This window comes from Squalius cephalus (genome assembly GCF_949319135.1).
Source record: "Squalius cephalus genome assembly, chromosome: 1".
In the NCBI taxonomy this organism is placed as follows: domain Eukaryota; kingdom Metazoa; phylum Chordata; class Actinopteri; order Cypriniformes; family Leuciscidae; genus Squalius; species Squalius cephalus.
This window is the reverse complement of record NC_137122.1, coordinates 66,917,434-66,989,522: the sequence shown is the minus strand read 5'-3', so window position 1 is coordinate 66,989,522 and position 72,089 is coordinate 66,917,434. Positions and strand designations below refer to the sequence as shown.

Here is a 72,089-nt window from a genome sequence, read left to right as displayed (position 1 = left end):
ATGGAAAATCTGTTTGAATGAGATATCTTTGTCATAGTAACCTTTCAATGGTTAAAGTTAACACTGTTCTTGTCATATTTCATAGCTACCTTGGGTATCTCCCTACAACAGATGTTCTCTACCAGGGACAGTCAGCTGCAGTGCCCACAGGTGCACCTGTTGAGACAGAATCATTTGTACTTGTACAGGGAGACTTGAAATATGTTTTTTCGCTTAATTAATACCACTAAATCATACCAAAATGAGCCTAAATGCATGTTTTTAAAAACATTTTATTGGTCCGTTAGCATTTGCTTTTAGTATTAGCCTAATTTAGCCATAATGCTAATGTTTTACCACTCAGACACTGCCCCCATTCTCCCGTGCGCGGCTGCTTCGCTAGCATCGTCGGATGCCGATCGCGATACGGGAGTTAAGACCGCAATTTGAGCCAGCGGCTCGAACTGATAAGGTTCTGGTCCTGCTGTGTCCGCGGACAATTCGCCCTCCTCCACTTCAGGTGAAGGTGGGGGAGAAAAGTCCTCGACCTCAAATGATCGCTCTGTTGCACAGCTACTTGCGTCACTCCAGTCAGTCTCCATTTTAGAGTCTGACAGCAGCTGTCAATTAATCCGTCACTGCGGGTCTCAATGCACGCCCCCGCGCTCAGCCCCGCTCACGGTTCGTCCCCTCTATCTCCGCTGGGGTTTGCTGGGGTTGCCAGTGGGTGGAGTCAGGCTCTGACCGGTTGTTTAGTTACCCTTTAAGAATAGAACTGTTGTATACCGTAGTAGTACTGTGATAAAGTTTAGAGAAATTGTCACAAATGAAAATGAAATCTGGTGATGCAGGATTTAAAATGAAAATTATTTATATGTGAAATATGCAACTGTATCTTGTAGAACACACTCTAATAAATAATTTTGTAATTAAAATGTGTGCTTGTGTGTGTAGTTTAAATGTTGTGTTTCATCTAAGGCTGATTAGTATACAGTAACCATGATTGACTACAGGCATAGGGCTCGACTTAGTTCAAGTTCAAGTTCAAGTCAACTTTATTGTCAATCAAACCATGCAACAGTACATTACGCAGCAGACTGAAATTGCGTTTCTCCCATACTCCAATGTGCAATATTAAAACAAGATTTGACACATACTAAGCATAAACTAAACATATACGGCTAAACATAGGACACCACTAAACAAGTGCAAATAGATATTCAAAAAGATAGACAGATCAGCATATGACCTACAGTGAGCTTACAGTTTCCAGACTATCACAGAGTTTCAGAATATAGTCAGATTAAGGTATTTCACTGTAGTGCAATATAAAGTGCTAAATGGCAAAGTGCAAGTAGCAGCATGGAGATAAATAAGTTTTGTAAACATGGTACATTCTAGTGCAAGGGGATATTGGCATATGTGCATATGATTATTTTACAAACATTAAGTATGCCTTTTCCACAGTCTCACAGGTCTTTGTGTGTGTGGGTTGTAGGGGGGGGGGGGGGGATGTTATAATCCAGTTTTCATGAGTGAGTTGAGCAATCTGATGGCTTGTGGAAAAAAGCTATTGCTAAGTCTGGTAGTCCTGCAACGCATACTGCTGTAGCGTTTGCCAGATGGTAAGAGGGTGAACAGTTTGTGTGTGGGGTGGGTGGAGTCTTTGATGATGTTTGTGGCTCTTTTGTGGCAGCGGGATGGGTATATGTCCTGGATAGATGGTTGGGCTGATTCGGTGATCTTCTCAGCTGACCTCACCACCCTCTGTAGAGCTTTCCGGTCAGCAACAGAGCAGCTACCATACCAGACTGAGAGACTGCTGGTGAGGATGCTCTCAATGGCACCCCTATAGAAGATAGTGAGTGCCAGTGGGGGGAGGTTGGCTCTTCTCATCCTGCGTAAGAAGTGGAGGCGTTGCTGAGCTTTCTTGACAAGGGAGGTGGTGTTGGTAGACCATGATAGGTCATCAGTGATGTGCACCCCCAGGAACTTGGTGCTTTTCACTGATTCCACAGCGCTGCCATTGATGGTGAGGGGTGTGTGTGGCCTGTGATTTTTCCTGAAGTCCACAGTTATTTCCTTTGTTTTATTAACATTAAGATGTAAATTGTTAGTGTCACACCAATTAATGAGTTGGTGTACCTCATCTCTGTATGCGGAGTCGTCGTCGTTGCTGATGAGGCCCACCACTGTCGTGTCGTCTGCAAACTTGATGATGTGGTTTGAGTTGTATCTGGCACAACAGTCATGAGTCATCAGTGTAAACAGCAGAGGGCTCAACACACATCCTTGAGGAACCCCAGTGTTCATGATGGTGGTCTGTGAAGAGTTTTTGCCAACTCTTACTGTCTGTGGTCTGTTGGTGAGAAAGTCTAGTAGCCAGTTGCAAAGTGGGGTGCTGATGCCAACAGCACTGAGTTTATTCACCAGATGTTGAGGGATAACTGTATTGAAGGCAGAGCTGAAGTCGATGAACAGCATCCGCACACAGCTGTTTTTATTTTCCAGATGAGCCAGACTGAGGTGAAGTGCTGTTGCTATGGCATCATCTGTGGAGCGCTTGGGACGGTATGCAAACTGGAAAGGGTCAAATGTGGCAGGTAGGCTGGATGTTATGTGAGCCTTGACCAGCCTTTCAAAGCACTTCATCATAATAGGCGTGAGTGCTATAGGCCGGTAGTCGTTCAGTGTTGTGGCTGGTGATTTCTTTGGTAGCGGTATGATAGTAGTGGCTTTGAAGCATTCTGGTATGATGGCTTTGTTCAGAGAGATGTTAAAAATATCTGTGAGAACATCTGTGAGTGAGTTAGCACAGTCTCTAAGCACACGCCCAGGTATATTATCAGGACCAGCAGCCTTCCTGGGGTTCACCTTTTGAAGAGTCCTCCGCACGTCAGCAGGGTCAAATTGAAGAGTTGCATTGTCCAAGCAGTGTTGAGCTTTTGTCGGAGTGGTGTTGTTGTTTTCCTCAAAACGACTGAAGAATAAATTGAGTGAGTTTAGGAAGTCTGTGCTGTCCTCGCACGGTAAGAGTGTGGGCCTGTAGTCCGTTACTGACTGGATGCCTTGCCATAGGCGTCTAGGATCTTTTGTATCAGTGAAGTGTGACTGGATTTTTTGTCCATAGGCATACTTTGCTGCTCTCAGGCCTCGGTTCAAGTTGGCCCTGGCAGTTCTGAGGGCCTCTTTGTCTCCAGACTTGAAAGCCGCATTCCGTGCTTTTAGGAGCTCACATACCTCCCTGGTGAACCATGGTTTGTTGTTTGCCCTTGTGGTGATGTGTTTTATGACGGTCACATCTTCCATGCATTTGGATATATATCCCGTCACAGACTCAGTGTATTCAGTTATATTGACATGCTGGTTGGAAGTGGCAGCCTCCCTAAAAACAGTCCAATCTGTGCAGTCAAAACAGTCTTGGAGCGCTGAGGTAGCCCCCTCTGGCCAGGTTCTAATCCGCTTCACAGATGGTTTGTTCCTCACCAACAGTGGCCTGTAAGATGGCATTAGCATAACAGAAAGATGGTCCGAGTTTCCCAGGTGGGGGTGTGGAACAGCTCTGTATGCCTGTTTAATATTGGAATAGACCTGGTCCAGAATATTTTCTCCCCTGGTTGCAAAGTCCACATATTTATGAAAGTGTGGGAGTACTGTCTTCAATTTGCCCTGATTGAAATCGCCCGCGATTATACAGGCAGAGTCCGGGTTTGAGTCCTGCATTGAGCTCACAGATTGATACAATGTAGAAAGCGCGTCTTTTGTGTTCGCACTGGGTGGTATATACACGGCTGTAATAGTCACGGCTGAAAATTCTCTTGGCAAGTATACTGGACGGCATTTGACTGTTAGAAATTCTATGTCTTCGGAACAGTGTCTTGAGATGACTTTAACATTAGTGCACCAATTGTTATTAATAAAAATTGCTACTCCACCACCTCGTAGCTTACCAGTGAGTGCGTGGCTTCTGTCTGCCCTGAATGTTGTTAGCCCATCCACCTGAATGGCGTTGTCTGGAACAGTGTGATTAAGCCATGTCTCGGTGAGGACGATAGCACTGCAATCTTTCACCATCCTTTGTGTAATTAGATCCAATCTGAGGTAGTCCATTTTTTTTTCCAGCGAACGAACGTTGGAAAGTAAAATCGAAGGAAGTGCAGGTCTGTTTGGTTTGGCTTTTAGCCTTGCGCTGATGCCCGCTCGACTGCCTCGCTTGCTAGATCTAGCACACCGCTTACGACTCATGCTAGGTCTCTCCCGCCGCTTGCGTCGCCTCCAGCATCGGCCGGTGTCGGGGGGGGAGTCTGCTGCTTTGCAGGCCTCTGGGTCTTGCTGGTGTAGGATGCCCAGCTCGTCGAGTGCTTTGTGTTCCAGAGCAAACATAACTCCAGAAAGATCGTTTAAAAAATTTGAGTTTCGTAGTCCAAGTAGTAGGCTCCTATTGTAGACTTTTCTCATACAAGACTGAGACGATTCAGACGACACATTTAACATAAAACGCACATCGTTACTGGGAGCTGGAGTAGCCGCTGCCGTACAGGGCGCCGCCATTTTGAGTTAGGACAAGATAAGAGCAAGCATGAGTGAAGTACAGCCTTACACTGATTGATAAACTGCACTGTGTTTTATACACATCCATGCTGGACATTCATATTAAATTAGCATTATTTTCCTATGTTTTTACATCATGAAAATCTATATGGCTTCAGTTGTATGTAGGACATATATGACATAATATGATTAAAAATACATGAATATTATGCAATTTATATATGGTTTTTGCAGCATATATGTCCCTTACAATATTCTGTTGGAACATATAAGAATCACAGGAGTTTTTAGCAAACTTTTTCCATATGGGGCATGTCGGAACTGTTTATTCATTTTTCATTTATTTATTTATTAATCACTTTTACACAACTGGTCATTGAACAAAGTGCTGTACAAAACACATAGACAACCATAAAAACACACAACATTAACACCACAGTTAAATAACAGCGAAATAAACCACTCAGTTTAATAGCGTACAAGAACAACTACTATACCCCATTAAATGCTAATGCTAGGAGGTATTCTTTAAGCTTATGTTTAAAAACAATGTGTTTATTACTTTCTCCTGGGTCCGGGGCATCCTGGACAGCCCTTATGTCATTCCAGACCCTCCTAGATAATCTAAGGACCCCTTCATCTATACAGTAATATACAGGTTGAAACTGGGTAGGGTTGAAATACACCTGTCGGGACGTTGTCCACAACACTTCCTCTCTATGTCTGTTGGCATTTATCTGCAATGCAGACACACACACCAGGTGGGTTGACCCGGGACAGGAGTGGGGGCTGCTGCAGGGGGCTTAGCAGATCTATATCATGAGGAGGGAGGGTCGAGCTAGCCTCCGTTTTGTTTGACTATAATTAGAACCCGGCATCGCTTAGAGCACCTTTAAATTCATGAGAGTTGCACATGGTAGGAACATGTAACACACGAAAATGATAATGACTACCGTGATGCATACAGTTTTGTCGAGATAACACAACAAGTCACATAGCCTATATTATAGGCCTACTTCAAAAATGTATTATAATTTTTTTGAGAAAATGTTGAATTAAAGTATATAAACATACCATTAAATGTTTACAGGCACTATTTTTTGCATTAAATGAAATGATTTTACAATAGATGTTAATCTTTGTTGTCCATTTTGGTCTTTTTCTGTTGTTGTTATTGTTTTTATCAACCTGAAACACACACACACACACACACACACACACGTGTGTGTGTGCATGTGTGGTTTTTGCCCTCTGGCAAACACAGTGACACTACGTCGAACAATGGTAACGCTGATGCTGACCTCTTTTTTAGACACAAACTGCCAAGAAATCCATGTTTTTTTTATTTTTTTATTAATAGCCAAACCTGGAGTGACCTAAGAAAAAAACAAACTCAATATCAATTCAGAGATCTTCAATGGACAAATGTTATTGCCAAAGGCATAGAGTCAGTGCACCCCTACTGTAGCATTGCCTTCAAAAGACACCACGTCAAGATCAAGGGGTCCAAACGAAGGGGAGCTCTTTTCCACTGTCTGGGGCACTGCAGATTTGCAGACTGTCCTGTCTGTGTTGAGGTCACTGTAACAGATGAGAGTACCCTAAAAGCAGCAGTCACATTTCAGGGAGATGAAGTGAGCCACAGCCTGGAAGAACTAAGACGGAGTCCATACTCCCAAGGGCTCTACATTTACAAAGTCTTGAAAAAAATCGACAGCATGGTGTTCGAGTCAGGATGTAGAGATAATGCCCCTACACCTGCCCTGCTGAAAAATATAGCATGGAACAGCAGAAAACTCACCGGCATCCTAATGAAGTTCTGAGTCTTGAGAAGATGGTGAAAAATTCTCCAGAAGGTGCTCCTGCATCCTCGAGGAGTGATGCTGTGGTCACAAAGTTCAATACGACTGTTCCACCAGCGATGTACAACAGATGTTGTGTACATTGATGCCACTGGAAGCATCATACAAAAAAAAGGGGAAAATCAGCTCCATTTTACATCTATGAGCTGGTTGTAAGACATCCAATTAAAGGTGCTTCTCCAGTTCCTGTGGCAACGTATGTGACCACACCACCTCTTCTGTGACCTATTTTTTGGAATCATTCCAAACAGACTACTATCGGTTGTTTGGAAAGACTTCACAGAGGAGACCAGTAATGATCATGTGTGATGGGTCCCTCATACTACTTCAGGCTGCTTCCCTTACTTTCTGCAAAGCATCTCTGGGCCAGCTGCTCCAAATGTACTACAAAGTAGTCACTGGAAAGTTGAGGGATGAGGAATGCCAATTCTGCACCGTTGCTTGAGCCCCATGTAATGAAGAATGCCAAAGTCTTCTGTAAGAAACAGTAAGTGTGCACTAATACACCTGCTAAATTCCTTAAATTTCATAAGCAATAGATCACAGACCATATACTCTGTACGTACTAAATCTTAACTTATTAAACATCTGTACAATACAATACTTGCATGAATGAATTAATTAATTAATGCAACTAACCTTAAACCATACCAAACCCTAATCCTAGTCCTATAGTAAGCACATGTAGTTACTTAATATTACTCAGTCATTAAATGTATAATTACAGTGTAACAAACACAACTTAAAATATAGTGTAACTATTTTTTTCATTTGAAAAATCCCCCCCCCCAAAAAAATGGTATAGGTTGAAATACAAGTATTTAAACCAATTCAATGTATTACAGGAGATTTGGGCCGCCATGGAAGAGGTCCTGCATACCAAAATCTCTCAAAGAAATTTGAGCGATGTAGTCAGTTGGACACACAGGTCTGTGACCGTTTTCAAAACAGCAATGTATGTTTTGTACATTTTGTTTTTTAGAATTACCCCAATGACAACAAAACACTAGGCATTATGGAGAAAAGCCAGACCTGAAATGTGTGCGCTTTCAATGACGCCGCTTCACACGGCTGGATGATTTCGTCCATATTTATCAAATATCCCATAATGCCCTGCTGAAGGAGATTTCAGACTCTACCCGCAAGAAAAAAGTTAGAGTAATAATTTGTGTCCAAAATATTCTTAAGTCATCATGTTTTCAATAATGTTTCCAAACATATTTGTAAATGTAGACACATAGGGTAGAGGTTGAGCGTTGGAAACAAAGAAGGCGGTCCAGGAAAGGCATTTATGTATCGCCACTACTAAAGATCTTCCCCTTCAAGAAATCCAAAAAAGTAGGATGATGTTAATAGATTCTATAACTTAGTATGATACAGTCCAAACCACAAAACAACAATTCTTATGAAATATATAATGTACTGTTTTTATTTTTAATGTTGCCCACAGTTCTGACCAAGAAAACTGGACCACAGGCCCCCAAAGGCAGTGCCATTACTTCGATTCTGCAACCCCAACATTGGCTCAGCAGTGATGAGATCGATTTTGTGTCTCACCTTCTTGCAAGGGAGTACAATGAGATTGATGGATTTCAGTCATCTCTTTTGTTTAGTGTTTTACAAAGAGGAGGGATTGTGGGTACTCCGACCAGGCCATTTGTTCAAATTTTACACACAGGGGGAAATCACTGGGTGACAGCAAGCAACCTCTTTGGGTTTGCATTTATAACAGCCTCTCAACAATTTTAGACACCAATACTGAACAGGCCTTATCATGGATGTTAAGGCCAAAGGAAGACCAATTTATGGTCATGTTTCCTACTGTTCAGCAGCAAACCAATGGCAGCAACTGTGGTTTGCTTGCAATTGGATTTGCATATGCACTATGCAGCAACATTAGACCTGAGAACTGTCAGTTTCGTGAGGGTCGGATGAGGCCAAATTTCATCAAGTGTCTAAAAACAGGGAAGATAGAATTCAAAATACAGCCAACATTGTGCAAACCGGAGTTCAGACAGACCACTGTCAGTGTCCATTGTGTGTGCAGGATGGCACACAATAAAGAAATCATGGTGCAGTGTTCATTGTGCCATTGCTAGTATCATCCCACCTGTTTAAACATACCCTCAAATGCCATTTTTTGGCATGGATGATTGGCACTGTCAAAATTGTAATGAAGCATCACTACTCAACCAGGAATGATTATGTGGACTGAAAGATCTCCAATGATGAACATAAAATGTAGAAAAGTGTTTCAGAAAATGTACATAGACATGCAGCATTGCAATGTTTCTGGGATTCTGTGACCTGTGTTTATAGTTTTGTCTTGTTTCTATTTCCTCTACTCGGACTGGATTTCCTCCATGTGTGTATTGTTTTCTAATTAGCCTATTTTTGTTTAATCCCTTCTATTTACTCTCCTCATTGTCAAGTTTTGTTCCTTGTGTACTGTAATGTATATATTTGTCTTCTTTTTTTTTTACATTAAAGTATATTTAAATCCTTCAGTGAATGTACAAAGTACAGACAGAACAGCATGTTTTATCCCTGTACATTTTTGTAGTACCCCAAAATCCATAAGTAAATGTTTTTAAATGACTTGCACAACTGGCTGTTGTTTTCTTATGCTTAGAAAAAAGAATTATTACTTAAAAACATGTAAGGTAAAATAATGTGACATATCTCCAAAACACTGCAGTAAATACTGTATGGGATGTCCCCTATAAAAACTGGCCATTACTTTTTTCTACTTATTAGAAATGAGGATTTTATAGGCCTCTGAAGTCAAAAAATGAGACTGTCATGGTTCATGAATTCACTGTCTCTTCCTCGTCTCGTGTAATTGTGCGTGTGTCCTCTGATCACCGCTTGATCATCAGCGCCAGCTGATCCCACTCAACTCACCTTTATATGCTCTGTGACTGGTGTCTTGTATTGTCAGATCATTGTGGTGTCTACCGGTGTTGTTTCCCGTTCCTGTTCTGTCTGGCGTTCTCCGTGTTCAACGTCCTGCCTGGATTATTGCCTCCGTGTTTGCCTGGATTGTTTCTCGCCTCTGGTACTCAACAGATCTATTGCCTGTCACTCAAGCCCATCAAGGTCCCTGCGCCACTCTGCTGCCACCGTGTTTGTGTATTGTCCTGACCTGACTTTCCTGTTTTTTCCAAATAAACCTTTTACTTGCATCTTGCGTCCTCTATTGATTCGTGACAGAACAATCTGACCAATCATGGATGCAGCAAGTGAATCAATGGTCACCCTAGAGGAATTCATTTTTCGCAGTATTAAACGATTGGATGCACAAGAAGAGTCTCACAGACACGGGTCAGGCGGTGCATGCTCTAGTGGCGCAGGTGTCCGAGCTCACCCAACAACTCCAACATCTGAGAGGTCCCGCTGCGCCACCCACACCACCAGTTCAACCCACACCACCGGAGCCGAATCTTCAGCCAGAACCACGCCTACCTGTTCCTGAGGCTTATTCAGGAGAACCCAGCTACTGCAGAGCCTTCCTAACTAGATGCTCCATGCATTTCTCGCTGCAACCCAGGACCTTCAACAATGAATGGTCTAAAGTGGCATTCATTCTGACTCTACTGACTGGAAGAGTGGCGTTGTGGGGAACGGCGGTGTGGGAGAACCAGGATCCATGCTGCACCTCGTTCCAGGCACTCTACGAGGAGATGAGGCGAGTGTTTGACTGAGCGGTAGCGGGAAGAGAGGCGGCCAGGATACTCACCAACCTTCGCCAAGGAGACAGCTCCGTATCAGACTACTCCATCCAGTTCCGTACCTTGGCGGCAGAGTGGTCTATACCGTGGTCTTTCTGTCACGCTGTAGAGAAAAGCAGACAGGTGAGTAATTCAAAAACAGGGTTTTTTTTTACAGAGGCACGGAGTGGAACAGCAGAGATGACTGGTGAGTATATATGTACAAGAATTGGTAATGGATGTTGAACTTAGCTGGCTGCTAATCTTGATCTCTTGTTTGTAGATGAGGACCGTGGATATAGCGGGCAGATGGCTGGGGAAGGAAGACAGATGACGGAAGACAGGATGCGGGTGATCGATGAAGTACAGGTATCTTCGAGGTAAGTAGCACAGGTAAGTGGTTGAATAGAGTCTGTGTGTTCACATAAAGACCAGACAAAGAAGTGAGGGGGAAGTGTCTCTTTATAGTGGTTGATGAAGTGCAGATGCGGTGAACTAGAACTCCGGGGAGAGTGAACGAGTTGGCGAGGCGTGCTGATCTGGTGACTCCGTGACAGTGTCTTACGAGGAAAATGTGCACAGATATGTTTGGGTCGGGGTCTTTTGATGGCCTATCAGTCACACCAATCTTTGCTGAAATGGCCAATACAGAGGCGTGAATTTTGAACAGGAGAAAGTTTATTTGTCTCCCTCCACGTTATTTGCTTTTTTTTTTTTTCCAGCCCCAGTGGATTGTATATTTTGGATTTATCATTTGTTAAATGTTGAATTTATGTTTGTAAAAAAACGTCACAGAGTGTGACGATATCACGACCATTGCAGTGTCTGTAGAAATTTCACATGCTCAAAGTCTAGACTGACCATGACTTAAACTAGTTTTAAATTAGCAGTTTTTATTAGCATTATCTGTTTCCTACATGTTTCACTCAACACTGTTACATATGACATGATTTGTCTCCTTTTAAAAACACAAATTTCTAAAAAACTGTGACACCCAGGAAGTGACATCATATGGGCTCTTTATGCAGCATGATGGGAAAATACGATTTAAGAAAATAATCTCAATCCATTGTCTCAGTTTTTAGACAAACTGTACAGTGTTGAACACATTCTCAACGCTAAAATGATCCCTCTTTAACTATGAATAACTTTCATTAATAAGTAACTATACTTTATGAGAAATAGGGCTTTGTCAGTAACTATAAATCAGATTTTGCTTAAGTTATGCTTACAATTTACTTGATACTGTTTATTGCATAAAAAAAAACAACAACAAAAAAAAATAACAGAAACATAATTTTGTAGACTATATTGAGAAATGTCCAAAACTTTGGTTACATGGTTGCAAAAAAAATATGTGAACCAGATATTAAATGTAAAATAAAACACTTAAAATGATATTTAGTTCGACCCGATGTTGACAATCAATTTGACCGTTGCTCAAACCTTCCTTTAAAGACCATTCAATGAAAACAAACAAGAAAATTTTGTATTCGATAGTTTATCTAATTTCCTAAATGTGAAGTGCTTGAATCTTTATAACATGAATGTTCTTCAGCGTCATGAATGAATGAAGAATAAACACCAACCTCTTTGTTCTTCAGGATCTTCAGTGTGTTTCATTCTGCAGGGTTCTGGATCTCTCATGTTCTCAATGTCCACTTTAATAAACTCAGTCTTTGCAGATTTCAGCTCTTCCTGATGATTTGCTGCTCTGCTTCACTTGTGCAGTAGGTGACGGGAATAGAGTGGTTCAGGTATGACGTCGCTTTGTAGGTCAACCGGCAGTCAGCATTTCACTGGTTCCCTTGAGAAAAACACAATAGGATTTTCCCATAGGCTTTTGGATTATCGCTAAAAGCAAGCTCTGTGATCAACAAAAGTTTAAAATACTTGCACGTTTTGTCCATCAAGATAATTATCACAGATGAACACAACTTTTACGAATTTTGACGCCTAAATGCAGTCACCAGAAGTAAAAAAGCTAAAGGTAGGCTATAAACCAACTCAACATCACCATCACTGAGCTTCCTACAACTCTTTCAGTTTTTATCTAAAAACATTTTCCCAGAATGTTTAAGTTGAACTAGTTTATAAGAGCACAGTTATAAGCATAACAAGGCTGTAAAAGTGGACTGAGTTTACCTGTTCAGCGTGATGACGTCTCCTTGGTGGCCTCTGTTGTCCCATTTAGACACATTCAAGCCATGTAAACGCTTCAAAAAAATCACGAGTGGGGTAATATTAATATTAAGTATTTTATGTCGTAGAATAAAACGTGAAAGTGTCTTGAGCCTTGTTCACCACAGACCTTATTTCAGCCATTTAACCAAATCCCCATTCAGTAAACCCATTGACTTTGGTACAATGGAACTGGAAGTGCTAAATGCCCAAATCAAACATATATCAGTAAATATGTATGTTTTTATTTGTTGTTCTATTGTTGGTTGTTTGTTGTTCTATTGATAACAGAATATAAATAATGAAATCCTTCCAAATATAAACAATGGAAGGAAAAACCGTTGAACACATAAACACAGAAATAAATGTACATATTGTAACCAACAGATATCCCCAGATTGTTGATACCAATGAAATAAGCTTTAAATGGCAATTTACAGGAGATCTGAAGACATCAGCATAATAAATGAGGTGAAAACAGGAACTATTGACATGAAATAAAGAGTGTTTTCAGCAGATCTGTTAATATTGATGAGCCTCAGACTATCAACACTCATTCAACAAGCCATTCAGGATCATCAGCAGATCATCTCACTTCATTCTGAGTGTTTGTTGTTAGAAACAGATTATTTGAGTCAGGATATAGCCTATATGCTAAAAAGCATATAAAACTGCTCTATTGAAAAACAATACTGTTTTCTCACAAAATGACATGGATTAAACATCAATAATACAACAACAGACACTAATGACACTCATCTTCATCAACCACTGCGGCTAAATACCTACATCAGCAGAATATGTCCATATGAATCTAAATATAGTTTGATTTTATGATAACTCCATCCATTACAATAAAGTAATTAGATCATAAGAAAAAACAATCTGAGGCACTCGAGCCTTTATTTTTTCATGGTTTAGATCAAAGCAGAAGATAAAAATGGACAATAACCAAAGCTGTTGATAAAATAAGGAGTTTAATCAAACATTAATTGAAGCAAATACATAAAAATAAGTAAAAGTGAAAACGAATGAGATAAATCTCTCTCTTCTCTGACTCATAAGAGCCAATGCATTTCAAGAGAAGAAGAGAGAGCAAAGTGTCCAGTTTCAAAACTACATGAAATCTTGCATATGCACGGAAGAGTAGAAGTGGAAGAGAAACTAGATGTTCTAATGAAAAACACTAGCCGTTTCTCCACTGTCTCGATGAGGCCTTGTCCGGCGAACGGCCAGGGTTTTCTTCCGTTTGCGATCAGATGGATCCTGATCACTGTATCAGGCAGAAATATGTTATTTATATGCGTGTGTCGTGGAAATTTTAAACTGTATATTAAACTAACCATGTTTATAACATCTAACCTTATTTAACATCTAACATCTGAACAGGATGTACTGTATGAAACCAATGGAAAACTTGTGTCTTTGACCGTGTGCATATGTGTGTAAAAATAACACAGTTTTGGGAAATGAAACCAGACAGTCTGTTAGAATCTTGTGATTACAGATGAAGTCATCACAAGATCAGAGTTTGCTTTACCTAGTAACACAGGGGTTTGCATATGAAGAACCAATCAAATAATGGGGAAATTATGTAATGCAGCCTGACATTATGTCATACCTCTATACTATAAAAACTGTTGTATATGTGTTTTACGGTGGGATTTGTCAATGGAATTTGTCTGAGATCCTCCGGCCTTGATTCTTCTTGGGAGAGTTTCTCTGAGAACTGCTCGAAGACTCTCCCGGCCGTTATTAAAGCATTTAGAGTACATTTGCTGAAAGTCTGTCTGTTATTACTGCTGCGCAGCAGGTCAGTTTTGGGAATCAAGTAAGTTAGGTTAGTAGACTCAGCCAGTTGTCGACTGAAGACGCAAGAGCTAGAGTATAAAGGTTATTAAGTGTCGATGAGTAGACGCAACAGTTTTATTATTTATTAAGTGTCGATTAGTAGACGCTCTGTGTCGACAGTAGACGCAACAGTTTTATTTTAGATAGTCAGGTTAAAGGAATTTCCTTTACACGTGCTACAAGCGCTAATACATGGTAAATACAAGACCGCTTGAAGAAATCAAACAAATCATAGGCTATTTCACAATCATGTATTTACTTGGTTACATCATTTATCTGTCAGTACATCTCGTCTCTTTATACCGGACTGCCTGATATCAATATTCAGCTCTGCATATGTCAAAGAATATATCATAATTCCGATTGTTTGTTCGGGATCTCCCACAGTTGCTCTGGGTGAAATGATAACACTATTCTTTCTAAGGAAATGTGATGTACACAAATGAGAATGTATCAATATTTTTTGTGTGATTACAAATAAACAAACAGACATGACCGAATAGGTACGTGTGCCCTCTTTCTTTTGTGAAATTACGGTAAATACCACTTTATTTCTGCATGATTAATGTGCAATCATGACACAAATTATTATCGTATCACCTTTTTATTGTTCAGCAATCACCATCGCGCACCTGCAAGTGATCGGTGCGTGGGACAAAAGACCAAATACGTAAAAAATCTGAAAAAACAAGGAAATCCTGCACACACACAATACTTGCTAACAAAATAGCCTGACCAATGCCTGAACTTTGTATTTTGAGCACTTCTTGCGTTGTTTCTTCCCTCTTCACGACAAAAGCGTCTGCTAAATGACTAAATGTAAACGAGTATATTTTTGCCAATAATATTTTAAAACTCGTTTACAAGTATTGATAGTGTGCAGGATTCACTTTTTATTGGTAAAACATCAATACTTAGGGATTTAAAACTTTAAGTAAAAAAATAAAAAGGCGAACATATGTCTGCTTTTGTCATGTTCGTTTTGCGATCTTTCCAGTCTGATAAACTTGCTTTTGTTGGTGAAATAATGGGGTTGTGTGATGTTGTTCCAGAAGCTTCTGGGCCAATGGTGGAAATGCAGCACAAAGAGAACGCAGACTAGACTCGGATGTGTTTTGTCTCCAGTGTGAATCCTCTCAGGTGTTTCTGACAGACTGAATCTCGTGTTGCGGTGTTAACACTTGAAAGTTTGTTTTTGTCCAATGTGGATTTTCTGGTGTTTTTTCAGTTCAGCATCTGTAATAAAGGACTTAAAAACGCAGTTTCTGCTGTAATATTACGAATAAATCTTCTCCTTTGTGTGAATCTTCAGATGTTTCTTCAGGACTGACGCATAACGAAAATTTTTGTCACACTGATCACAGTTAAATGGCCTTTCTTCAGAATGAGTTTGAAGATGTGATTTCAGAGCGCAAGACTGAGTGAAGCTCTTCCCGCATTGGTTACAGGTGTAAGGTCTCTCTCCGCTGTGGACTCTCATGTGAACCTTAAGGATTTCCTTACTTGGGAAACTATTCCCACACTGATCGCATGTGTATGGTCTCTCTCCAGTGTGGGACCTCATGTGCCTCATAAAGCTTCCTTTCTCAGCGAAACTCTTCCCACATTGATCACAGGTGAATGGCTTCTCTCCGGTGTGGATCCTCATGTGAATCTTCAGGCTTGCTTTACATGTGAAGCGTCTTTTACACTGAGGGCAGGTGGCAGATCTTTTGGTTTCTGTTTTTCCTTTCTTGTTCACATCCATCAGGTCTAAAAGAAACAAATGAGAGACAAAAATGAAATGAAAAGTAAAGTCCAAAGTCAAGATCACTGATGAGTTCAATGGTCATTTTAATCCCATCAAATCTGGTGGACAACCATTATTATCTATTTTAAGGGCTGTTTACACGACACCGTTTTCAACTAAAAGCGTAAACTTTTTTTTTTTCCCAGTTTGGCTGTTCATTTACATGACAACAGCATTTTGGGTGCCTGAAAACGCAAACATTTGAAAATGGGTATCAAAGAGCAGGTTTCTGATAACGGTGTACAACGGTAAACAACATAAACGCGAATCTCTGTAAACCAGGACGTCATGCACATTTGTATTATGTGTTCAGTCTATAGTGTTTCATCGCCATCTAATGGCCTGGCAGCAGAATACAGCGTATTTAGTCATTTTTGCGGTGTGTCGTGTGTCATCTGTACATTGTAAAACCCAACAAGTTAAGCTAACTCCTTTCATTTGAGGAAACCGATTGCCTCAATTCAATTAAGTTTATAAAAACAATAGTTATGAGTACTCTGAACTTATTTCAGTTGCGTTTACTAAAAGTAGATATACATTGCAGTCAATAAATTAAGTGATTAATTAAGTGGTTATTGAGCATTATTGATTAACACCTGCTGTTAACGAGCAGAATCAATGAAGGAAAGAGAAACACAAGAACTACAACTGACTTCCAACCACAGCCTTAGATGAAATCAACTCAAGATAAAAGACGTTTGAATCTCTAAAGATCTCAGCAGAGGAGGATTAAACATGACAATCTGGGGCTCAAGGTCAGGAAGCAGACAGACTGGCTAAACCGACCGTCTGCTAGCGGCCTCGCGTCACCCAGGTCAGATAAATCCCATCACATAGAGCCTCTTTCACCTAGCTATCATCATATAGAGACTGTGTCTGCTCCCCGAATTTGGAAATCCAAAAAACGTTTTAACCCATCTAAGGTTAAAAATTTAATTGATGTTCAACAAATAAAAAACAGCTATAATACAGATGAGCAAATGCTAAAGCTTGGGTTGCTGAATATTCGATCGCTTACTTCAAAAGCACTCATTGTTAATGATATGATTTCAGATAATAACCTAGATGTGCTGTGTTTGACAGAAACCTGGCTAAAACCAAACGATTACATTACTTTAAATGAATCAACCCCGCAAGATTACTGTTATAAACATGAGCCTCGTCTGAAACGCAAAGGGGGAGGTGTTGCTGTAATTTATAGTAATAGTTTCAAAACCACTAAGAAATCAAGTTTTAAATATCATTCTTTTGAAGCATTGGTGCTTAATGTAAAAATATATAGTGTAAACGATAAATCACGTTTGAGATTTGTGCTGGCTACTGTATACAGGCCACCAGGGCACCATACAGACTTTATCAAAAAATTTGCGGACTTTCTATCAGAATTAATATTGACTGCAGATAAAGTACTAATTGTTGGTGATTTTAATATACACATCGATAATGAAAAAGATGCATTGGGATTGGCATTTAAAGACATTGTAAATTCAATTGGAGTTAGACAACATGTGTCAGGACCTACTCATCGTCGTAATCATACTCTAGATCTAATATTATCACACGGAATAGATGTTGATGCCGTTGAAATTCTGCAGCAGAGCGATGACATCTCAGATCATTACCTAGTCTCGTGTAATTTGCATTTAGCCAAGGCTGCAAAGTTGACTCCGTGTTTCAAATATGTTAGACCTATCACTTCTGCTACTAAAGATTGCTTTATTAATAATCTTCCTGATCAGTTTCATCATCTCAGCATCCCAGATAGCTTAGAAGAACTTGATATTACAAAAGAAACGTTTAACTCTCTCTTTTCCAGCACTTTAGACACAGTTGCTCCGTTGCGCTTAAAGAAGATTAAAGAAAATAGTCCAATGCCTTGGTACAACGAGCACACTCAGGCCCTTAAGAGAGCAGCCAGAAAAATGGAGCGCAACTGGAAGAAAACAAAACTAGAGGTATTTCGCATTTCATGGAAAGAGAGCTCGATTGCATACAGAGAGGCTTTAAAAGCTGCTAGATCTGTTTATTTTTCAACCCTATTAGAAGAAAATAAACATAATCCTAGGTATTTATTTGAAACGGTGGCTAAACTAACGAAAAATAAAGCTTCAAGCCCAGAAGTTTCCAAGCAACACAGCAGTAATGATTTTATGAACTTCTTCACTTATAAGATTGATAATATCAGGGACAAAATTATAACTATGCAACCGTCTACTACAGTATTGCATCAGGCAGTGCATTGTAGTCTCCCTGAGGAAAAATTTGATTCATTCGTTGCTATAGGAGAGGAAGAATTTACTACACTCGTTAAATCATCTAAATCGACAACATGTATGTTAGACCCTATACCGACTAAACTACTGAAAGAGATGCTTCCAGAGGTCATAGATCCTCTTCTTAATATCATTAATTCGTCTTTGTCTCTAGGATACGTACCAAAAAACTTTAAGCTGGCTATGATTAAACCGCTTGTTAAAAAAACGCAACTTGATCCTACAGAATTAGTCAATTACAGGCCGATCTCGAATCTACCTTTTCTGTCAAAGATATTAGAAAAGGCAGTATCCTCACAACTGTGTTCCTTTCTTGAAAGTAATGATATCTGCGAGGATTTCCAGTCCGGATTTAGACCGTACCATTGTACTGAGACTGCTCTCATTAGAGTCACAAATGATTTGCTCTTATCATCCGATCGTGGTTGTATCTCGCTATTAGTGTTACTCGATCTTAGTGCTGCGTTTGACACCATTGACCACAACGTTCTTTTAAATAGATTAGAACATTATGTTGGCATTCCGGGAAATGCACTAGCATGGTTTAAATCATACTTATCCGACCGTTATCAGTTTGTAGCAGTAAATGATGAGATGTCTCATCGATCACAAGTTCAGTATGGCGTACCACAAGGCTCAGTACTAGGACCGCTGCTGTTCACTCTGTACATGCTACCATTAGGAGATATCATTAGGAAACATGAAATTAGCTTTCACTGTTATGCTGACGATACTCAGCTCTATATTTCTTCAAAACCTAACGAAACTTATCAATTCACAAAATTAACGGAATGCATAGCGGATATAAAAAATTGGATGACTCGTAATTTCCTACTTCTAAATTCTGAAAAAACAGAGTTTCTAATTATTGGACAAAAAACTTCCTCACGTAATAACCTAGAATACTGTCTAACACTCGATGGCTGCTCTGTTAAGTCTTCATCGTCGGTTAGGAACCTGGGTGTGCTCTTTGATACCAATCTTTCATTTGAAAGTCACGTGTCTAGTATCTGTAAAACTGCATTTTTCCATCTTAAAAATATATCTAAATTACGCCATATGCTCTCATTGACAAATGCGGAACAATTAGTTCATGCGTTCATGACCTCAAGGCTAGATTATTGTAATGCTCTACTGGGTGGTTGCCCTGCACGCTTAATAAACAAACTACAGCTGGTTCAAAACGCAGCAACTCGAGTTCTTACCAGAACCAGGAAGTATGACCATATTAGCCCAGTTCTGTCAACACTGCATTGGCTCCCTATTAAACATCGCATAAATTTTAAAATATTGCTGATTACTTACAAAGCACTAAAGGGTTTAGCTCCGCAGTACTTGAGCGAGCTCTTAACGCACTATAGTCCGTCACGTCTATTGCGATCTCAAAATTCCGGCCAGTTACTAATACCTAGAATATCAAAATCGACTGCTGGCGGAAGATCCTTTTCCTATTTAGCACCAAAACTCTGGAACAGTCTTCCTACCATTGTCCGGGAAGCAGACACACTCTGTCAGTTCAAAGCCAGATTAAAGACACATCTCTTTGACCTAGCATACACATAATACATTATAGACTTCTATAATTTAATGTTAGGCTGCATAGATTAGGTCAGCCGGAACCGGGAACACTTCCCATAAATCCTGATGTACTCGTTACATCATGAGAAGAATGGCATCTATGCTAATTTTGGTGTCTGTGTTTATCCCGAGGTTTTCCTGCAGCCTGCCGGATCCAGGCCGTATCCAGATCTGACGAAGGACCTTCGCCTGGACCGATGACAACGCAGTGCTGAAGTGCCAACTAGTCTCTCCCTATAGAGGATCCCTCTACCACTATACAGATAAGGCGTTGTCGGGAAAATCCGTTTCGCGTTCCTACCCCAAAGCAACAAAATAAAATAAAATTCTTTATCAAAATTTATAAGGAAAGACAAGTACTTTGTTTAGGCTTGGCTTGTAGGGAATTCCAAACCTGTGTATTTTCAAATGCACATAACTATAGAACTCATTCTAAATGCGCATGTGAACGCCATCAGCGTTTCTCACAGGTTCGCGTTTAAAGTCTGTGTAGAGGGAATGGTGTCGTCTTAGCGGCCCCTAATTTAATAACAAATGATCGTTGCGACGGAAGCGAATCAATCAAAACTAACTTTAGATGGAAAATAACTTAACTCTGCTATAAAGCCAAAACAATCTCTGTTACCTTAAATTATACGCTTATCTCTGTGAAGCTGCTTTGAAACAATCTACGTTGTTAAAAGCGCTACATAAATGAAGATGACTTGACTTGACTTAAACCACTACACAAACAGCATTTCCAGCTTCACTTATTACTAAACAGTTTGACTTTTGTCATGCGTCTACAGAAGTTGTTATTGTGAATGAACAGAGGGTTAGATGATAATGATTTCTTGAGTTTCATTTAAAGACACCATGATAGTGATCAGTGTTTGCTTTAGTTGGGCTCTTGACCCTTGACTTTATAACACCAGTTTTTCCTCTGGCTGCTGTAACTGAGTGTTTATAAAACACATTTGTTATGGCACATACGCCAAAAGAAAATATGAGCATGTGGTTGTGTTTAGATGATAAAAAATCATCATTTAGTGACTTGATTCTCTGATCTTTTCCTAATCTCTGATTAGACAGGTGATGTGTTACTTGTATTATTCATTATAATAGAACTGATTCTGCTGTAAGACCCATTGTTGTGACAATCAGATTTTTAAAAACCTCTATGGTGTCATGCTGACTTACACAGTAATCAAGAATCAGCAAATGAAGCTCAACAATGGTTGAGCCGCAATGCATGCTGGGAGCCATGGATAAGTTTTGTATTATGCTAGTACCCAGCATGCATAATTTTTTAATGGTCACCATTGTTGAGATTCATATGCTGATTCTTGATGTCTGTGTGAGTCTTAGTAATGCAATAACTTTTCTGTGAAACTTTTTGTGCACAACTATTTGTAAAATCCTTCATATTATCTGATGGTCACAACATGGCTAGATGAGTTGTGTTATAAATCACTAAATTGGTCATAAAACTCTAGATGGTGCAGGCTTGACATGTAACCAATTAGCATTTACATCATGCCCTACACAGCACAATCTGATTGGCCAAGCAGTTTCTACAGCCAATGAGATTGCTTGCTCAATATTTAAATAGTTTGGTTCAATAAAAAATGACAAATTAAAGCACAACTTTGGTCAAAGAAAAGAGTTGAAATAATCTAAAAAAATAACATTCCTTTATAATGGGTGAATATCCCATTCCAGTGTGAATGTTTCATAGGAATCCATTGTTTCTATTCTAAATCTGCATGCACCAAATATTTGTGTTTAAACTGCACTTTAGGCTTTTCCTTTGTCAAACTGATATAAAACGTCAAAATACCAAAAAAAAAGTCCTAGAACATAGGCTTTATATTTTTTTAATGTTTAATTTGTCATGTTTTTATTCTTGACCTGAAACAATGTAAATCTAGTGAGCATCAGGATGTTCTTCATGTTGAATGAATGAGGAATCAAGAATAAACACCAACCTCTTTGTTCTTCAGTATCATGATGTTTCATTCTGCCGGGATCTGGATCACTGGCGTTCTCTCCGTTCTCTCCTTCCCGCAGCTCTGCCGTGATTGTTCTTCGTATGAGTTTTTTTCTCCACTGCATGGACCCTCATGTGTACCTTAAGATTGCTTTTAAAAGTAAAACTCCTTCCGCACTGATCGCACTTGAACGGCTTCTCTCCGGTGTGGATCCTCTCGTGTGTTTTCAGATGTGATGACAGACTGAATCTCTTGTCACAATGTGAACACTTGTAAAGTTTTTCTCCAGTGTGGATCCTCTCGTGTGTTTTCAGATGTGATGACTGACTGAATCTCTTGTCACAATGTGGACACTTGTAAGGTTTTTCTCCAGTGTGGATCCTCTCATGTGTTTTCAGATATTCTGACAGACTGAATCTCTTGTCACAATGTGAACACTTGTATGGTTTTTCTCCAGTGTGGATCCTCTCATGTTGTTTCAGACATTGTGACCAACTGAATCTCTTGTCACAGTGTGAACACTTGTAAGGTTTTTCTCCAGTGTGGATCCTCTCATGTGATTTCAGATTTGTTGTCCCACTGAATCTCTTGTCACATTGTGAACACTTGTATGGTTTTTCTCCAATGTGGATCCTCTCATGTGATATCAGATTTGCTGACTGACTGAATCTCTTGTCACAATGTGAACACATGTATGGTTTTTCTCCAGTGTGGATCCTCTCATGTTGTTTCAGACATTCTGACCGACTGAATCTCTTGTCGCAGTGTGAACACATGTACGGTTTCTCTCCAGTGTGAATTCTCTGGTGACGTTTTAAATGGACCTCTGAAATGAAAGTCTTCTCACACTCAAAGCACATATAAGCTCTTACACCAGTGTGGATCTTCTGATGTGCATGTAAAGAGGAAAACTGTGAAAAACTCTTGCCACATTGATCACATACATGCGGCTTCTTTCCAGTGTGGATCGTCATGTGTCGACCAAGATGTGATTTTGTTGTGAAGCTCCTCCCGCACTGATCACATGTGAACGGCTTCTCTCCTGTATGAACTCTTGCATGAAACTTAAGAGTTTGTTTACCTGAGAAACTCTTCCCGCACTGATCACATGTGAACGGCTTCTCTCCTGTGTGGATTCTCATGTGAATATCAAGACTTCGTTTTTCTGAGAAACTCTTCCCACACTGATCACATGTGAACGGCTTCTCTCCTGTGTGGATTCTCATGTGAATATCAAGACTTCGTTTTTCTGAGAAACTCTTCCCACACTGATCACATGTGTACGGCTTCTCTTCTGTGTGGATTCTCATGTGAATATCAAGACTTCGTTTTTCTGAGAAACTCTTCTCGCACTGATCACATGCGTACGGCTTTTCTCCAGTATGAATGCTCAAGTGAATCTCAAGAAGTCTTTTGTATGGGAAACTCTTTCCACACTGAGTGCAAGTGAAAGCTTTCTTGGCTCTTCTTTTCTTTAAAGATGTCTGTTTAGTCTTTGAGCGACTCAAGGCTTTTTCTCCAGGTTTGACGTGATGCTCCTCCTCCACTTCACTCAGTTCTTCACTCTCCTCGTCCTCTTCCATCAGGTCTGAAGATGAAAGAAAACGTTTAATTGTGTTTTCAGTACAATCAAAATAAAGCAAAATAAATCAAAGAGAGAAATATGAAGTGAAATGAAATACCAGTCATGTAATAGACAACTGATATGAAACACAAAGATCATTTTGAAGCATTTCTGTAAATGATACGTTAGTGAAACTTTACATGAATAAGGTACACTGATCTTCCAATTTTTATTTTTTAAAACATTATAGACACAAATCTATGGACGCTTGTTTCCGCCACAGAATAAAACATTTTAAAAGATAATTGTGACTTTTTATCTCACAATTGCGAGTTTACATCTCGCAATTCTGACTTTATTTCTCAGAATTGTGAGATATAAAGTCAGAATTGCGAGATATAAAGTCAGAATTGCGTGTTATAAAGTCAGAATTGCGTGATATAAAGTCAGAATTGCGAGATATAAAGTCAGAATTGCGTGATATAAAGTCGCAATTGCGAGATATAAAGTCGCAATTGCGAGATATAAAGTCAGAATTGCGAGATATAAAGTCAGAATTGCGAGATATAAAGTCAGAATTGCGAGATATAAAGTCAGAATTGCGAGATATAAAGTCGCAATTGCGAGATATAAAGTCAGAATTGCGAGATATAAAGTCAGAATTGCGAAATATAAAGTCAGAATTGCGAGATATAAAGTCAGAATTGCGAGATATAAAGTCAGAATTGCGTGATAAAAAGTCGCAATTGCGAGATATAAAGTCAGAATTGCGAGATATAAAGTCAGAATTGCGAGATATAAAGTCAGAATTGCGTGAAATAGTCGCAATTGCGTGATATAAAGTCAGAATTGCGTGATATAAAGTCGCAATTGCGAGATATAAAGTCAGAATTGCGAGATATAATGTCAGAATTGCGAGATATAAAGTCAGAATTGCGTGAAATAGTCGCAATTGCGTGATATAAAGTCAGAATTGCGAGATATAAAGTCAGAATTGCGAGATATAAAGTCAGAATTGCGAGATATAAAGTCGCAATTGCGACTTTATATCTCGCAATTGCGACTTTATATCTCGCAATTCTGACTTTATATCTCGCAATTCTGACTTTATTTCTCAGAATTGTGAGATATAAAGTCAGAATTGCGAGATATAAAGTCAGAATTGCGTGTTATAAAGTCAGAATTGCGTGATATAAAGTCAGAATTGCGAGATATAAAGTCAGAATTGCGAGATATAAAGTCGCAATTGCGAGATATAAAGTCAGAATTGCGAGATATAAAGTCAGAATTGCGAGATATAAAGTCAGAATTGCGAGATATAAAGTCAGAATTGCGTGATATAGTCGCAATTGCGAGATATAAAGTCAGAATTGCGAGATATAAAGTCAGAATTGCGAGATATAAAGTCAGAATTGCGTGAAATAAAGTCGCAATTGTGTGATATAAAGTCAGAATTGCGAGATATAAAGTCAGAATTGCGAGATATAAAGTCAGAATTGCGAGATATAAAGTCAGAATTGCGAGATATAAAGTCAGAATTGCGTGTTATAAAGTCAGAATTGCGAGATATAAAGTCAGAACTTTTTTCTCGCAATTCTGACTTTATAACACATAATTGCGAGTTTATGAATTGAGTCACATTGAATTGTGAGATATAAACTTACAAGACTTTTTTAAATAGACTTTTTTTTTTACCTCAGAATAGTTTATATCTCACCATTCTGACTTTATAACATGCAATTGCGACTTTATATCTCCCAATTGCGTATTATATAGTCAGAATTGCATGATATAAAGTCGCAATTGCGAGAAAAAAAGTCCGAATTCTGACTATATAAGATGCAATTGCGACTTTATTTCACGCAATTCTGAGAAATAAAGTCAGAATTGCAAGATGTAAACTCGCAATTGTGAGATAAAAAGTCGCAATTATTTGTAATTTTTAACATAACATTAAAATGTTTTATTCTGTGGTGGAAACAAGCTTCCATACAAATCCCATGTAGTGAGAAATTTGAAATATATTTTATCAACAACACAACTATCTAATGTAACAATAACATAAAAAATGTGGCATAAAAGTGCCATCATTTTGACACCAAATTTTTAGATTGAGATATATATATATATATATATATATATATATATATATATATATATATATATAGTTGAATATTAAATGTCCCCAACTAAGCAAGCCAAAAGCCAAGGCAACATAAACCATCAAAGTCTCTAGCACGAGGTTTCTGTTCTCTTCATTGTAAGTCAAATGAGCCAGATTACAGAGACTCTCACCTATTGTCTTTGAACAGTTATGCAGATTGGATTAGGACTTGTGAAACTCTATAGAGTCTGGGACAGGTAACTATACCTGAATACTTCATTTGCATGCTTTATGTTTAGGTCATCACCTAGTGTGGGTGCTTTGTCTCCATCTCTAAACACTGCTCGTTCTCAATAAAGGACAAATCAAGTCTCTCTGGTCTTTATGTCTGAATTTGCAACAGTTTCATTGACTTCCATTTATACACATGTGAATGTGGGACACTGAAACACAAGCTCAAGTGTATTTCCCTGCATTCTTGTTTAACTTTACATTGTGCGTAGAAACATCACAAACTCAAAGCCTAGAGTGACCACAGCTTTACCAAAGTTACTGTAAGAAGAAGAATCTACCATGAATGACATTGATGGTTTATGAGACAACTACATTACAACTTTATCAGTAACTTTAAGTCAGATTTTGCTTAAGTGTTCTTACAAGCCTCTCAGCCATTCCGGAAAGTTCATTAACTTGATAGAGTTTGGTGTTTATGGTTTATTGATAAAAACAACAAAAGTCCCATTTCTATTCATCTAAATGTGAAGTGCTTGAACCTTTCTAACATGAATGTTCTTCAGCGTCATGAATGAATGAAGAATAAACACCAACCTCTTTGTTCTTCAGTATCTTCAGTGTGTTTCATTCTGCAGGATTCTGGATCTCTCGTGTTCTCACTGTCCTCTTTAATAAACTCAGTCTTTGCAGATTTCAGCTCCTCCTGATGCTTTGCTGCTCGTCTTCACTTGTGCAGTAGGTGATGGGAATATTCCAGCTTTTATTGTTGAATTGCTGTGGGAGGAGCTTCACTGATGATGTGATTACAGGGGGCGGTGCATCATTCCAGTGTGGGAGGAGCTAATCTGCCAAAATCATATCAGTTACTTTGTTTGTTTTGATACTGACACATTTTAAGCATTTCTGTTTTTCTGTTTATCTACCGTGAAGTAACTGATGCTAATTCACAAATTCCTTATTTAAGAAAAACATTTGAAATCTTAAATACAGAAATAAATGTACGTATAGTAACATTTAAAAACAATCTTGTGTCTGGGATGCGATGCATACTGAGATTTGACTGGTAAAACTTTCCAATGTCCAACAAATTCACACAATAATATTATGCAGTAATATTATGAAAACAATTCTATTTTTTTATGCAAATGAAATCCCTAGATCAACATTCTAATGATTAGAGACATTAAACATATGCATAAAATCCTATGCATTGAATGCACTACAATTTTTTATTTTTTGTTTGCATGTCAGTGCTAGCATGTGCATTAGCATGTGCATATTTATTCTATGGAGGGCAGGCTACACGAATAAACAAGGTATGCAAAGTGGCGAAATTGTTTGCTGGACCCTACCATCTTGGTGAAAACTTGCTGGGACCTTGTTAGATCTTGTATTAGTAGTAAGCACGAAACCGTATATCTTCAAGACTTCTCATTTTATTCTGAACAGGAACTTCACATGTTAGCACTAAGCACACACTTCTTCTTCTCTCTTTGTTTTTTACCCGCTTCTCCTTTCTCTCCCAACACAATGTCCCTAGAGGTAGCATTATGAATTACAGTACATGACACAACATTTCCTCTCTTTGTAAAAACGGAAGGAAACATGTACTCTGAATAAAGTAGTTGTGACAACCTAGACAACTATTCAGTAACAGTCCGTACATTATATTCAATGCATGTAAACGGTGACATCTCTGTTAAAGTCTGCGTGAACCGGAAGTTGCAAACGACTTTTCTCCAGTGTTGTGACGTATTTCCCAATGAAAAGGAATATTGAACAGAGGGCAGGGTTTTACTCTAGCTCTCCTCCTCTCCATCTCTCGCTCATAGCAGACTAACGGTTTGAGGGGAGTGGTTAAGCGTTTCCCAAACCAAGCCGTCAAACCTACGTCATCAGAGAAGGAACGCCATTCCAGACCGGAAGTAACTTTTCAGACTTTGATTAAAGATTACGACGGCAAACTATTTTTTTCTGTGTATTAACTTGCACGGATTAATTGTTCACCACAAGACTAGTAATATGCGCTCACAAAGTTGATAGGGTCAATTTTGATTTCAGTTGGACTTTAACTAGTAACTCATAACATCAATACATGAATGGTCAGCAAAAGCAGTCAGTTGACATTTGAACATATTTAATAACATTCCTTTACTGTTACTTCAAACACTTTTGTAAACCAAAGAGCGATCAACTCATTCAGAACCGTTATTTATTTTTATTTTTTTCATTGAGAGCTACACCTGTGCAACTTGGATGTAGAACAGTCCTGTTTAATGTATCTCATAGTCCTTATGCCAAACAGGCTTCCGTCTCATACGCGTGACTTTCACAGAACTGTGTGTAGTGTCGGGTGTTTGCTGTAATGTATTACTGGCACAGTCAGTCAATCCAGGCGAGTATGCCAGGTGATCAGCATTCCACTTTTTTCCATCACTGAGGAGGAATGTGTTGGATCCCACTCTCTTTTCTACTCTTACAGGAGCAGAAAATCTAGGATGACCCTTAGGGGTTGCACGGGGACACCTTATTCTCACTTTCCCTCCCACGCCAAAGAGAGGATTGCGAGCACTGCGTTTGTGATCAGTGTATAATTTCATTTTGTCCTGTTTCTTTTTCACATGTTCACGGACAGCAGCAAGATCACATTTGCCTTCCCCATGTAAAGGCAGGATGTTAAGCTTGGTTCGCATCTTCCTCCCATATAAGAGCTCGTATGGTGACACACCCGTCGTAGCGTGAGGGGTTGCCCGATACACCTGGAGCCACTCTGTAACAGCTCTGTTTCATGGTTGTGAGTGTTGAATGGCTGTCTGGATGCAACCTTTCAGTGCACGGTGAAATCTTTCAACAGCACCGTTAAAGGGAGGATAGTACACAGGTGTACGAATGTGTTTTATATCTCGTTCCTTCACAAACTCAGCAAAGACAGTTGAGGTGAACTGTGTACCATTGTCCGTAATGATACACTCTGGGTTGCCATGACGACTAAAAACCGTACTCAGAAATTTGACAACATCCTCAGTAGTTGCACTGCTAGCAAATGCAAGCTCAGGCCACTTGTAATGGTAGTCTGTGAGCGTTATAGCATATCTGCAACCTGGGGTGGCTGTTTCAAACGGTCCGACTATATCCAGACCCAGTTTTTTCCACGGACCCTCAGGAAACTGAACTGGCTGCAAAGGTGCTGGATGCGTCACAGCAGATTTGTCATTGGACTGGCAGGGAATGCATGTAGCGATAGTTGACTGGACCTGAGAGTCCATCTTTGGCCACCAGTAAAGATCCCGCAACCTCTGCTTTGTGCGGACTACTCCCTGGTGCGACTCAAGTGTGCCAAGGAAATCAAAGTGTGTCGCAGGGCTACAGGAACTAACAACCTTGTTCCTCTGAAAATGAAAGCATCTTTCACTGCGAGTTCATCTCTCACTCTGAAGTATGGAATCATGTCCTGACTCACCGCTTTGATGGAGGGTGGCCAGCCATGTGTAATTTGCTTTCGCAGCTTTTCCAGTTCAAGACAAGCAGCACAGGCAGTTTCAAAATCAGTCACTGAAAGAGAACATAATGTTGAGGAAATTAATGCAACTATTTCAGGCTCTAAATCAGCAGAGGAGTCAGCAGGTGCCAGTATGGGAAGACGAGACAAGCAGTCAGCTGTGTGGTTCTGGGAACCCGGCCGATAAACAACGTCATAGTTAAAACAAAGCAGACGTGCTGCCCACCGAGCAATCCGCATTCTGGCTCTCCCCATGCCTTTTGTAGTCAGTAAGGTGGTGAGTGCCTGGTGATCTGTGCAAAGTGTAAAGCGATGGCCCCACACGTACGTTCGCCATTTTTCAGTAGCCCACACACATGCCAGAGCCTCCTTCTCCACTATAGAATATTTTTTTTCAGCATCAGTGAGCGTGCGGGAAGCAAAAGCTACTGGTTTTTCTGTTCCGTCTGATTGCACTTGGGCAAACACTGCACCCAACCCGTAGTCACTGGCATCCGTTGAAATGACTGAATGAAGTGTGGGGTCATAAATGGCAAGGGCCGGGCTGGACACAAGCATCTGTTTAATGTTCTCAAAACTGCTTTGAGCAGTAGGCGTCCAAGAAAATTGTCCTTTTTCTTTAGCGTACTCACGCATTGGGGCAACAACTGTCGCAAACCCAGGAAGAAATTTTGAGTACCAGGACACTAATCCTAGGAAGGATTGCAGAGATGCTGTATCAGATGGAGGTGGAGCTTCACGGACAGCATCTAGATGCTCTCGATCAGGTAGGATGCCATGAGCGTTGATTACATGGCCCAGAAACCGCAGTGAAGTCTGTTTGAAATTGCATTTTTTATCATTTAACACCAGCCCCGACTCTTTCAATTTCTGCAACACAGTACTGAGGTTCAAGTCATGCTCCTCAGATGTTTCTCCATACACGATAACATCATCCAGGGAATTTTTGACACCTGGTACACCCTCCAGGATGGTGGCTATCATTTTTTGGAAAGCTGAAGGTGCCGACGCCAGGCCATAGGGAACCCTGCAAAATCTGAACAGGCCGTCATGAGTGATAAAAGGTGTAATATCTCTACACTCCTCATGCAGGGGAAGCTGATAGTATGCATTAGCTAGATCAATAGTAGAAAATACTGTAGCACCCCTAAGGCTGGTAAGCATTTCATCAATGTGTGGTAATGGATAACAGTCAGTAATGACGGCTTTGTTAACTTCTCTTAAGTCGGCACACATTCGTATCCCACCTGTTTTCTTCCCAGTGACAACGATGGGGGACACCCAGGCTGAAGCATCCACACGTTCGATGATGCCTGCTCTCAGCAGATGATCTAATTCAGCTGAAACAGACGCTCGGACTGCAAAAGGTATGTGTCGCAATTTCTGACGCACAGGTTTTACTGTGGGGTCAATTTTTGCCTTGTGGATAAAGTTTTTTACACATCCTATTTCAGTATCTGTCAGGGATGTGGTATTGGTGACCATGACCGAGGAGCAGACATTATTACCCTTTATTTGAAGTTTTAGGGCAGAAATCAAGTCCATGCCTAACAAAGCAGTCCCTTTATTCACAACGAAGAATGTGGCAGCAGCTGACGCATTCGATACACACGCTTGTGCTTGCAGGCATCCGAGTACAGGTATGTATTCCTGTGTATAAGTCACCAGACGGATGGCAGGTGTTGATAATTGTGTTGCACTGAAGTGGTGTTTATAAATGTGAAGAGGCAATATAGACACAGAAGAACCTGTATCCACAACGAATTGTACTGTGGTACCAGGTGAAGCAGGAGTATTGACAGTCATTTTGCAATGTAGTTTCTTTGGTACTTCGGCAGAATTCTCTAGATACAGCACTGTGACGTCATGCACTTGCACCTCGCGCACATCACTCGCTGGGGCTGAACGGCACACACGAGCAATATGTCCCTTCTTGTTGCATAATTTACAAAACACCTTTGCAGCTGGGCACTGTGCTGAGTTAGCTAGGTGTTTGTCTGAACCGCATCTGAAACATGACTTACGGGTCGAAGAAGCGGGGGCAGCCGTCGGACGTGAATGGTGTTTCCCTCTCGCATGATGTGGCTTGACTTGTACTGCTCGCACTGGAGCATCTCTGTCGGCCGTCATTCTCTTTGCGTGCTCAGCCGCGGCTTCTAATTGTGTTGCAAGGGTAGTTGCTTTCTGTAATGTCAGGTCCGGCTCGAGTAACAGTCTCTGTCTAATATCATCACTGTGCAAATGTTCAAGCAATTGATCGCAAATCATATCATCCACTTTATCACCAAAGTCACAGTTAACGGTGAGTGCATGTAAAGCAGCAACGTACTGTTGTATGTTTTCGTGTGAAGCTTGTACTCTTTTTCTGAATGTATGCCGCTCCACGACAACATTAACTTTGGGCATGAAGTGTTTTTTTAAAGCATCAACAGCGGAATTGTATGTCTCACCGGTGTCTGGCAGTGCATAAAAGATCCGTTGACCCTCTGCGCCTAGACAGTGAAGTGATGTAGCCCTCCTCCGAGCTTCAGGCCATGCATCGCCCACTGCGTTGATTACCATTAGATAGTTATTGAACATGCGCAACCACATGTCAAATGGCATGGTAGGCTCTCCCGGGCAAGCCAGGAACACTGACAGTGCAGAGACATGCACATACATGGTTGAAAGTCAGTAACGTTATGCAAAACGTAGTATCCTCATCGCCAATTTGTTAGATCTTGTATTAGTAGTAAGCACGACACTGTATATCTTCAAGACTTCTCATTTTATTCTGAACAGTAACTTCACATGTTAGCACTAAGCACACACTTCTTCTTCTCTCTTTGTTTTTTACCCGCTTCTCCTTCCTCTCCCAACACAATGTCCCTAGAGGTAGCATTATGAATTACAGTACATGACACAACAGACCTGAAGGGGTATATACATAGATATCATATAAAGGCTAGATGTCTTAAGGCGGAGTCACTTCCGGCATTACCGGCGGCCATCTTACCACAGGGCTCTGTGAATTAAGGTGAGTGATCAGCACGCACATAAATCCTCGCTGAAATCTTGACGGATTTACAAACGGTTTGGTTTCTTACAAACGTCATTAACGTGGCTATAATTCTTTCATATGGAAGTCCATTTTTATAATTATTCATATGTATGTAGTGTCATAGCTACATCTCTGACGTTTATAACAAACCAAACCGTTTGAAAATCGTTAGAAAATTGAGCAAGTTATGGTTATTTAAAAGTACATGCACCATGTTATGAGTGAGCGAGCACCCTGTGGTAAGATGGCCGCCGTGTGCGGACGTCGACCTCCATTGGCCAGCAGCACGGACGAGACATCTAGCCTTTATATGATATCTATGGGTATATATGCCTCTTGCAAAAGGTTCAGCAGATAACATTGGGGAACAGGCTTTGACCCCATAGGTGATATATTTTCCCTTCAAGGTTTAGTCATAGGGTTAGAACAGAACATCATTGGAACAAGTCAAGTCAAGTCAAGTCAAGTCAAGTATATTTGTATAGCGCTTTTCACAATACAAATTGTATCAAAGCAGCTTCACAGTATTAAATTAAAATAATACAACAAGGTTTGTTTCTAGTGGAATTTATTGATTGATAAAAAAAAATTAATATTCCCAAAAATATCCCCAACTGAGCAAGCCAAAGGCAACAGTGGCAAGGAACCGAAAAACTCCATCAAGTGACCTGACGGTGACCTAAAACTCCATCAGGTGACCTAATGGAGAAAAAAAAAACCTTGGGAGAACCCAGGCTCAGTCGGGGGCCAGTTCTCCTCTGGCGTTTATGAACTAGAGACCGGATTTAACTGTAAGATTAAAAATATTATATGAATGCCTGACTGAAGAGATGCGTCTTTAATCTAGTTTTAAACTGGGAGAGCGAGTCTGAGCAACGAACAGTATCAGGAAGGCTATTCCAGAGTTTTGGAGCTAAATGTGAAAACGCCCTCCCTCCTTTGGTGGATCTGGATATCCTAGGTATGACCAAAAGCCTCGAATTTATTGATCTTAAAGAGCGCGATGGATTGTAGGGCGATAGAAGATCCGTTAAATAGACTGGAGCTAAGCCGTTTAGGGCTTTATAAGTCATTAGCAATACCTTGTAATTAATACGGAACTTTATAGGTAACCAATGTAGTGATGTTAAAATCGGTGTTATATGATCATAATTTCTTGATCTAGTAAGAACTCTAGCGGCGGCATTTTGGACTAACTGTAACTTGTTTATAGAGGATGCAGGACAACCGGCTAATAAAGCATTACACTAATCTAGTCTCGAGGTCATGAACGCATGAACTAACTTTTCTGCATCAGAAACTGATAGCATATTACGTAGCTTAGCAATGTTTCTAAGGTGAAAAAAGGCTGTTCTTGTAACATATGAAATATGATTTTCAAAAGACAGGTTGCAGTCTAGTATAACACCCAGATCTTTTACTGTAGAGGATAAAGAAACAGGACATCCTACTATATTAAAGTTGTATTGTGAGAGGTTTTGTAGGCGGTTTTTTGAACCGATAAGTATTACCTCTGTCTTGTCTGGATTTAATAAAAGAAAATTGCGCGTCATCCAATCTTTTATATCTTTAACGCACTCTGTCAATTTGGATAATTTAGCGTTTTCATCCGGCTGTGATGAAATATAGATTTGAGTGTCATCAGCATAACAATGGAAACTAATTCCATGTTTCCTTATAATATTTCCAAGTGGCAGCATATATATTGAGAATAACAGAGGGCCTAACACAGATCCCTGCGGCACTCCATAGTTTACTGGAGTTATGATCGATTTTTCTCCATTTAAATAGACAAAATGGTAGCGGTCTGATAAGTATGATCTAAACCAGCTTAATGCTTGTCCTTGAACACCAGTGTAATTTTGTAGTCGATCTAAGAGTATTGTGTGATCTATAGCAGTGGTTTTCAAACTGTGGGTCACACAGTGAGAAAAGGTGGGTCGCACAAAGGCACTTAGCTGCAGCTAAATTTACGTTACGATTAATGAAACAAAACCAGTCCGATTAATGACCTAACGACTCTTAAGGGAGTTTTAGCGCCCGCCAAAGTGAATTTTTGTCCTGCCAAAGTCTTATTTGATCGGTGAGTAATGTAGATGAACTGCTGCGCTTGTGACAGAGTCACAGCATGTTTAACTGAAAGAATGAGCAGAGAGACTCGGTTGCGTGCGCACACTCTCTCTCTTCGGAGCCAGGCGAAAGTGTGAACAAGGAACTTCACCATCTCCAAACTAAGCGCTGTCTTGCTCTCTCTCCCTCGCACATATTAATCAAAATAAATCGACACGGTGGTAAAAGGTCGGAAGACCAACGTTTCATGTGGAGCATTCGGAGATTTTTTTTTTCTTAATTACCGCTGGATGTGAATTGTGCTAAATAAGTTGTTGCCTTATCTTCTTTTGAAAAGCATCCCAGACATTTAGCTGACATAAAACAGCACTTTAAACGAAAAAAACTATCCAGTGATTAAATGTTTTCTGTGTTGACACAAATCTTGGATGTCCATGTCCTAACTGCTGGGATAATCACACAACGTGCACGACACGTCCAATTCACAAACTAATGACTCCTTTGAACGATTCATTTTAATGAATGGTCAAAAACAACTGATCTTTCCAACAGTGAACTCAGGAGACGTATGAATCAGTAACACTTTACAATAAGGTTCTATTTATTACATAAATTAGGCTACATAAAAAGTACAGTTTGCTTACTCAAGCTTAAGCTTTAAAATAAATAAACCCCTTGTTTTTTTTGAAAAGCATATGACTACAATTTTCCACACAGTGCTATCAAGAATCGATAAGAGAATCGATAAAAAATCGGATCGATAATCAGAATCGTCAGTGACATTATTATTATTGATAAAATCGTATCATTTCCCATCCCTATGTGAAGACGGTAAAATTATAATCAAACATTAAAGAACATACATGTTTTTTTTTTAGTTTTGTAAGCGTTAAAAGCTAATTGTCAAATTCAGTAATATGCGGATGATACTGTTATTTATTTTTCTAGCTCTGATATTTCTTACATTCAGCGATCACTGCTGTTATGAATTGGAAGACTCAGAGGGATCCATTTGCAGCTTGATTTATTAATAAGAGTGGTCAAACAGGCAATGGTCAGAACCAGCAGATACAGCAGTGAAGACAGGACTAAATCGTAGTATAATACCAGGCAGAAGATCAGGGCAGGCAGCAAACAATCAGAGTCAGAGATCAAAGCAGAGGTAACGTAGGCAGGCAGCAGACAGGGAGAAATCCAGAAACGGGCAAGGTCAAAAATACAAACAGGCAGTCACAGGAATAAACGCTCAGAAAAGTTCACAACAGTAAAACAAGACTTCGCACTGGGGGTGAGAATGTGTGTGACATAAATAGTCCATAGAATGAGGATCAGGTGTGACTGTAATCAGAAACAGTGCAGGTGTATAATGCAGTGCAGGTGTATGAAGTAATCAGTCCAGGTAGATGCAGGATGGGAAATGTAGTCTGTGAGTGAATATAATAAGTCCGGTGTGGAGTGCCCTCTGGTGGCTCTCAAGGGCACTCCAGCTGGTGACCGTTACAACTGCAGTCTGATTTTGACGTAGTTCAAAATTGGTTTACTTATAACAAACTTCTGCTAAACAAAAAGAAGTCTTATTATACGTTGTTTAATACAAAACAAATCTCACTACCAACTGACTACTCAATTAATTTTATAGATGGAACTCCAGTGTTAAAAGTTGATGAGTTTAAATATTTAGGTCTTCTGCTTGATTCTCAATTGTCATTTAGATCACATATTGACTCAGTTATTAAGAAAATATCATATCGACTTAGAATACTTTATTCCTCTATTAATTGTTTTACCCTTCAGGTTAGAAAAAAAATTATTACTCAGTTAATACTTCCAATCCTTAACTATGCCGATATAATCTACTAGAACACCTCTGATACAAATCTTCGTCCTCTCAATGTTGTTTATAATAGTCTTTGCAGATTTGTACTGAGGTGTCCATACAAAATGCACCACTTGCCAAATGTATGAATTATTAAATTGGCTATCATTAAATTAAAGAAGGCATTTTCACTGGCTTCAGTTTATTTTTAAATGTTATCACTTAAATTATCCTCTGTATCTAAAACAATATCTAATTCCATTTCGCTCTTCATATAATTTAAGGCACACCGATCATTTATTTTTTTACGTTCCCAAAATTAATAAAGAAGTAGGTCGTCGGGCATTCAAATTTAAAGCTCCATCAGATTGGAACAATTTACCAAGTGCAATCAGATCCATTACCTCGGTTAATCTCTTTAGGCCATTACTACATGATCATTTGCAGAATACATGCTCTTGCTTTTGATTATACCCACTTTCAAATATCATGTGATCTTCATTATACTGAACGGCACTGGACCTGCATGTTATGTGTGATAACTGTATACTTATTGTATCAATGTACTTAGAGGGCTGGTATGTGAGGAGATAGTTATGGAGAGCTAAATGTTGGTATGAAAGTTAAGTATTATGTGTTATACAATGTAATCTGTTGTCTGTATTCGTGCTTGTTCTAAGGACCCCCTCGAAAACGAGATGGTGCATCTCAAGGGGTTATCCTTCAAGTAAATTTCAAATTTAAATTCATGAGAGTTGCATATGGACATGTAACACCCGAAAATGATAATGACTACCGTGATGCATACAGTTTTGTCGAGATAACACGACAAGTCACATAGCCTATATTATAGGCCTACTTCAACAATGTATTATAATTTTTTTGAGAAAATGTTGCATTAAAGTACAGGCACTATTATCTGCATTAAATGAAATGATTTTACAATAGATGTTAATCTTTGTTGTCCATTTTGGTCTTTTTCTGTTGTTGTTATTGTTGTTTTTATCATCCTGAATCGCACACACACACACACACACACACACACACACACACACTCTAAAAAGAACAACACACAAGATGTGTTGATGGCATTTTGACACATGTTGTGTAGATTTTTAACACACAATGTGTGTTAAAATGTAACACTGGAAACACTCTAAAAAGAGATGTATTAAAAAACAACACACAAGATGTGTTGATGGCATTTTGACACAATGTGTGTTAAAATGTAACTCTGGATAGAATAGCACTGGGTGGAGGGCAGTTTTTATGAAAAAAATATATAGGTATATTTTATATGGTATCCCATAAAATGCTCTAAAATAAATAAAGTAATTTATTCAAATAAATAAATTAAATCTTAATTCATGAAAACTTAAAGATTAACGGTTGTTTTTTTTGCAGCCAATCACACCATACCTCTTTTCATTGTCTTTTTCAAATGCTGCTTTCACTTGTTATTAATAACCAGATTAACTTTATTTCTGTCAGACTCTACAAAAGCTCTTATTGAGAATTAACAGGTTTTGGTGTTGACGATTCATTGAATTTTTCATTTAAAGTCACCAGAATCGTGATTAGTGTTAGCTTTATTTGGGCTCTTGACCCTTGACTCTTTAACATTAGTTTTCTCTGATTGCTGTAAATGTGTTTTTAATTTAACACATTTGAAACAGCAGAAATAAATATGAGAAAAATATGCTCAGATGATAATATTATCATCATGAACATGTAAAATTGTTCAGCTGAAGCTCAGAAAGAGTTTAATATTTGAAAGATGAGTGTAATACATAATAGATTAGCATAATGCAATTAGCTTAAAATTAATTAATAAATACACAGTTCATTCAGAATCTTACAGTCTAAGGTATCAAACAGACATCAAGAATCAGCGTATGAATCTCAACAATGGTGACAAACAAAATGCTTCATGCAGCAATGCATGCTGGGTGCCACCATAGTACAAATCTCATCCATGACTCCCAGCATGCATTGCTGCATGAAGCTTTTCGTTTGTCACCATTGTTGAGATTCATACGCTGATTCTTGAGGTCTGTGTTTGACTAGTTTCTGCTACAGATTAAAATTTTCAGGAAACATTTATTTTATTATTCTGCACTACTGGACAGCATGATGTAGTGTCACAAGATTGTTATAATTAACAGCACATGTATACATAAATTAAATGCGCTCCACCCATTTACTCATAAACCTGATCAGATCTGCACTTGTTAATTATGATATCATCAAGAAACATCACTCGCCATAACAAATGTATTTGATTAAAATACAGTTAAAGCAGCCAGAGAAACTCTAAAAGAAGAGTAAAGGGTCAAGAGCTCAAATAAAGGAGCCATTAATCACGATTCTGGTGACTTCAAATAAAACATTCAGTGAAACATCAACATCTAAACCTCAGTTAATTCTCAATAAGAGCTTGTCTATGTAGATTCATGATGTCTAAAACATCCAAATGTTCAAACAACTCTTTATTAAACGTCACTGGACTCCATAAACACAAGTTAACAAGACGTTTCAGTTTTCGTCCAAACACTCAGTTGTAAAAACACAGGAAGTAACTCTGGCAAATAAATACACACGACTACAGTCACATGACACAGATCTGATACAAGTTGTGTAACTATAACACATTAGTGTGTAAAAGGTTTCAACACACTTCTGTGTAAGAAGAATAACACATTAGTTGTGTTAAAGGTAATACAAAATGTGTAGTCCTTATAAACACAGAGATGTGTTAAGAATCGACACAGGTTGTGAGTTAAATTTGACACAACTGTTGTCCCTGAGCACACACACTACATGTGTTAAAACTGACACAACATGTGTTGTCCCTGAGCACACACACTACATGTGTTAAAATCTACACAACATGTGTTGTCCCTGAGCACACACACTACATGTGTTAAAACTGACACAACATGTGTTGTCCCTGAGCACACACACTACATGTGTTAAAATCTACACAACATGTGTTGTCCCTGAGCACACACACTACATGTGTTAAAATCTACACAACATGTGTTGTCCCTGAGCACACACACTACATGTGTTAAAACTGACACAACATGTGTTGTCCCTGAGCACACACACTACATGTGTTAAAATCTACACAACATGTGTTGTCCCTGAGCACACACACTACATGTGTTAAAATCTACACAACATGTGTTGTCCCTTAGCACACACACTACATGTGTTAAAACTGACACAACATGTGTTGTCCCTGAGCACACACACTACATGTGTTAAAACTGACACAACATGTGTTGTCCCTGTGCACACACACTACATGTGTTAAAATCTACACAACATGTGTTGTCCCTGAGCACACACACTACATGTGTTAAAACTGACACAACATGTGTTGTCCCTGAGCACACACACTACATGTGTTGAAATCTACACAACATGTGTTGTCCCTGAGCACACACACTACATGTGTTAAAATCTACACAACATGTGTTGTCCCTGAGCACACACACAACATGTGTTGAAACTGACACAACATGTGTTGTCCCTGAGCACACACACTACATGTGTTAAAACTGACACAACATGTGTTGTCCCTGAGCACACACACTACATGTGTTAAAATCTACACAACATGTGTTGTCCCTGAGCACACACACTACATGTGTTGAAATCTACACAACATGTGTTGTCCCTGAGCACACACACTACATGTGTTAAAATCTACACAACATGTGTTGTCCCTGAGCACACACACAACATGTGTTGAAATCTACACAACATGTGTTGTCCCTGAGCACACACACTACATGTGTTAAAATCTACACAACATGTGTTGTCCCTGAGCACACACACTACATGTGTTGAAATCTACACAACATGTGTTGTCCCTGAGCACACACACTACATGTGTTAAAATCTACACAACATGTGTTGTCCCTGAGCACACACACTACATGTGTTAAAACTGACACAACATGTGTTGTCCCTGAGCACACACACTACATGTGTTAAAATCTACACAACATGTGTTGTCCCTGAGCACACACACTACATGTGTTAAAATCTACACAACATGTGTTGTCCCTTAGCACACACACTACATGTGTTAAAACTGACACAACATGTGTTGTCCCTGAGCACACACACTACATGTGTTAAAACTGACACAACATGTGTTGTCCCTGTGCACACACACTACATGTGTTAAAATCTACACAACATGTGTTGTCCCTGAGCACACACACTACATGTGTTAAAACTGACACAACATGTGTTGTCCCTGAGCACACACACTACATGTGTTGAAATCTACACAACATGTGTTGTCCCTGAGCACACACACTACATGTGTTAAAATCTACACAACATGTGTTGTCCCTGAGCACACACACTACATGTGTTAAAACTGACACAACATGTGTTGTCCCTGAGCACACACACTACATGTGTTAAAACTGACACAACATGTGTTGTCCCTGAGCACACACACTACATGTGTTAAAATCTACACAACATGTGTTGTCCCTGAGCACACACACTACATGTGTTGAAATCTACACAACATGTGTTGTCCCTGAGCACACACACTACATGTGTTAAAATCTACACAACATGTGTTGTCCCTGAGCACACACACAACATGTGTTGTCCCTGAGCACACACACTACATGTGTTAAAACTGACACAACATGTGTTGTCCCTGAGCACACACACTACATGTGTTAAAACTGACACAACATGTGTTGTCCCTGAGCACACACACTACATGTGTTAAAATCTACACAACATGTGTTGTCCCTGAGCACACACACTACATGTGTTAAAATCTACACAACATGTGTTGTCCCTGAGCACACACACTACATGTGTTAAAATCTACACAACATGTGTTGTCCCTGAGCACACACACTACATGTGTTAAAACTGACACATGTGTTGTCCCTGAGCACACACACTACATGTGTTAAAACTGACACAACATGTGTTGTCCCTGAGCACACACACTACATGTGTTAAAATCTACACAACATGTGTTGTCCCTGAGCACACACACTACATGTGTTAAAATCTACACAACATGTGTTGTCCCTGAGCACACACACAACATGTGTTGTCCCTGAGCACACACACTACATGTGTTAAAACTGACACAACATGTGTTGTCCCTGAGCACACACACTACATGTGTTAAAACTGACACAACATGTGTTGTCCCTGAGCACACACACTACATGTGTTAAAATCTACACAACATGTGTTGTCCCTGAGCACACACACTACATGTGTTAAAATCTACACAACATGTGTTGTCCCTGAGCACACACACTACATGTGTTAAAACTGACACAACATGTGTTGTCCCTGAGCACACACACTACATGTGTTAAAACTGACACAACATGTGTTGTCCCTGAGCACACACACTACATGTGTTAAAATCTACACAACATGTGTTGTCCCTGAGCACACACACTACATGTGTTAAAATCTACACAACATGTGTTGTCCCTGAGCACACACACTACATGTGTTAAAATCTACACAACATGTGTTGTCCCTGAGCACACACACTACATGTGTTAAAACTGACACATGTGTTGTCCCTGAGCACACACACTACATGTGTTAAAATCTACACAACATGTGTTGTCCCTGTGCACACACACTACATGTGTTAAAATCTACACAACATGTGTTGTCCCTGAGCACACACACTACATGTGTTAAAACTGACACAACATGTGTTGTCCCTGAGCACACACACTACATGTGTTAAAATCTACACAACATGTGTTGTCCCTGAGCACACACACTACATGTGTTAAAATCTACACAACATGTGTTGTCCCTGAGCACACACACTACATGTGTTAAAACTGACACAACATGTGTTGTCCCTGAGCACACACACTACATGTGTTAAAATCTACACAACATGTGTTGTCCCTGAGCACACACTACATGTGTTAAAATCTACACAACATGTGTTAAAATCTACACAACATGTGTTGTCCCTGAGCACACACACTACATGTGTTAAAATCTACACAACATGTGTTGTCCCTGAGCACACACACTACATGTGTTAAAATCTACACAACATGTGTTGTCCCTGAGCACACACACTACATGTGTTAAAATCTACACAACATGTGTTGTCCCTGAGCACACACACTACATGTGTTAAAACTGACACAACATGTGTTGTCCCTGAGCACACACACTACATGTGTTAAAACTGACACAACATGTCCCAGCCAACACGTTTATGTGGGGCCCATATGGGTTACAAATGGGCAACAGGGGTACAGAGTGGGCATGGGCTCAAAATGGGCTTCTTATCTGGGGCCCATATGGGTTACAAATGGGCGACAGGGGTACAGAGTGGACATGGGCTCAAAAGGGGCTTCTTATCTGGGGCCCATATGGGTTACAAATGGGCTACAGGGGTACAGAGTGGACATGGGCTCAAAAGGGGCTTCTTATCTGGGGCCCATATGGGTTACAAATGGGCTACAGGGGTACAGATGGACATGGGCTCAAAAGGGGCTTCTTATCTGGGGCCCATATGGGTTACAAATGGGCTACAGGGGTACAGATGGACATGGGATCTAAAGGGGCTTCTTATCTGGGGCCCATATGGGTTACAAATGGGCTACAGGGGTACAGATGGACATGGGCTCAAAAGGGGCTTCTTATCTGGGGCCCATATGGGTTACAAATGGGCTACAGGGGTACAGATGGACATGGGATCTAAAGGGGCTTCTTATCTGGGGCCCATATGGGTTACAAATGGGCTACAGGGGTACAGATGGACATGGGATCTAAAGGGGCTTCTTATCTGGGGCCCATATGTGTTACAAATGGGCTACAGGGGTACAGATGGACATGGGCTCAAAAGGGGCTTCTTATCTGGGGCCCATATGGGTTACAAATGGGCTACAGGGGTACAGATGGACATGGGATCTAAAGGGGCTTCTTATCTGGGGCCCATATGGGTTACAAATGGGCTACAGGGGTACAGAGTGGACATGGGCTCAAAAGGGGCTTCTTATCTGGGGCCCATATGGGTTACAAATGGGCTACAGGGGTACAGATGGACATGGGCTCAAAAGGGGCTTCTTATTTGGGGCCCATATGGGTTACAAATGGGCTACAGGGGTACAGATGGACATGGGATCAAAAGGGTCTTCTTATCTGGGGCCCATATGGGTTACAAATGGGCTACAGGGGTACAGATGGACATGGGCATCTTATCTGGGGCCCACTTGGGTCAACTGAGTAAGTCCAACATGGGCAAACCCAGTTGGGCTCCCTTTGTGGGGCCTAGGTGGTTCACTAATGGGAAATGAGTGCATGGGTTGAAAATGGGCTACACTTGAGGACTAATTCATTTTACAGAGGAAGTGCAAACAGTCAAACCCAAAGTTTTTTATATATATATATATATATATATATATATATATATATAAAGTGAAACTTATTTCAAAGGTGCATACGTGTGTACTATATATATATATATATAGTACACACGTATGCACCTTTGAAATAAGTTTTATCTATACAAATGCCAGCACAATTGCCATTTTAACCAATTTTCTGCCAATTAAAAGGATCAAGACCCTGCAGATACTGTCATAGTGGTGCAGTCAAAAGTATGGACTGCATTTATATAGCGCTTTCATAGACCCAATGGCCACCAAAGCGCTTTACAATATTGCCTCACTTTCACCCACTCATTCATACACCAACGGCGGTGTCAGCCATGCAAGGCGATCCAGCTCGTCGGGAGCAGCTGGGGTTAGGTGTCTTGCTCAAGGACACCTCAACACTTGGTCAGGTGGAACCGGGGATTGAACCACCAACCTTCCGGTTTGTAGACAATCTACATGAACCACTGAGCCACTACCGCCCCTAAAAAATACTTTTTTTTTATAAAAAAGTATGCACATTTTACTCACAATATAATTTAAACAGTTACAAAAATACACCTACAGGTACAGACACTTAACCCTTATGGTGTTTGGGTCTGTTGGACCCGTTTTCATTTTGTATCAAAAGAAAAATGATACAATTAATTATTTTTTCAAACTGAGACTCATTGGCCTTGGCTCATTTTCTGTGAGGAATATATATCAGAACACATTTTCAATGACCACACACTGTACACCCCCCCTACACATTTATATTACACACAGGATGTTCGGGTCCACTGGACCCAGGGCTAATAAAAGTGTGGAAATAGAAGGTTCTGTGTACCTTTACTCTGTCCTCCTCCTGTCAGGGCCTGCTGTTAGTGTGTGTATGTTCTTGTATATGGTTTATGAGGACACAAATGTGTATAATGACATGGGTATTACAAAGTAAACATATGACGACATCTGTGTCCTCATACTAAAACAAACTAAATGGTGTTTTTTGAAATTCAAAACATGCCAAAAGTTTTCTGTGATTAGTAGGTTTAGGGGTAGGGTTAGTGTAGGCCAGGGGGATAGATTATACAGTTTGTACATTAGAAAAACCATTATACCTATGGAGAGTGACCGTACACCACATAAGTGAGTGTGTGAGTGTGTGTGTGTGTGTGTGTGGGGGGGGGGGGTTTGTGTGTGTTGTGGGTGGGTGTGTGTGTGCGTGTGAGAGAGCGATTGTGTGTAAGTGTGAAAGAGTGCAAGAGTGAGTTTTGTGTGTCTACTCCTGCCATTCCCACACAAGGTTGCAATTCTTAAATGTGATCTAACAAAGGTAAAGAGAAAATATCAACCATATGCTGTTTATATTGCTTGTAATTGGGATGAAGTAAACATCTGTTGAGTATTTTAACATAACATTTTTGATTGTGTTGAATTAAAAACCCAAAAATACCCTCGAACACTGGCTGAGTAACAAAAATATGAACACCACACAAGGGTTAGGCACTACGTTCACACTGCAGGCTGAAACGACCCAATTCCGATTTTTTTGCCCCTATGCGACCTGTATCTGATCTTTTCATGACAGTCTGAACGACACAGATCCGATCTTTTCAAATGCGACCCAGGCCACTTGGGCTACGTTCACACTGCAGGGCTTAATGCTCAATTCCGATTTTTTGAAAAAATTCGATTTTTTTGCAAGGCCGTTCACATTTCCAATTAAATGCGACCTTTTGTGATCTCCTGTGTGAACGTGAAATGACCCAGAAGTGACCCGCATGCGCAGAAGAGTACTCAACGGACAACGACGTCACCTGTTATTTGCGGAAGTAGCTAAACTTTAACTAAGTTAACTGTGATTCTCTCTCACATACACACACACGAGCGCGCGCAGCGACCGTTATACAAGAGCCAGACAGCAGCCGCTGACCTATCTAATATCAGATTCAGCACAAATAAGTTAACATAACGTATTTATAATGGCCGTGGGCTTCTTTTTTTTTTTTTTATTAACGGGCTCGTCGAGGTCGACCCGTTCGGCAGATTTACCTCAGCTCGACGAATATGCAGTCCGTTTTCAAACCGACGACTACTTCAATGCAGAATTATGATGTTTTTTGCGTTTCAATGACGTGCGGGTCGGATACATGCGACCTGGCCGTTCAGACTGAAGTCGCATTTCAAAAGATCGGATATGTATCGGATTTAGGACCACATACCCAAGTGGCCTGGGTCGCATTTGAAAAGATCGGATCTGTGTCGTTCAGACTGTCATGAAAAGATCAGATACAGGTCGCATAGGGGCAAAAAAATCGGAATTGGGTCGTTTCAGCCTGCAGTGTGAACGTAGCCTTGGGTATGTGGTCCCAAATCCGATACATATCCGATCTTTTGAAATGCGACTTCAGTCTGAACGGCCAGGTCGCATGTATCCGACCCGCACGTCATTGGCTACGTTCACACTGCAGGGCTTAATGCTCAATTCCGATTTTTTGAAAAAATTCGATTTTTTTGCAAGGCCGTTCACATTTCCAATTAAATGCGACCTTTTGTGATCTCCTGTGTGAACGTGAAATGACCCAGAAGTGACCCGCATGCGCAGAAGAGTACTCAACGGTCAACGACGTCACTTGTTGTTTGCGGAAGTAGCTAAACCTAACTGTGATTCTCTCACTCTCACACACACACACACACACGAGCGCACGCAGCGACCGTTACACAAGAGTCAGACAGCAGCCGCTGACCTACCTAATATCAGATTCAGCACAAATAAAGTTAACATAACGTATATTGGCCGTGGGCTTTTTTTTTTTTTTTTTTTTTTTAATTAACGGGCTCGTCGAGGTCGACCCGTTCGGCAGATTTACCTCAGCTCGACGAATATGCAGTCCGTTTTCAAACCGACGACTACTTCAATGCAGAATTATGGCGTTTTTCGCGTATCAATGACGTGCGGGTCGGATACATGCGACCTGGCCGTTCAGACTGAAGTCGCATTTCAAAAGATCGGATATGTATCGGATTTGGGACCACATACCCAAGTGGCCTGGGTCGCATTTGAAAAGATCTGTGTCGTTCAGACTGTCATGAAAAGATCAGATACAGGTCGCATAGGGGCAAAAAAATCGGAATTGGGTCGTTTCAGCCTGCAGTGTGAACGTAGCCATTGATACGCGAAAAACGCCATAATTCTGCATTGAAGAAGTCGTCGGTTTGAAAACGGACTGCATATTCGTCGAGCTGAGGTAAATCTGCCGAACGGGTCGACCTCGACGAGCCCGTTAATAAAAAAAAAAAAACAATAAAAAAAAGCCCACGGCCAATATACGTTATGTTAACTTTATTTGTGCTGAATCTGATATTAGGTAGGTCAGCGGCTGCTGTCTGACTCTTGTGTAACGGTCGCTGCGTGCGCTCGTGTGTGTGTGTGTGTGTGTGTGTGTGTGTGAGTGAGAGAATCACAGTTAGGTTTAGCTACTTCCGCAAACAACAAGTGACGTCGTTGACCGTTGAGTACTCTTCTGCGCATGCGGGTCACTTCTGGGTCATTTCACGTTCACACAGGAGATCACAAAAGGTCCAATTTAATTGGAAATGTGAACGGCCTTGCAAAAAAAACGATTTTTTTCAGAAAATCGGAATTGAGCATTAAGCCCTGCAGTGTGAACGTAGCCACACAGATAAAAAAAAAAAAAAAAAAAAAAAAAAACCTTTTGCAGGATGGATCTCGCGAGATTTCATTCAGCACTTCCCATCCCCCCATAGACATCCCCCTCGCCCTTTTCGCGCCCGCGACACCACCATTCACGCTCTCAGTCTCACTCTTTCTCTGCTGTAATTTTCGGGAGGAGATTTGGAAGATTCTCGCTGTCTTCGTAGTCAAGGCTAAGTCAAGGTAAGAAAGTTACATTTCACAATATAAATGTTAAGTAAAATACATTGTTTTCAAAACACGATGTAAGCTTCTTGTCACTTTAGAATTTCGAATTCCCCCAGATCGCGCCATATTTCTGGTTTTGGATGAACAACACCTAATTAAAACATTAACTAAGATGAGTACATCATTATGAAATATGATTTATTATGCATGATCATGATTTTTTCTTTGTTTACACATATGCCACCATATTGTTCATCAGTGTTTCAAAGGACCTACGGGCAATTCCACGCAAAACTGTCACATCCATAACGCCAGCACAATTGACATTGTATTTAGTTGGCGTTATGGATGTGACAGTTTTGCGTGGAATTGCCCCTACTCAGCATTTTAGTTGAGGGGAAGTTTCATTTTAGTTTCAATGACTTCATCATGTGTGTGGCCCCTCAACTAAAATGCTGAGTAGGTCCTTTGAAACACTGATGAACAATGTGGTGGCATATGTGTAAACAAAGAAAGAATCATGATCATGCGTAATAAATCATATTTCATGATGATGTACTCATCTTAGTTAATGTTTTAATTAAGGTGTTGTTTATCCATGAAGTTGTAAATGAAAAACGTAGATCTCATGTTAGTTCCTGATGATTCAAGAGATAGTAATGCATGAATGAATGCATAATTCATGCATGAATTTATACATGAATTCATGATAATTCATGTACCCTTAACGTAAAATGTTACCAATAATTAGAATTAGAATAGAAAAAGGGGGCATATATGATATAAAAGGGTATTTTCTCAAAACAAGTACAAATCTATCTATATGAATTATTATTATTCAATGCTTTTTAACAGTGAACTGTATACAATTTCTGGCACTGTGTGCTCACAATACAGGAAGATTACAACAATGTCAATTATGGCTTTTGGGTAACAGAGAAGCTAGTGTAAGTAAGCTGTACAGCATGGGACAGATACGATTTGAGAAGTACAAAAAACATAAGGCTGTTGTACTTTCAACAATAGCCTACATAACATGTTACAACAATGTGATTTGTCTGTTTTCCTTAAGATGTGGTATATTTATTATGTAACAGGTGTTTCTGCCTTATGTAAATCAGTTTGTATTAGGGTGTTATTACAAACCAAACAAATAATTATTATGATTATACAAATGATTTTGCCTCAATTAGAATTTTTAACTGTTTGAAAGTGATAAGCTTTTTTTATCTTACAGAAATAATGGAGCAATCTCAGAGAACAAAGAGAAGGAAAATGGCTGCAAAAGTTGCAGAACATTTTCGTCTTGTTTCACAACAGAATGAATTTGAACAACTGCATTTTAATTTGGAATCAGCCTCTAATGAACCATTGGAGGATTCTGTTTATCATGATTGTGTCGAGGATGTAACAGAGAATGTAGAAAATGAATATCCCGCTGACATTTTTTATGATGCTTTGGACAATGACATATTTTATGATGGTTTTGAAATCGGGATGGCTGACAATACCAGTGACTTTGACCTGGACTCTGAATGTTCTGATTCAGAACATGCGGCTTCAGACACACTTGATGACACAAATGGTCTTGCAGAGTGGGCTGCAGAATACAATATCTCTCAAAGTGCATTGTCTGCTCTTCTGAAAATTCTTGGACAAATAGGGCTTAATGTGCCATTGGATGCTAGAACCCTAATGTCCACAGACCGCAAGTGTGACACAAAAAATGTTGCAGGAGGGTCATACTATCATTTTGGAATTAAGAATTCAGTTCTGGCAGAATTGGCATCTTTAGATTTTGATCTGAGAGATCTGACAGACACTCTCACGCTTAGAGTTAATATTGATGGTCTACCTTTATTCCGCAGCAACAATGTAAGTTTGTGGCCTATTTTGGGTAGGATTAAGGAGATCCCAAATTCAAATGTTTTTGTGATTGGGTTATACTCCGGTGTGACAAAACCATCAAATGTGCAAGAGTATTTAAATGAATTTATTGAAGATGTTAAAGTTGTTGTACAGGAGGGTATTCAGTATAATGATGTGCATTTCACAGTTGCTGCTCCTGATGCATTCATATGTGATGCTCCAGCACGTGCGTTCCTCAAATGTGTGAAGGGTCACAACGGGTATTATGCATGTGAGCGCTGCACTCAAAAAGGTGTCCATATAAATAGGAGAATGTATTTTCCTGAGTTGTCTGCAGAGCTAAGGACTGATCAGACATTTAAGGAAATGGGTTATGAAGAGCACCAAGGAGGAGTTTCACCCCTGTCTGAGTTAAGTGTGGGGTTAGTTTCAAGTTTTGTGCTTGATTATATGCACCTTGTGTGTTTGGGGGTGATGCGCCAGTTGATTTACCTTTGGTTAAAAGGGCCTCTGAAATGCAGACAGTCTGTTAAAAATCTCACTACAATTTCTGCATTCATGGCTTCTCTCAGGCAGTATTTACCGAGGAATTTTGCTAGGAAACCAAGGTCTCTTCTAGAAATTAGTATGTGGAAAGCAACTGAATTGAGACAATTTTTACTTTACACTGGTCCTGTTGTCCTACTTAAAAATATACCCAATACAATGTATAGAAACTTTCTACTTTTGTCTGTATCAATAAGAATTCTTCTTAGCCCTGATTTGTGCACTGAAAACTGTGACTATGCTGAAGATATTTTGAAGATTTTTGTACAAGATTTTGGCATTATTTATGGCCTTGAATTTGTTGGATACAACATACATTCTTTGATACACATTGCCCAAGATGCACGGAACTTTGGTCCTTTGGATAGCGTTTCCTGTTTCCCATTCGAAACATATTTAGGTAAACTTAAAAAGATTGTACGGAGGCCTCAAAATCCTGTGCAGCAAATTGTCAGGCGCATCCATGAAAAGCAAAGAGTGGCAAAACAGAAGAAAATAAAAATTTCCTCTCCTCTCAAACAGCTCCATTTCTCCGGACCAGTGGCTGTTGAACTTGGAACATGCCAGCAGTACAGGCAGTACAATGATGGACAGACATTCATTTCTTGCTGTAAAGGCGATAACTGTTTTTCCTTAGGGGGAAGGATTCTCATTGTGAGAAATATTTTGCTTTCTTCTTCCAAAACTGTCAAAGTTCTCTGCCACTTCTTTAAAAACTATGAATCTTTTTTCAGCTACCCAATTGACTCGGCATGCCTTGGAATTCACTTCGTTTCAAACCTATCCAAAGACTTGCATGTGGTGTCGGTTGAGGAATTAAAAAGAAAAATAGTGCTCTTGCCATATAAATCTGGGTTTGTGGCATTCCCACAGCTGCATTAGCCTCTTTTGCATTTTTCCAGCATGCTACCATTTGCGGTTGTGGATTTTTTGGATGGTGGAGGTGTGGCAATATTACCCTGCAAGTGGTTTACTGGACCAGAGGAAGATACATGTTACTGGCCACCAGGACGACTCAACATAAGCAAGGCAGTAAAAGATGAAATTCCTCCGAACCCTACTTGGCCCCAGTTCAAAGTGCGCGTCCTGGGAAAAGCAGGTAATGTGGCTTTTTTTAATGGTGACTAGTAATAATAATATGCATGTATCTAATAACATAAGTAAGGTGTGCTTCTGAAATAGTAGTTAATAATATTTATTGGTAAATGTCTATCACCTACAGAAAACTATGCCCACGCCACAGAAAAACTTTTAAAGGCCGAGGCGACCTCAGACTTACAGACGGAGTCAGATTCTGGAAGGCGGATGGGAAAAGGGAAGCGCAAAAGAAAGTAAGACTATATTTATTGCATACATAGATTTTAAAAGTAACAATTATTCTTGAAAAGTGTTCGTTCTTTTAAGCCGTTTAAGTACCACAAGACAAATAAAGAATGCCTTGTCAATGTGACACACACATGAACCGTGTGCACTAAAAGACTCCTGTCCATTTGTCAAATATTACTATAAGAGATGTCTTAAAGGGATAGTTCACCCAAAAATGAAAATTGTGCCATCATATACTCACCCTCATGTTGTTTCAAACCTGTATGAATTTCTTTCTTCTGCTGAACACAAAAGAAATATATTTTGAAGAATGTCGGTAATCAGACAGTTGATGGACCCCATCGACTTCCATAGTATTGCTTTTCCCTACTATGGAAGTCGATGGGGTCCATCAACTGTCTGATTACCGACATTCTTCAAAATATATTTCTTTTGTGTTCAGCAGAAGAAAGAAATTCATACAGGTTTGAAACAACATGAGGGTGAGTATATGATGGCACAATTTTCATTTTTGGGTGAACTATCCCTTTAAGTTAAATAACGTTAAATGACTGTAAAGAGTTGTGAGGAAATGAGATGTGTCAGATCTGCATCATGTGCGGCAGATCTTAAAGTGACAGCAGCCTAGTAATTAAGTTGCTGTGATGTCTGTCATAAATGTTAATATAAAAAACAAAGGTAACAGAAAATGTTAGCTTTAATAAGGATTAATCTAAATTTAATTGATAAATTATGCAGTTAAGACTGTAAAGTGTTTATTCTATTTATCTATATTTCCTATTAGACAGGAAGGCTAGGCTACAGGTAAATATGACATTTATTATAATGGGTTTTTATGTGAAGATTATTTTAAGTTGTTTTAAATTTAGTAGAAAGTAGAAATTGATATTTTACAATTACACTGTAATGTTGAATGTCCATAATTAATATTAATAATAATTATTAATTATCCTACCTTGCACATATACAGCTCTAATTTGAAATTGTGTGCATTTCTAGGCCAGTGTGTCTGTCAAGCTCTGATGAGGAACTCGGTGGTGCTGGGCATGATCATCCATCCAGTGTGCCTTTACCTCCACCAGTTCCAGAGAACCTCCAACCGCAGGCTCCCCACTCACTCATGACCCGTCCATTTATTCAACCACCTTCAATTCCTTTAATGACCGTTGCTCCAAAACGCCTCAGTAGAGTTCTGCAAGATGCCAGTTCTGCATTTAGAGATCAGCATTTACCTCCCCCAGTGCCAGAGAACCTCCAACCGGAGGATACCCACTTGGACAGGACCCGTGCACTTATTCAGCCCTCTCCACCTTCAACACCTTTAACAGCTGTTACACCAGACCGCCCCTGTAGAGTTCTGCAAGGTGCCAGTCCTGCATTTAGAGATGCCATGTTTGCACGTCTCCTAACCGTCCTGGAGGAAATAAAGGAGACGCAAAGGGTTCATGGGAGGATGATACAGTCACTCCTCACACAACGGGATGCAAGTGCAGTTACAGCACTTCCAGCAGATATTGTGTTCCCCCTGAGGACAGTCTCGGATGTTGCTGAAATGGAGCAAAAATTGGCAGACCCCACCTTCCTCAAACAAGTGGTATGTTCTAATATGACCATTTAGCAAATTTACTGGGCTGATCGTTAATGTTTTTGCACATACAGTACTATACAAAAGTCTTAGGCCACCACAAGCTTAGTTGTTTTAGCAAAGTTTTAATTACCACCCAAATTTATTTTTCGGTTTCTTTATTAAGATGAAGAAAGTATAGGAAATATGTACAGAAAGTACAGGAAATATGTACACAAAATAATAACAAAAAGGCTTCTTCAGGCAAAAGTCAGTATTTTTTGTAATCTCTCTTTGCACTGAGCACATCTCACACCTCTTTTGGGGGGACTGTCCTTAAGTTTTCTGAAGTAATCGTCTGGCATATTTATTTTACCTCGGCTGCTTACTGCACTTCCCAGAGTTCACCTTTAGATTTAGGCCATATTTAATTTTTCCTGTCTAGTTGACCCCATACTGCCTCTATAAATTCAGGTAAGCTGTTTTTCTCTTCAAATATGATTTCACCTTATTAGCAGTGTACTTGGAATCGTTATCATGCTGAAAAAATAAAAACATTCCCAATATGGCACTTTCCAGAAGGAATGGCATTATAAATTGAAACCTGTCTGTACTTTTCCTTATTCATGATCCCATCAATTGCTCAAGTGTAAGGGGAGGCCACACTAAATACTTACCACAATTAGCATATGGTCATTATACCATACAATAATGGTGGCATAAGACGTTTGCACAGTACTGTAGCTTTTTTGCTAATAACTCAAGTACAAGTATAAAACATCTGTTAGAGAGGCAACTCCATGTATTATGGGAGTGTTCCCTGGGAATTATGAAAAACAGAGTTGTATTTAGGGACTCGATACACTATGCAAATAGATTACTACTTCCGATGATAATCGTAATTAATTCCCATTATGATAATCTTATTTTTCTTTAGGTTGGCGTGGTGGCAGAAATCGGAGGAAGAACATTGGATGAAGCCACCAGAAGAATGATGGCCTTCCTTTTAGACCACTCCCTATCAAGGGAGTACAATTTTTTTGGACGCCATGGAAAGCGAGAGTTTCGGGGGCTCAAACTGTTTGAGGTTGTATATGGTATGTTTACTCGCTGTTTAAACATATTAATGTGCAAACAAAGGTTATTTTGTAGAGTTGAGTTCTTCATAAATCAATTTGATTGTATGCAAATAATTGTCCATACCTGGATAGAGAATACCCTTAATTATGACAATATGGACCAGGTATACTGCCAATTCAGTGAGAAGTAACTGTTAATTAGTGGTGTAGCAATCACAACTCATGGTTTATAATAAATAATAAAGGTAATCATTATTAAATACAAGTGAGGTACTACAAATAAAATAAGTAAAAATACACTAGTTACAAGCATAGGTAAATACAATTGGACAAAAGTTACAAATTTAAATTAAATTAACTAGTTTTCAGGTACAGGTACAGAACCAGTTCCTTGTTTGTTTGTTTGTTTAATAAACTTTTGCAGCAAAAATGTCGTGTATGACAGAATATTATATCCGACCAATACCATTATTGTATTACCTGAAAATTAACATGGTGGAGATTTCTGCTTAGTTGCAAGGGCTCAAATAAGGAATTTAATCTCACTCTAATGCTCTTTATCTATTTTACAGGAAGCTTGAAAAAAAATGCCCTTACAAACCAGATTAATAGAAGAGATGCTGAAAAGGCAGTGTCAAAGTGGCTAATTGGTGCCAGGGACAGGGGAGGAAACCGTACAGCGAGGGCACGTGGTGGAGAGCAAGATGGGTAAAAGTCATTATCATTAAAACTGTAAAAAAGTGTTTAGCCTACTTATATTTGTGTAAACACAACATTGTGCTTTTGTCAAACTATAAACTCTTGTCAAACTGTAGGCTAACCTACAACTGTCACCCAACCAAAATCACACACACTGTTTAAAAGCAAAAAATATTTATCCAACCCTATTTAAACAGTATACTGTGGTCCCATCATTCATCATATTGCATTGGAATAAAGTTAAAGTTAATTCAAATTTTAAGGAAAACAAGTATATTGATCTGAAATATAGCAAATAAATGTTAAAATCATTCAGAAACAATTACCAAACTCATCTTAAGTTCTTCTGAATAAAAGGTTGCAGTCTTTAATTATCAACTCTTGTTGTGGACTATATTGGAGAAGTATTTGTTCACCATTTGAGTGAGATGTTTTTAGGTGGCTAGTAAGCAAAGTGCTTCTATATATTTTATTGTTATTAGTATTAGTTCAAGAATAAAATAAAAATATCAGATTGATATCGGTATCGGCAAATAGCCAAAGACTAACCTGACGCATCTGTTTGAACTGTGAAAAGGAATTGCAAAAGTTGAAAAATGGTTGATTTATTTATTTTCTCTTTTCAAAGGGCCGTTGGGAGAGCGACAACAGAGGACTGAGATTCTGCACTTTTGTTTTTGTAATATAGAATTTTCTGACAGAGGACTGAAAAACTGCACTTTTGTTTTTGTTTGTGAAATATAGTTTTCTGACAGAGGACTGAAAAACTGCACTTTTGCACTTTTGTTTTGTTTGTGAAATATAAAGTTTGTCAAAAGCTTTTACTTTTGATACTTGTCTGTTAATACACATAATATGTTAATAAATATTCTATTAATAAAGTAAAGCATGAAGTAATGGTTTCTGTTCATTGATTACATTTGTTTGTATTTAGGGGTTTACTGTAAAATAAGGTAACTCAAAAAGACAAATATGGTAGCACATATATATATACCCGTTGTCGCCCATAAGAGCCCTAGATATGACCTATCTGGGTCCCATCATCAACCCATGTGTGCAGACTCCTGTAGGCCCTAAATGGGTGCTACCTAGGTTACCCATGTGGGCCCGATATGGAGCCCATCAAGAGCCCATCATCAACCCATGTGTGCAGACTCCTGTAGGCCCTAAATGGGTGTTACCTAGGTTACCCATGTGGGCCCGATATGGAGCCCATCAAGAGCCCATCATCAACCCATGTGTGCAGACTCCTGTAGGCCCTAAATGGGTGCTACCTAGGTTACCCATATGGGCCCGATATGGAGCCCATCAAGAGCCCATCATCAACCCATGTGTGCAGACTCCTGTAGGCCCTAAATGGGTGCTACCTAGGTTACCCATATGGGCCCGATATGGAGCCCATCAAGAGCCCATCATCAACCCATGTGTGCAGACTCCTGTAGGCCCTAAATGGGTGCTACCTAGGTTACCTATATGGGCCCGATATGGAGCCCATCAAGAGCCCATCATCAACCCATGTGTGCAGACTCCTGTAGGCCCTAAATGGGTGCTACCTAGGTTACCCATGTGGGCCTGATATGGAGCCCATCAAGAGCCCATCATCAACCCATGTGTGCAGACTCCTGTAGGCCCTAAATGGGTGCTACCTAGGTTACCCATATGGGCCTGATATGGAGCCCATCAAGAGCCCATCATCAACCCATGTGTGCAGACTCCTGTAGGCCCTAAATGGGTGCTACCTAGGTTACCCATATGGGCCCGATATGGAGCCCATCAAGAGCCCATCATCAACCCATGTGTGCAGACTCCTGTAGGCCCTAAATGGGTGCTACCTAGGTTACCCATGTGGGCCCGATATGGAGCCCATCAAGAGCCCATCATCAACCCATGTGTGCAGACTCCTGTAGGCCCTAAATGGGTGCTACCTAGGTTACCCATATGGGCCCGATATGGAGCCCATCAAGATCCCATCATCAACCCATGTGTGAAGACTCCTGTAGGCCCTAAATGGGTGCTACCTAGGTTACCCATATGGGCCCGATATGGAGCCCATCATCAACCCATGTGTGCAGACTCCTGTAGGCCCTAAATGGGTGCTACCTAGGTTACCCATATGGGCCCGATATGGAGCCCATCAAGAGCCCATCATCAACCCATGTGTGCAGACTCCTGTAGGCCCTAAATGGGTGCTACCTAGGTTACCCATATGGGCCCGATATGGAGCCCATAATCAACCCATGTGTGCAGACTCCTGTAGGCCCTAAATGGGTGCTACCTAGTTTACCCATATGGGCCCGATATGGAGCCCATCAAGAGCCCATCATCAACCTATCTGGGCTAACACATGTGGGGCCACCACGGAAACCGCGGCCAAAATTAGCTGGGTTCCCAGTTGGGTAGCCCAGGTGGGCCCCCGATATGGAGCCCATCATCAACCCATGTGTGCAGACTCCTGTAGGCCCTAAATGGGTGCTACCTAGTTTACCCATATGGGCCCGATATGGAGCCCATCAAGAGCCCATCATCAACCTATCTGGGCTAACACATTTGGGGCCACCACGGAAACCGCGGCCAAAATTAGCTGGGTTCCCAGTTTGGTAGCCCAGGTGGGCCCCGGATATCAGCCCATTTGCAGCCCGTTTGGGCCCCACATGGGTGTGTTGGCTGGGGTGTTGTCCCTGAGCACACACACTACATGTGTTAAAATCTACACAACATGTGTTGTCCCTGAGCACACACACTACATGTGTTAAAATCTACACAACATGTGTTGTCCCTGAGCACACACACTACATGTGTTAAAACTGACACAACATGTGTTGTCCCTGAGCACACACACTACATGTGTTGAAATCTACACAACATGTGTTGTCCCTGAGCACACACACTACATGTGTTAAAATCTACACAACATGTGTTGTCCCTGAGCACACACACTACATGTGTTAAAATCTACACAACATGTGTTGTCCCTGAGCACACACACTACATGTGTTAAAATCTACACAACATGTGTTGTCCCTGAGCACACACACTACATGTGTTAAAATCTACACAACATGTGTTGTCCCTGAGCACACACACTACATGTGTTAAAACTGACACAACATGTGTTGTCCCTGAGCACACACACTACATGTGTTAAAACTGACACAACATGTGTTGTCCCTGAGCACACACACTACATGTGTTAAAACTGACACAACATGTGTTGTCCCTGAGCACACACACTACATGTGTTAAAATCTACACAACATGTGTTAAAATCTACACAACATGTGTTGTCCCTGAGCACACACACTACATGTGTTAAAATCTACACAACATGTGTTGTCCCTGAGCACACACACTACATGTGTTAAAATCTACACAACATGTGTTGTCCCTGAGCACACACACTACATGTGTTAAAATCTACACAACATGTGTTGTCCCTGAGCACACACACTACATGTGTTAAAATCTACACAACATGTGTTGTCCCTGAGCACACACACTACATGTGTTAAAACTGACACAACATGTGTTGTCCCTGAGCACACACACTACATGTGTTAAAACTGACACAACATGTGTTGTCCCTGAGCACACACACTACATGTGTTAAAACTGACACAACATGTTGTCCCTGAGCACACACACTACATGTGTTAAAATCTACACAACATGTGTTAAAATCTACACAACATGTGTTGTCCCTGAGCACACACACTACATGTGTTAAAATCTACACAACATGTGTTGTCCCTGAGCACACACACTACATGTGTTAAAACTGACACAACATGTGTTGTCCCTGAGCACACACACTACATGTGTTAAAATCTACACAACATGTGTTAAAATCTACACAACATGTGTTGTCCCTGAGCACACACACTACATGTGTTAAAATCTACACAACATGTGTTGTCCCTGAGCACACACACTACATGTGTTAAAACTGACACAACATGTGTTGTCCCTGAGCACACACACTACATGTGTTGAAATCTACACAACATGTGTTGTCCCTGAGCACACACACTACATGTGTTAAAATCTACACAACATGTGTTGTCCCTGAGCACACACACTACATGTGTTAAAATCTACACAACATGTGTTGTCCCTGAGCACACACACTACATGTGTTAAAATCTACACAACATGTGTTGTCCCTGAGCACACACACTACATGTGTTAAAATCTACACAACATGTGTTGTCCCTGAGCACACACACTACATGTGTTAAAACTGACACAACATGTGTTGTCCCTGAGCACACACACTACATGTGTTAAAATCTACACAACATGTGTTGTCCCTGAGCACACACACTACATGTGTTAAAACTGACACAACATGTGTTGTCCCTGAGCACACACACTACATGTGTTAAAACTGACACAACATGTGTTGTCCCTGAGCACACACACTACATGTGTTAAAATCTACACAACATGTGTTAAAATCTACACAACATGTGTTGTCCCTGAGCACACACACTACATGTGTTAAAATCTACACAACATGTGTTGTCCCTGAGCACACACACTACATGTGTTAAAATCTACACAACATGTGTTGTCCCTGAGCACACACACTACATGTGTTAAAATCTACACAACATGTGTTGTCCCTGTGCACACACACTACATGTGTTAAAATCTACACAACATGTGTTGTCCCTGTGCACACACACTACATGTGTTAAAACTGACACAACATGTGTTGTCCCTGAGCACACACACTACATGTGTTAAAATCTACACAACATGTGTTAAAATCTACACAACATGTGTTGTCCCTGAGCACACACACTACATGTGTTAAAATCTACACAACATGTGTTGTCCCTGAGCACACACACTACATGTGTTAAAATCTACACAACATGTGTTGTCCCTGAGCACACACACTACATGTGTTAAAATCTACACAACATGTGTTGTCCCTGTGCACACACACTACATGTGTTAAAATCTACACAACATGTGTTGTCCCTGTGCACACACACTACATGTGTTAAAACTGACACAACATGTGTTGTCCCTGAGCACACACGCTACATGTGTTAAAATCTACACAACATGTGTTGTCCCTGAGCACACACACTACATGTGTTAAAACTGACACAACATGTGTCATTTTTAACATCTCTTTTTAGAGGTTGTGTTGTTTTCAACTCATCATTTTGAGCGCCGACACTCACCATCACTGTGAATGGTATGCAGTGTTTGCTATGTTCTCAAACAAACAGGCCAGTGGAAATACAAGTTATTTATATACAATATTTTGTCAGTTGTTACATTTTAATTAAATTCAAAGTACAAACTCTATTAACTGTTATCTCTTCATGAACTTTTGTCAAAAGCAGCATTATCAATCAGGGGTTGAAGCGTGAATAACTGAATAATGTCCAGTACAGTGATTCTGTCCAGTCATTGATCTTGAAACATTGTCTTGTACTTTGTGTGCGTATGCATTCTGTACTCGACTATTGATTAAATGGTTAATATTTTTGCATCTGGCCCTTTCACTTTTTTTTTTAAATGACATAATTTGTGTGTTAAAATGACTTACAGATTTATTGTGTTACATTTGACACAACATGTGTAGTCCCTGAACACACTCACCACATGTGTTAAAAGTCTACACGTCACATGATGTGTCATTTTTAACACATCTCTTTTTGCAGTGCATTTGGTCTACGAACCCTCGTCCTCCAAGGAAACATGTTCGGACTATTGATCACAGTGTCTTAGTCAAGCCAACAAAGACGATTACCTCTATCAACAGTAAGAACGATCTTTCATTTGGACTATGAAATATTCAATAAATCTATGATAAAGGTCCTTTCGTGAATGATTTGCTGCTTGATCATAAGTTCGACTTTCTTTGTCTTACTGAGACTTGGCAAAGAAGTAATGACTTTTACCATTGAACCACTCTGTTCCTCCTGGATATGCTTTTATCTGTAAACCACGCACTGTTGCAAAATTAAAAGTTACAACTCTTCCTGAAACTGATTATACTTCCTTTGAATCTGTTGCTTTGCAAATCAATGGATTTGTACCAACTATAATTGCTATTGAATAGAGAAGAGAGAAACTGTATTGTCATTGTAGTTATACAACGAAATTTGTTTGGTAGCTCACAGAGGTCAGCAACCATAAAAAACAGGAAAGCAGCACACATACCATAATAAAATAATAAATAAAAAGGCACTTAGTATAATAAATAAACAAGATCATTTAAAGAAATATAACAGTATTTACAGTATAGTAGTTGAGTACGGACATAAATGTCCCAATGTATACAGGCCTCTGAAGGCCAATTCTGTATTCCAACAGGAATTTTCAACATTTTTAACTTCTCTTTATTCATTGTCTCCAAAGGTGGTTTTGGTTTGTGATTTTAATATCCATGTGGATAATACAGAAAATTCATGTTCTAGAGAGTTTTTATCATGCCTAGATAGTTTTGGACTACAGCAATGTATCAATGTCCCAACTCATTCAAAAGGTCATACTCTTGATTTGGTCTGCTGTTCAGGTGTGATTCCTTATCACTGTCAGGCCACTTGCTGGTGTCTTTCAATGTCTCTTTATCTGTGTTTAAGCCTAATTTGAGTCGTACAATCACATTTTGTAATATTAAGAACATTGATCCCTCAACACTTGGGGAATGTTTGTCCACACTTCCCTACAAAGACCATTCATGGAACCTTGATGATTCAATCCAGCATTACAACGACAATCTTCAAATGATCCTCGACACTTGTGCCCCATTGAAAACCAGGAATGTTTCGTTTGTCAATGCTTGTATTCCAAGACTGGACTTGTAGTTCATAAAGATTTGTATGCTGATCACATGCAAGTTTATAAGACTGCACTTTCCACAGCGAAATCAAATTATTATGCAGGTTTAATTGGATCTGGTGTAGGAAACCAAAAATCTCTATTCTCTGTGGTTAACACTATTTTAAAGCCACCTGAATGTTCTAACTGGCATATAAACTCTACAGAATTGTGTGAAGCATTTATGCTCTTTTTTAATAAGAAAATTGAACACATCCACCAGCAATTGGTTTTACCAAACCCTGATTGTAACATAACTCATTCTAGCTTTGCGCCATCTCCCTTATTTTCATTTTCTGCTTTTAAAATTCCAACAGTTGAGGACATTTGTTCCATTGTACAATAATCTAAATCTGTCACGTCAACTGGATCCATTACCGACTCACTTGGTTAAAGCTGGTTTATCATTTCTTTCCTCTTTAATCACTGATATTATGCATACATCACTTCTAACTGGTACTGTCCCTACTGCACTTAAAACTGCTGTTATAACACCTATTCTTAAGAAACCTGGGACAGACACAAAGAGTTTTAGTTTTAAGCTGGTTTCGTTCTTATCTCACAGATCACATTCAATTTGTACAACTTAAACAGTTTAAATCAAAACCCACTTATGTTGTCACTGGTGTTCCCCAGGGCTCTGTTTTAGGACCTCTTCTGTTTATTATTTATCTTTTACCTATTGGCAGCATTTTTAGGAAATATGATATCCATTTTCATTGTTATGCCGACGACACCCAACTTTACCTGTCTTCTAAACCTTCTTCAAAGTTTCCCTCTTCTGCTCTTGGTGAGTGCTTAAGTGAATAAAAAAATTGGTTTTCAAGTAATTTTCTAAAATTGAACAGCAGTAAAACAGAAATTATTCTTGTTGGTTCAAAAAATACAATAAGTAAGTCGAATAGTTCTACTATGGTAATAGATGACTGTTCTGTTCCTCTATCGAATCAGGTCAAAAGCTTGGGTGTCATTCTTGACACAACTCTGTCATTTGAATCTTACATTAATAGAGTTACCCGTTCTGCATTCTTCCATATTCGCAATATAAATCGTTCCAAATCTCTTCATAAATTACAGTTAGTACAAAATGCTGCAGCTCGAGTCATTACCAAAACTTCCACTTTGGAACACATTTCTCCTGTTTTACAGAAGTTGCATTGGCTCCCAGTTAAATTCTGTGTAAATTTTAAAATTTTACTTTTAACTTACAAAGCACTTAACAATTTGGCTCCTTCATATCTTCAAGATCTTCTTCATATACACACTCCTTCCCGCACTCTAAGATCCGCTTCTGCACTTACACTTGTTCTGCCACGCACTTGGACAACTTCTATGGGGTCACAAGCTTTTGGCTAAGCTGCTCCCCATTTATGGAACTCTCTTCGTGTAGAAGTTCGCAACAGTTCTTTTTTTTTATTGCAATTTTAACAAACAGAACAAGTCGATACATACAAAAAAAAAAAAAATCTTTCAAACCAAAAGAGAAATAATGATTCAGTATACATTAAAAGAGGAAATGTGAAAGAAATTTAAATCTATTCAACAGTCTTAAAAAAGAAAAAGGGAGAAGAGAAGAAAAAAAGAAAAGAAGAGGGCACAAAAAAGAAAAACATATTAAGGGAGAATATTAAACGGCACAAATTCTAGATGTTTTCATTGCTTTCTTGTTAACAGAAGATGAAATTGTATTTAAATACATCTTCAATTCTTCTTTGAAAAAGCTAACGTGGGGTTTACTTTTCATATATTTACATTTATGGATATTATATACTTGCATTAATTAGATTCTTGTCTTTAACATAAAACCCCAAAAGAATGTGTCTATATGATAAAGAAAAGTTACAAAAAACCTTTTGGACAATCAGAGCATCAATATTATTCCAGAAAGACATTCCCAAAACAAATGAACAACAGTTTCAGAAGAGGCTTCACAAAAAGAGCAGGAAGTATCAATATCACTTCTAAACTTCTTTCAAAAGTATTTAACTGGATAAAATCTTTGAATAATTTTATAGGATATTTCTTTAACTTTATTTGTTAGAAAGAATTTCTGAGGAAGTGACCAAACATATGACCATTTAATATCATCAAAAAGGTTATTCCAATAAGAAATGGAGGAAGGAACTGAAGTAACAGGGTCCAAAAATAATGACCTGATTTTATAGTTGGATTTATGCATTGAATAACAAATAGAACCAACCACAGTGGATTCAGGGCTAGGGGGATAAACAGAAGTCACTGTAGCACTATTATTATTTCTAAACAAATTTCCAAAGAGATGACCTTGAAAACTATATGTGGCAGGTCTAATGAGATATATCCTGCCTGCAGGTGGCTGATTAATTCATTTGAGCTCGTCCTATCAGTGAGCTGTAGTAGCGCATATAAAAAAGCTGGTTAGAGTGTATGGTGCCATGAGGCACCGCCCCTTCCCGTGTCGTCATTCAGGTATGTTGGGTGTTGTGAGCTGGCCGATCAATGGCATATTGTAGCTAACATTAGCTTATTTCCAGGGCGACATGCAAGCTTTCGCGGCTGGCATTCGGCTGAGGTTGTACTCTTGATGGTCAGAGTATGGTTGTTTATACTTCATGTCCGGAATGCTTAGTTATTGCCGACGCACACGCTGTTCACCTGATAGATGGGATGAGCCCACATGCATGTTGTCTGCCTGACTGAGTTAGTCCCCAGAGATCGCACCTAAAAGATGTAGTACGGACCAATGGGTCGCATCTGCACCACCGATTAGTTTCTGTGCGGTTGACTGCGTGGGACTACTTTTGGAGGCGCTGCTGCTCTGCTGCTCTGCTGCTCTGCTGCTCTGCTGCTTTGCTGCTCTGCTGTTGCTTTGATCCGCTGTGGACAAAGGACTGAAACCACTGTCCTTTGTTTATTTTAGTGTGTGTGCCTCCATGTGAGCCCTTTATTTCGGGGTTGTCTCTGTGTCTTGTGACACCAGGGAAGTTTTCTTTTCATTTGTATTAGTTTTTATTTTGTATTTTGACTCAGAATTTTGTAATATGTTTAACGTGAAACTGAACATCTCTACTCCAATTTCTGTCTCTTGGAGTGACAATTCTGAGTGTGTTTCAACAGTAACAATTCTGAGTGTGTTTCAACAGTGACAATTCTGAGTGTGTTTCAACAGTGACAATTCTGAGTGTGTTTCAACAGTGACATTTCTGTTCCAGGAGCTGAGTGCACAAAGCAGGGGCGGATTGTTGGTGGTGGTCTCCCTCACGAGTGTGGTGTGCTGAGTGGTGTGAGTGTGTGTACTGGTGTGAGTGTATATGCACAGGTGTACGGAAAAGGTGACTTGTTGTGGAGGCCTTATGTGCCCTTATCCACTGCTCTGCCTCGGCTCCTGTCCTGCTGACTCAGGTCGCTCCATGTGTGCTCGTGGAACCACAAAATTGTCCACGTTGAGTGCTGTTGATGTTTGTGCATTTTATATTGATTATCTTTAATAAAACAAATTTATATTTTTGTACCCACGTCTCCTGCCGCCTTACTGTGGACGAACCTGTGTTTCCTTAAATAACAAACTATATTTTATTGTCCCTGGCAAGATTCCAGGGTGGCGTAGTCGTTAGCAGAGATCATTTATGCTTAAAATCATTCTGTCCCATCCTCGTGCCGCTACATATATTAAATTCTTTACTAGATACTGGGAATTGGTATCCTGAAACAAAATCAGAATAATTAAATAAATTACCAGAGGCGGACAGAGTACACAGCTACATTACTTGAGTAAAAGTACAGATACCCCTTGCTAAATTTTACTCAAGTACAAGTAAAAGTACTACAGTCAGATGTCTACTTAAGTAAAAGTACTAAAGTACTTGTTTTTAAAAGTACTTGAGTATCAAGAGTACAAGAGTACATTTTCTAAATATTGCATTGCCACAGTGCTTACATTGGTAAACACAGCAAACACTTGAAGCGAAAACTATCATTAACTTGTTCAGAAAATTTAAATAGTCTGGCGAGGTGGGGCCACAGCTTGGCACATCCCCGGGATGCGATATTTTTTTCCCAGGATGGTAGGGGAAGACTCATGAATATTCATTAGGGAAGTCTGTGGTAATTACCAATAACCAACTATAACTTACTATATATTTAACAGGTAATTACCTAGTAATTAGGGGACTGTAAAAGGAAGGGTTAACTCAAAGGCTTTATAATAGTCAAGAAAGAGGATAAAGCTATCAGTAGAAATAAGATCTGAATAATCCGACAAGTCAAAAATCAAGCGTATATTATTAGAAATATGTCTCTGATGCATAAAACCTGATTGGCACTCATCTATATTATTAAGAATCAGTTTTAGCCTCTTTGCTAAAACTAAGGCAATCATTTTATAATCGGTATTCAATAAGGAAATCGGGCGCCAATTTTCTAATAGAAGGGGATCTCTATTGGGCTTGGGGAACAAAGTTATTAGCCGTTAAGTTCGCAACAGTTCTAGTCTCTCATTTTTTAAATCTCGTCTTTAACCGTATCTGTTTTGGCAGGCTTTTATGTGATTTAATGTTTATTGCTGTACTGGTTTGATTGTTTAATGTCTTTTTTATGAATTTTGTAAGGTGTCCTTGAGTGCCATGATAGGCGCCTTTAAATAAAATGTATTATTATTATTAATATTACGAATTAATCTTCTCCTTTGAGTGAACCTTCAGGTGTTTCTTCAGGACTGACGCATAACGAATTTTTTTACCACACTGATCACAGTTAAATGGCCTTTCTTCAGAATGAGTTTGAAGATGTGATTTCACACTCAAAAAAAAATTGTGTCTAAACATAAGATTTATGTATTTGAATTGCATGTAAAATTTCCATGCATTTGGATTACATAGTTGTAACATAAACCAATCAATACTCCTGAATGTGATTCATATTTTTAAGTCATACATAAATGAAACGGATAAGATTTATGTAATTGTATTAATAAACTGAATGTGATTTATATTTGTCAGTCATATGTAAATGAAACAAGATTTATGTAATAGTACACAGAAAAACACCCATGTTAAATTAACACTGCTCAGTGTTCATATGTGTGCACACTACAGAGTTAAAGCGGTGTTGAAGTTAATGAGATAATTAACTGATGATTGAGCATTAATTATGAACACCTGCTGTTAACAAGCAGAATCACTGAAGGAAAGAGAAACACAAGAACTACAACTGACTTCAGCCACAGTCTTAGATGAAATCAACTGAAGAGAAAAGAAGACATTAAATCTGTGAAGATCTCAGCAGAGGAGGATTAAACAACTCCACAAACAGCATTACCAGCTTCACTTATTACTAACCAGACTGACTTTATTTCATTTCCGTTTTAATGAAATCAATAGTTGTATTTTAAAGTCACCATGATGGTGGTTAGCGTTTGCTTTAGTTGGACTCTTGACCCTTGACTCTTTAATATAATATTTTCTCTGGCTGCTATAATTATGTAGCCTAGAAATCTACACGCACCCTAGCGGCAGCAAAATGTATTTCGCAGCCAGGGTAGTTTAGCAACTCTCAATAAACCTTCTCGCTGCAAAAACCCAGATTGGGTCAGGCCAATCACGTTGTGTATAGAGTAGGCGGGGGCGGGCTTAACATACACGACAGAGTTGCGACGGTTACCTGGCTGCTGCTACTTGAAAACAAAGAATGGCGGCTGCTGATGGAGAACAACGGTCTTTCGAATCGGCTTTGGTCCGACTCTGGAGGACTTGGAGTTAAGTTTTTCTTTGAGAAAAGAGCAAAGAACGGCACTTAAGTCATTCTTAAAAAAAGGAAGATGTGTTCGTCGTTTTGCCGGCCAGATATGGCAAAAGTTGAATCTATCAACTAAGCTCCGCTGTTGGGAAAACGCTCTGGTTGGTTGAAGCGCTGTCCTATTGCGTGCAGAGGGAATTTGAAAGACAGCCGTTTATCCCGCCCCTCGGATTGAGCCGTGACTATGGTGAGTTTCCAGACCTAACATCTTGATGTAGGTCTGGCTTGCCAGGCTAATAATTATGTGTTTATAAAACACGTTTGTTGCAGCAAAAAAGCCATGAGAAAATGAGATCAGGTGATGTTGGCTGTTTACTGTGGGTGCTTTGTCTCCATCTCTAATCACTGCTCGTTCTCAATAAAGGACAAATCCAGTCTCTCTGGCCTTTACATCTGAATTTGCAACAGTTTCATTGACTTCCATTTATACGCATGTGAATGTGGGACACTGAAACACAAGCTCAAGTGTATTTCCCTGCTTTCTTGTTTAACTTTACAGTGTCTGTAGAAACATCACATGCTCAAAGTCTAGAGCGACCACAGCTTTAGCTACTGTACTTCTCCAATGCTGACCGCATTCATCAACCCTCTTAAGTTACTGTAAGAAGAATATACCATGAATAGCTTTGATGGTTTATGAGAAAACAATACAACTTTATCAGTAACTTTAGTCAGAATTTGCTTAAGTTATTCTTACAAGCCTCTCAGCCATTCTGGAAAGTTCATTTACTTGATAGAGTTTGGTGTTTATGGTTTATTGATAAAAACAACAAAAGTCCCATTTCTGTTCATCTAAATGTGAAGTGTTTGAATCTTTCTAACATGAATGTTCTCCAGCATCATGAATGAATGAAGAATAAACACCAACCTCTTTGTTCTTCAGGATCTTCAGTGTGTTTCATTCTGTAGGGTTCTGGAACACGAGAGGTGTTCTCAATGTCCTGTTTAATAAACTCAGTTTTTACAGATTTCAGCTCTTCCTGATGCTTTGCCGCTCGGCTTCACTTGTACAGTAGGTGATGGGAATATTCCAGCTTTTATTGGTGAATTGCTGTGGGAGGAGCTTCACTGGTGATGTGATTACAGGGTGCGGTGCATCACTCTAGTGTGGGAGGAGCTAATCTGCCAAAATCATATCAGTTACTTTGTTTGTTTTGATACTAACCGACACATTTTAAGCATTTATGTTTTTCTGTTTATCTACCGTGAAGTAACTGATGCTAATTCTAATATCTGATTTTTTCATCCTTCAAGCGAAGCACACGCATCGCTGGATCCAGAGAAGAAGCCGCACTGTCTGAAAAGGCACTTTCAGCGGGAGGAGTCACTGAAGTCGCCGGCCACGCCGCCTTCATCGCTTTCCTGCTGCGCTATCCGGCGTTATATCCTTTCTCTGCCACTGTGTTTTGTGTATGTGTGTGTGCTCGCCGCCGCGACACACACTCTCATTGCACTAAAAGAGCCTGAGGATCACGCAGCTCTCGCACTCGCTGACGGCTACTGCCCTCACTGCGAGCCAGTTACTGCCTATGGTGACTCTGAGGACTCACCTGGCAGCCTTCTCTGAGACTGAAAGGCGACTGCAGATATGCATTTTGCAGCCAACGAGCGCGTTGTACAACCCGCTCGCCTGCACCCAAACACCGTTTCTATGGTTCCTGTGCGTCACTGGCGTAAGGAGGAAAGAGTGTTTTTAGTCCCGCTGCGGCCGGGCCGACCTCAATTTCTCACACATTTCTCATTCCCCTCTGAAGTTCAGGTGACTGGAAATGTCAATATTGCAGTGAGCGAGCCTGTTGGGTTACACGCACGCCTGCAAACAAACGCCAGCATGTTGATGCTCTCTGATAATACTCGCGCTAACTGATTGCCTATGTGTCTTCCCCTGTGGCCCAGTGGCAGATTCTCAGGCTTACACGCGAGAGACCCGTGTTCGATCCCGGGTCTACAGGCAGATAAACTTATGCCGTCAATGCTCGCTCTGTCAGTTCCCTGAAAAGGCGACTGCAGATATGCATTTTGCAGCCAACGAGCGCGTTGTACAACCCGCTCGCCTGCATCCAGACACCGTTTCTACGGTTTCCGTGCGTCACTAGTGAAAGGAGAAAAGAGAGTGTTTCTAGTCCCGCTGCGGCCGGACTGACCTCCATTTCTCACACATTTCTCATTCTCCTCTGAAGTTCAGGCGACTGGAAATGTCAATATTACAGTGAACGAGCCTGTTGTAATACACGCTTGTCTGCAAACAAACGCCAGCATGTTGACGCTCTCTGTTTCTATGGCAACTTCTCGCTCGTTCAGTTCCAGTAAATGCGACTGTTCCCGTGTATTCTGCAGTAAACAAGTCAGCGACACAGCCCGACCTGCCTGCACACAAACGCCGCTTTTATGGCTACCCAGATAAATCCCATAAGATTGTATTTTCTGGTGTCCCGGCCACGGCCGATAGTGTTATGAGTGTAGACAAAATGCCCACTGCCCAGTGCTCATTCCTACACACAAACACAGCCCGTCACACAGCTTCGTATTCAACCCCTAGCTATTCGTGCACATGCATGGGCAAGGCTTTTTCAAAGTGGGTGCTAAACATTATAAAAAGAGGCTATTCGCTGCAGTTTCGCCGACGCCCTCGCCGCTATACGGCGCGCATCGAAACCACGGTGAAAACAGAAGTAGCACATCTACTTCGAGCCGAAATCGGGAAACTGTTGAGCAAGGGGGCCATAGAGCCTTTATCTCAAGCTCAGAGCGAAGGGGGGCTATACAGCAGATACTTCCTGGTACCGAAAAAAGACGGGGGTCTCAGACCCATACTAGATCTAAGACGGCTGAACAGAGTCCTTACAAAGCTACAGTTCAGAATGCTCACGACCAGAAAAATCCTCGCGCAAATTCGCCGAGGAGATTGGTTTGTGTCAATAGATCTGAAAGACGCGTATTTTCAAATACAGATAGCGTCACGTCACAGGCGATTTTTGAGATTCGCCTTCGAGGGGCAGGCATATCAGTAAACAGTCCCGCCGATCGGCTTGTCCCTAGCACCCCGTAGATTTAGGATGTGCATGGACGCAGCGCTCGCACCCCTCAGACTTCAGGGCATGCGAGTATTGAACTACTTGGACGATTGGCTGAGCTCGTAGAGCACAGGACCATTTTACTCGATCACCTTGAGAATCTGGGTCTCAAAGTCAATTGGGCGAAGAGTTCTCTGTCCCCCAGACAGATAATATCTTTTCTGGGCATAGAGCTGGACTCGCTGTCCATGATAGCACGACTATCACCACACGGTCTAAAAGGCCAGCATTGTCTGTACTGATGCTATCAGGTTCAGAATGCTGTGTCTATTGAGCACAGCTCACTTATTGACCAAAAAAAAAAATGCTTTGGGCAAACTGTATAAGACCCACATTTTCCCCATCAGTTCAGGCCGTACCCCGCCCTGTCTGAATGATGTACCCCGCGTCTAAATGGCGCTGCTATATGTGGAAGGGCATGGCCTCGCCCCTCCCTCTTCCCGGACTCCCTGCGAGTCCCCTGGGTGATTATGCACTAAACGAACCCAGGCTTTTTGCCCTTGGGTCCTTGCCTCTTGGTGTCAGATCCCAGCACGCACAGCGTTGTACATTGGGTCCCCTAGCGTAAGATACCTTACGCAGTACGAGAGACCTCTCGTAAGAGAACGTACTTGGTTACTAACGTAACCTCGGTTCTCTCTAGAAGATGGAACGAGTACTGCGTATCTTGCCGTGCATGCACACGCTCTGGTTGCTTCGACTATGAAAAAAACAGATATTTGTCACCTGTGAGCTGTATTTATAGGCCTAAGCCACACCTGTTTCGGCAGGACGTGACGCAGCGGGCGCGAAGCGCCCCCATTGGGTCTGATGTCACGCTAGGCCTCGCTCGATAGGCTCATGCAGTTGCCGTAGAGCAGCCAATAGGCGCGCAAGCTGTCTTAATTTTTTTACATACATTTTTTTACGCGTTTTACATTAATTCAAAATTAAGGATAGTTTTTGGCTTCAATATCTTGTGGAAAAGGGTTTTTCTCCTAGCGTAAGATACCTTACGCAGTACTCGTTCCCTCTTCTAGAGAGAACCGAGGTTACGTTAGTAAGCGAGTACATTTTGTTAACATTAGTTATGTGAGTAAATGTAAATGTGAGTAAAAAGGACATTCCACAATTATGTGGTTGCCTGAATCCTTGATGTTGTATTTATTCTGCCTTCAGCCTTGACATAATTGTTAATAAGCATTGGTTTGTAGTTATACCCATATTTTATGGTGGTTGAAAAGAAAGAAAAAACCATTTGGTCAATTCAGACAGGAAAATTAAACCATTTTGAGCTGTATGGCGATCCTAATGATTGAATAAAAATAGTGATTATTCAGCTTCATTTGGTTGATCACCATGTCTCCATCTCACTTGTTTCACAGACACCACCAACTCAGTCAGAGTGGAAGGCCATTTCCAAAGATTTTGCTGACAAGTGGAACTTTCCACACTGCTTAGGGGCTGTGGATGGCAAACACATCTTCATTCAACCCCCGGCCAAAACTGGAAGCATGTTTTACAACTACAAGTCCTGGTTTTCCATCATACTTATTGCAGTAGTTGACGCCCAATACAGGTTTGTGTATGCAAGTGCAGGAACCCAGGGCAGAGTGTCTGGTGCTGGTGTGTTTGCCCAGTCTGAGAGTTGCTATGGACGCTGGCCTACTGCATGCCCCCACCTGCCTATGTGGAGTATGAGGATGCCAACCATCAGCTTATTGAAGGGGAATGAAGGAGAGAGGGAGCGCTACAGTCTGCATCAACTGGAAGAGCAAGAAATCCCTCTGTGGAAGCCAAGAAGCAATGACATACTTTGCCAATAGTGTTTCATGCCAAGAGGATATGGTGTAGTAATTGTATTGGTTATTACAATATATAATTTCTTTGCAGTAAAAAAATTGTCTAACCAAGTTGGATGGTGGACATGCTTTTTGAAATAAATAAAAGATATACTTCCTTTGAAATGAGTCCGCAA

The 72,089-nt window shown here is 40.1% G+C and overlaps 2 protein-coding genes across 4 annotated transcripts; one reads left to right on the top strand and one right to left on the bottom strand.

Moving 5' to 3' along the window:
- Nucleotides 1-13,245: 13,245 nt before the first annotated feature.
- Nucleotides 13,246-67,974, bottom strand: LOC307159676 (uncharacterized protein). Of its 3 annotated transcripts, none has more exons than XM_079873173.1 (4): nt 26,999-27,138; nt 26,241-26,491; nt 21,742-23,332; nt 13,246-15,886 (listed from the first exon to the last, which is right to left on the bottom strand). In XM_079873173.1, the coding sequence occupies exons 2-3, from the start codon at nt 26,272-26,274 to the stop codon at nt 21,789-21,791; spliced, it is 1,578 nt and encodes a 525-aa protein (XP_079729299.1). In that variant the 5' UTR covers nt 26,275-26,491; nt 26,999-27,138; the 3' UTR covers nt 13,246-15,886; nt 21,742-21,788. The 3 variants fall into 3 exon arrangements, with proteins under 3 accessions (XP_079729299.1, XP_079729300.1, XP_079729301.1); XM_079873174.1 differs by having other exon boundaries at nt 26,241-26,486; XM_079873175.1 differs by lacking the exons at nt 26,241-26,491; nt 26,999-27,138 and adding an exon at nt 67,927-67,974.
- Nucleotides 50,679-55,102, top strand: LOC307166425 (uncharacterized protein; the record flags this gene model as incomplete). The annotated part of the gene is made up of 6 exons (XM_079884782.1): nt 50,679-50,874; nt 50,998-51,106; nt 52,101-52,695; nt 53,603-53,762; nt 54,317-54,452; nt 55,072-55,102. The coding sequence occupies 6 exons, from the start codon at nt 50,679-50,681 to the stop codon at nt 55,100-55,102; spliced, it is 1,227 nt and encodes a 408-aa protein (XP_079740908.1).
- Nucleotides 67,975-72,089: the final 4,115 nt, after the last annotated feature.

Bases quoted from the DNA above. Each gene is read 5' to 3' on its own strand.
- LOC307159676 (XM_079873175.1), bottom strand. From the start codon at position 67,960: ATGAAACACACTGAAGATCCTGAAGAACAAAGAG. The intron at 23,333-67,926 runs GTTGGTGTTTAT...TTTCATCTTCAG, and splicing joins AGATCCTGAAGAACAAAGAG to ACCTGATGGAAGAGGACGAG.